Source organism: Macrotis lagotis, chromosome 1 (assembly GCF_037893015.1).
Source record: "Macrotis lagotis isolate mMagLag1 chromosome 1, bilby.v1.9.chrom.fasta, whole genome shotgun sequence".
NCBI classification, from domain to species: Eukaryota; Metazoa; Chordata; class Mammalia; order Peramelemorphia; family Peramelidae; genus Macrotis; species Macrotis lagotis.
In genome coordinates, this window is record NC_133658.1 from 232,823,023 (window position 1) to 232,895,111 (window position 72,089).

The 72,089-nt window shown below is 34.4% G+C and overlaps 3 protein-coding genes and 1 pseudogene across 3 annotated transcripts; all 4 read left to right on the top strand.

Moving 5' to 3' along the window:
* The first annotated feature begins 1,038 nt into the window (after positions 1-1,038).
* LOC141515375 (olfactory receptor 6B9-like) lies at positions 1,039-1,995 on the top strand. Its single transcript, XM_074226887.1, has one exon. The coding sequence runs from the start codon at positions 1,039-1,041 to the stop codon at positions 1,993-1,995; it is 957 nt and encodes a 318-aa protein (XP_074082988.1).
* An 11,107-nt stretch (positions 1,996-13,102) lies between these two features.
* Positions 13,103-23,323, top strand: LOC141523683 (N-acetyllactosaminide alpha-1,3-galactosyltransferase pseudogene; annotated as a pseudogene).
* A 3-nt stretch (positions 23,324-23,326) lies between these two features.
* On the top strand, positions 23,327-24,283 carry LOC141523745 (olfactory receptor 6B9-like). Its single transcript, XM_074237214.1, has one exon. It carries the CDS (start codon positions 23,327-23,329, stop codon positions 24,281-24,283), a length of 957 nt encoding a protein of 318 aa, XP_074093315.1.
* Positions 24,284-54,741: 30,458 nt separating this feature from the next.
* On the top strand, positions 54,742-55,686 carry LOC141515384 (olfactory receptor 2AG1-like). The gene has a single exon (XM_074226898.1). The coding sequence runs from the start codon at positions 54,742-54,744 to the stop codon at positions 55,684-55,686; it is 945 nt and encodes a 314-aa protein (XP_074082999.1).
* Positions 55,687-72,089: the final 16,403 nt, after the last annotated feature.

Consider the following 72,089-nt stretch of genomic DNA (forward strand, 5'->3'; position numbering starts at 1 on the left):
TTTGGTTCTGACAATCTTATCAGATTCTAGGAGCATAGATGAGATTTTGTTGATTAGTCTCAACTTCAAGAAACTGAAAAATTAGACTAAATATTCATTATATGTAAGTGTATGTGGTACAGTGGCATAGTGGAAAGAACTCAGTTTCTGGAGTTAGATGGATTTGCATTCAATTATTTCTGCTTCCCTTTACAAAAATGAAAATTTTACTTAGTCTCTATGGATCTTATTTTCCTCATTTATTAAATAGGAAACTTGAACTAGATGGTATCCAAATCTTAATCCTCGAAAATAAGGATCCTTAGAACTGAAGGGAATTCCATTTTGAGGTCAATATATGATAATATTCCCTTCCAATTCATCATTAGGAGTTAGTATTAAGATCACTTTGATTTAGAGATTTATCAGGACAATCTAATCTGCTGTGTGAAATTACAAGGAAGTGATTTTTTTAGAAATTGTAATTGTCTTTTTATAGAGAATATGCATATACTAATGGCAAATTCTTTGAATGAATTGGGAGACGTATACTGGGATATTATTAACAACTCATTGAGAAAGAGTAATAAAATATAATGGCAGGGGAGTTGTTGTGGGGAAAAAAGTTATTACTTTCCATGTGACCTATAAAAATGAATTTTCATGTTAGAGTCAGACATTTTGGAACTTCCAAAGAGACCTGAACATAGACCTAAGAAAAGTAGCCTTAAGAGTATATTTGTCTTTCTTTTTCAGCCTGATGACTGATTATTGAAAGAGATCAACAACTTCTCTTCATAATTCTGCCTCATGATTCTACTGTAATGAATGATCTTAGAGATTCCTGACCTTGGATTGTAGACCTTTACTCTATTTTTTTCTCAAAGATAACTTTTCAGGGTATTAGAAGTTTCTGGTGTTTTTCAGGAAGCAAATAATAACAAATAGATAGTGCTGTGACTAATTCAGGAATACAAGTTGCACAAGGGAACACTGTTTGATCCTTATTGCATATTGCACTACCATTGTGTGTTCCCCTAAAACCTTGGTGTCCTGATCATGTGGCAAGAAAATATCACTAATGTTACTGAGTTCATCCTTGTGGGCTTTCCTACCACAATCTGGCTGCAGATCCTACTCTTCATTATCTTTCTTGGAACCTACCTATTTGTATTGCTGGAGAATCTGGTCATTATCCTTACCGTCTGGACCAATAGCTCCCTTCATAAGCCTATGTACTATTTTCTGAGTAGCATGTCCTTCCTGGAGATATGGTACATTTCTGTCACTGTCCCCAAGATGTTGGCTGGCTTTCTTCTTCACCCTAATACCATCTCATTTCTGAGTTGCATGACTCAACTCTACTTCTTCCTTTCTCTCGCCTGCACAGAGTGTGTACTCCTGGCTGCCATGGCATATGACCGTTATGTAGCAATCTGCCAACCACTCCACTACCCAGTCATCATGACCATAGAACTCTGTATACAGCTGACTGCCACCTCCTGGGTATGTGGTTTCTCTATTGGTATAGTCAAAGTTTATTACATCTCACAGGTCATCTTCTGTGGTAATAATGTGTTAAATCACTTTTTTTGTGATGTTTCTCCCATCCTAAAACTGGCTTGCAAGAACATTTCCATGGCTGAGATGGTAGACTTTGCCTTGGCCATTGTGATCCTTGTATTCCCTTTCTCAGCTACTGTTCTTTCCTATGGCTTCATTATCTCCACAGTCCTACACATCCCTTCAGCTGCTGGACAGAGGAAGGCCTTCTCTACCTGTGCTTCCCACCTCACTGTGGTGATAATCTTTTACATGGCTGTCATCTTCATGTATGTTCGACCTCGGGCTATTGCCTCCTTCAATTCCAACAAACTCATATCAGCTGTATATGCAGTATTCACACCCATGTTGAATCCCATTATCTACTGCCTGAGGAACCAAGAAGTCAAGGATGCCATCCAAAAGACCCTAAGTAGTGGCTGGACCCTATTCTTGAGAGACTCCTCCTTTTGAAAAGCCTCTCTCATTTCTATTTAGGGACCAGAAACCATTTTTAAGAGAGGCAAAATTCACTAAAAAATTACTAGGAACTCAGAAGTGCCAGTTTAATTTTATGATACAAAGTAAATTCTAATAAATAGAGGAGAAAGAAAGTGAGAGACAGAGAGACAGAAACAGAAACTGATGAACAGAGTTAGAGATAAGGGGAGGGAGAAAGAAAAATTAGCACCCATGCAACAAAATTTTTTGGAATAATTGTAAAAAGAGGGGTTCAATTTAACTTCTTTTTATATGAAATAAATTGGGTCTAAAACCCAAATACTGGATAATTCAAAGAAAGGGATTTATGGACAAATTTCTCAAGAGGAAAAAAAATAAATTCTTAGAAATTATTTTCTAGGAATGCATTTTTGAAATGTTGACTATGAGTAAATTGAATTTACATAAAATGTGTAAAATTATTAAGCATATAAGAAATGATGAAATTGTTTTAGAAAAACATGAACAGACTTGCACAAAATATAGAAGAATGAAATGAGCAGAATCAAGAGAATGCTGTACATAGTAACACCAAAATTGTTTTAAAACTACTTTGAGTAACTAAGTCATTTTGACAATTATGAAACTCAAATTAATTGCAAAGGTCTTATGAAGTTAGAAGCTATCTTCACTCAGAGAAATAAGTGATAAATAGGTGTATATAAAATAACTTTATGTGTGTGTGTACATGTGTCTGTGTGTGTTGTGAGTGTGTGAAATGGTAGCTAATTCTAGGAAGGAGGGAGAGAAAGGGGGTAAAAGTTACATGATATAATAGATTTGCAGTTTGATGTGCAAACATCTATTTTTTTCTATTCTGTTATGAAAATAATCATTTTATTTTGTTAATTCAGAATAAAATAAATTTTGAAAACCTTTAGGAAAGAATTAACACATATTTTAAAAAAGTAATCTTATAAGAGTTTTTTAAAAGAAAAATGGGCAAAATCTTCAAAAACTCTATGCTATTATAATGAAATACTCAAAAATGTATAGGTATGAAATGTCCTCCAATTAAAAATGTGATAAAACTATAAATAATAAACCAAACTCATATTTTCAGTGAAGAATTATAGAAAAATAATTGAATAAGAATTCTTAAAATACATAAAAGAGAAATAGATAATTATTTTTCATTGTTGGACTATGCCAGCATGGAAAATTGCATTGATGCATAAATTAATCTATATATTTACTGTTATACTTATCAGATAACTGGTAGAGATAATTTATGGAATATAATAATAATAATAATAATAATAATAATAATAATAATAATATTCATTTGTAAATAACAAAAATTCTTGAGACCCAAGAGAAATAGTGCAGCATGAACAAAACTGGAGACTTTGAATTTTCCAATTTTTAAACAATATTGAAGACAATTATCCACAAAGCACATTAGTGCTCTTAAAATAGAAAAATAAAGTTTATTATAGAAGACATATATATATATATAATATTTATATAAGCTAGGCTTAAAAACAATCAAGCTCCACATTTAGCAAATCTGAAAATACAAGCTATTAAAGACAATAAAAACTACTGGGACAACTAGAAAGAGTTTTTTAGAAAATAACATCAGACCAGCTTTTATGCAATGCAGCACAATAAATTTTATATTGATACCAAATTTGAGGATAAAACAAGGACAAGTCTTTCGTAATTCTGTCTTTCACAAAACATAGAAAAATAAAAATAGAACATAAAATATAATTATGATTGTGTAAAAGGAACTTTTCACAATAGAGTTTAGTCAAAATGAGAAAAGAAATTTTCTTCTAGCAAACACCCCATTAAATTGTTGTTTGAAGAGGTATCAGGAATTAAATATTCTCTGATATCTCAAACTCAACATGTTCAAAACACAATTCAAATCACTCCCTCTTCCTAACTTCCTTAATTCTTTGAAGAATGTCAAGCTAATAGTCTAAGTTGACTGAAATAGAGAGTGTTGAAAAGGGACTAGAGAAAGATAAATGGAAAAGTAGATACATATTGTATAATTTCCTTGATCATTGGTATCATTTCATTTTAATTTGTTTTCCCCAAAACTGAACATAGGACCTGAAATCACTGCCTGACAGTGATTAATTGATAGTGGAATAGCCTGATTATAGAAGGTATGGCTGGTAGTTATGAAGCAGCCTATCTACACCCACCATATGCCTTTCCATTAAATTCCTTTGAGTCACCTTCAACTGAATCTTCTAATAATGCCGCGTTATAATTTGTTTTCATAGAGCACTAACCAGACAATGTTTCCCCTCTTCATTCACACTACGTCATCCCAGTTTAGGTCCTCAGTACCTCTTCTTCGGATAATTGTAATAGCATTTTACTTGATCTTCCTCTCTCAAGTTTTTCCCTACTCCAGTCCATCTTGACTCAACTGTCAATAGTAATATTTCTGAACCATTTTATTGATTATGTTACAGCTCTACTCAGGGAGCTCCAGTATCCTGTTCTCTCTACCTTCAAATATAATGCTCCTTAGTTAGATATTCAAAACTCTTCATGATTTGATTCTTTCACACTTTAATCCTCTCTGATAACTCTAATCCAGTAAGACTGGACTACTTTCTGTTCCTCACACTTTCAGAGCTGTAGAACTCTTTTATTGTCCTTTAGTGTGGCTTTCAGGTAACTTGTTTTCTCTCCTGAGCAATGACCATGAGATTCAATTTTCTTTACTTGTGCACTGCAAGACAGCTCTGCTCTTTGTTTAGCAATTCACTTGAGTTATCCTCTGCTCAGAGTTTTCCCTAATTCTTATACAAGTTTTAGTCCAAAATTTCTATTGATCCCTAATATACTCTATCTCCTGCCTTGATTCTCTTTGAATCATTGTGGTAACTCCATTTATCATAATTGCAAATATGAAACCAGGGGAAGAATATTACTTTTTCAGTTCCTTATATTATCACCAATTACCATGCAAATCAAGCCAAAACAATACTGTAAAGGCTCAGGTAAAGCTACTGAAACTGGGTAGGTTTGTCTTCCTTTCTACCAGCAACCAAAATCATTATTGTATTTACTACACAAAATACTCTTTCCCCACCTCATTCTCCAGTATTTGAACTCATGCCTGAGAAGGTACAGAGCTGAGTGGACCCCAGGCTATTTATCCCTCTCTCTTCCTTTAAAACATAACTCAAGCAGCACTTAACTATGAATTTCCTCTTGATCTTCCTAACTGCTAGCTCCTTCCCTTTTGACTACATCTTAATTGCATTATTATTTTGATTTATTTCTATATATCCTCTATATACTTTGAAATGCACTTGTCTTCCCATTAGAAAATATGGGATTCCTTCATCCATTGAATCTGTAGCCTTAGCACCCAACTCAATGACCAGTACATAATTGGTGCTTGGGACCATAAATCCAGGATGAAAGACCTAAAAATACTGCTTAAAACTGTTTTAGAGATACTCAGTTGCTAGTAAGGCAAGTAGTTAGGGGCTCTTGGCCAGGAAACATGTCCTATGGGAACATTTAAACTGGACTCTAGACAAGTAGATTCATTATAATGTCATCTCTACTGTGGAAACAATAAACTTAGCTACAGATCCAGGCTGGGGAGGGGACATTTGAAAATAGTGGAGCTAATTCCCCCCAAGAATAAGCAGAGTCCTTTCTCTCAGAGGACAATGAGGATTGAGTATTGAATGCCCTCTGTGGGATCCTCAATTATTTCTTCTCCTTCCCTCCTCTTTGGTCTTTCTCCTGATCTTTCTCCTGAGCTTTCTAAGCTCTTAGTATCAAGAAACTCTGTTTGATTTCTTCTACTTGATGAGAACTATTACTTCAGAGGAGATTGGAGTAGGGAAGTTATTTATTTTCCTTTTTCATAAATAGCAAAAGGTGACCCCATGCTCCTCTAGCATCCTTTCTGGAAAAGGGAAGGTGCCTAGGGTCTATAGCTTCCTGTCTATATTCACTGAATTCACCTGAAAAGAAAAGCAAAGTAAAAAAGAAAAGAAAAGTAAAACTGGATGTGCTTCCATTCATCTGACCCCTGAGGTCCCAGTTGATACTCATTAGTGGTGGAAAAGAATTTTTTCCTTAAAATTTTCTGTTTGGTCAGATCAAGTTTTCAACTAACCACAAAACAGTATGTGTGATTGGGAACTGGTCTTCTATCCCTGTTGAAGGTAAGTAATGTTTACAGATCTATGTGCTCTGCCTGATAAGCTGTATAGAAGTTAATCTGAACACATGTTGGTATTGGTGGTGATAACAGAGACCTCAGGATAATAGCAAAAAGAAAAGGAAGCCATAGACTCAAAAGTTCTTCTGAAATCTAAATTAAAGAAATGATTAACATCAAATAATTAAATATCCATCTTCTTAAGGAGCTCCTGTGCTCCCCATTTACATACTTTCCCTAAAAAGACATCCATAGAAATGAATGGAAAACTATTAAGGACATGAAGTGGATCCCAGGTACACAAGGAATCACATTATGGAATGGTAAAAATTTTACATTGCTTTGACATCTAGATCCCTGTTTTTCCTGTACTTTGTTTTCCAACCATGCTCAACCACACTGGAGTGGTTTATATTCCATCCAAATCCAGTCCAGCCCAATCCAACACATCAGATCCCACCAAAACTTCCCAAGAGAACTACTAAGGGATCTTTTTGAATTGAAAGTATTTTCTCTGGTTGAGTCTATGATTCTTATGGAGATATAACTTTTTATTCTATAACCTATGTCTATAGAAGCTCCTCAAGTTTCTACTGAACCATGTGAGGCAACTTGCAGTCTTTTCCAATGATGAGAAAGGAATCTAGGAGTCTTCAAAAATCAGTTAATCTTAAATGTACCATATCCTTTAGTCATTCAGATCATTGCAAGATCAATATGCTTTGAGTGGAAACTGGTCTTTGCAATAAGCAAGTGTATTCTAATTCAATGAACTGACAAAATATGCCTAGAAAATAAATGGAGCAACACATTAAAGATAGCCTCTTCTCTTTCCCTTTCCTCAAACCTTTTGCTAAAAATTGCTACTTGGTTCCATATCAAAAATTCTAAATTAATCATTGAAATAAAAATGTTTTATCTTTTTAAAACAGTTATCTATCAGTAACAAGTACTTACTAAGTGCTTATTATGTGCCAAAAACTGTGAAAAGTACAGTGAGCTATAAGATATAAAGGGGGAAATAGTCCTTGCCTCCAAGAAGCTGATATTCTAATGGGAAAGATTACCTGTAAAAAGTATGGTACATATAAATTAGATCAGAGTAGCTAGAAGGAAATCTAAGAGGGGAAGCCATTATCATTTGGCAGAACTAAGAAATGTCTTCAAAGAAAAAAAAGTGAGATTTGAACTGAGCCTAAAAGAACTAGGATAAGAAATTAGAAGACAAAAATAAGGTTACAGAGCATTCCAGAGATGATGCAAATTACACAGAGATGGAAGATAGAATGTCACTGTGGGAGGAACAGCAAGAAAGATAGTGTGACTAAATTAGAGAGTGAATGGAGTGAATTAATATGTAATAAGCCTGGAAATATAGGAAGGATCTGATTTATAAAGAACTTAATGTGTCAAACAAGCAAGTTATATTTTATATAATAGTCACTGGATCTTAATGGGAAAAAAAGGCGTGAAATGATCTATGCTTTATAAAAATCACCAAGATAACTGAGTGGAGGATGGACTGAAATGGAGAGAGAGACTCAAGAGGAAGACTTACCAGAAGGATATAGCAACAGGCCAGACAAGAGGTGAATAGGGAATGAACTATGGTCAATTATATGTGAATGAAAAGTATACAGTATATGGAAGATACAGTAAAGACTGAGAAATCATTAGAAGTTTTTGATTAATATCCTGTGGCAAAGGTGTCAACGACAAGAGCCATAGGTCATATGCAGCCCACAATATTCTTGAGTACCACCTGAACAAGATTAAAATTCAATTTGGAAATATTTAATAAAATAGATACATAGTATTATAGAGCAAAAGTACATTTTAAAACTTAGCAATTATGAGCACCTCGGGGATCTTTATAAGTTGTTTAGTGGTTCCAATTTCAATTTCAGTTTGACAAACTTGTTCTAAGACAATAAATTATGAAGTAATATAATCTCAGAAAAATCAAAATGAAAAGTGACTCAAAGGACAATGGAAAAATATATGGTGAGTCTTTAGTTTTACATGCTACTGACATTGACTTCAACAATAAGATTTTCCACAAAAAAACTAATTAATCAATAAAAATTATTTTAAGACTCAGTATGATTCACATACTGTGCTAGACTTTAAGGACAATAAGGCAAAAGTCAATCAGTTCTTATTCACACACAAAGAGGTTATACAATCTGGATCCTTTCTATTTTTCCAACAACTTTTTTGTTTATTCCTCTTCCAGCCTTTATGTTCCAACAAAACTAGACAACTGTTCCCTAGCATGACACTCTACCTTGTGTGTTTATTCTTTATAATAACTAATTGAATTTTTATCTTCCTACAAGACAGTACCACCTTTTCAACAAAGTGTAAGAATATTTCTAGGTATGAGTGTTCATTTCTTCTTCCTCAAGTTACTTTTATTATACTTATCTGTGTTCATGTTGCATCATCTCAATAGAACATAAGCTCATTTAAATCTGTAGATATTTTTGGTTTTCTTTCTACACATCCAATGTCCCTAGAAACTTTGCACAACAGCCACCTAATTGTTAAATTGAATTGAATTACACTTATGAAAATATATTCGAAGGAAAATTGACCCCAAAAAGATAGAAAATGGATCATATATAGAAAGTCTAAATACTACAATGGTACACATGAAACAATAAAACCAAAGGAAACATCAGCATAGTGGGCTACCCTACTAAGAATTTACAGAAAGAAGCAGCTGGGTGGGGGACATATAAGATAAGAAGGTATAGATGAGTTTTGAAATCCAACATTGGGAGGAATACCCATACTTTTACAAATTATAGATCTACTGAAGGTCTTTCTGTCTTTGCCTTCTTGGAGTATAATATAGAGTAGTGAAATCACTGACTTGATGTGTAGTAACACTTTAGTGACTTATATAAATCATTTCCTACTCCACTGTACATTTCTGGACTTCATCACACCACAAGGAATCTTATAATTTTGGAAACTCCCTTCAGCTTTGTTATGCCCACTTCCTCTGTATCCTGTTTCTCTTCTATTGGACAATGGAAAGTTTCTCCCAAAATTCCATTCAAGGAGAAAACTCCAGCTAGCCATCTCTTCATTTCCCACCCAGCCACATTCCTATGGATTTTCCATCATGTTTTCAAACGAAATGTCTTTCCTATGCCCTACTCCTAGACCTTACTTCTAGACCCAAAAGACCCAGATCTTTTGGCTCTTTTTGCCATTTAATTGTAAGTCCCTTTATTTTAATTATTTGTTTCCCTAGTACTGCTAGCTCAATGCCCAACAGATAGTAAATACTTAATAGATGTTTTGGGTCTGACTGACTAAATCCATATGGTTTTCTGAAGTGGTTGAAAAAATTCAAAGATTTATCAATAGTTTTTAATACAATCCTTGCAATACTAAGGCTCTTGAGAATCTGGCCAGGTCTAGTCAAGGATGTTCAGGGGTTCTTTTAAATACTCAAGTTATTTTAAATATATGCATAAGGCACATCCTGCTTATCTCCCCTTCCTGTTCATTAGGGGTGAATTGCGGGTCAGTAATTCTCTGTACACCAGAGGTAAATTGAGAGTCAATAATTCTCTGTATCTAAACTATAAGACATTACCATGGAAAATCTTATATCTTATGTATTAACCATACATTGTCTTAGTAATTTAATGCAGAATTGCAAATCAGCTTGGATATTTTGTATTTTTTGAAAACTCTTTAGTTAACATAATTTTGCTATCTCTAATATTTTATTTATTCCTCAAGGATTTGATTTTTCTCTCAATACATTCAATTTTGATCAATGTATAACACTGAAATAATATAAAGACTATCAGACTGCCTTCTGTTGGGGGAAGGGAAGGGAGAGTGGGGGAAAATTATCAAATTAAAAACATTGCAAAAAATGAGAAATTACTATTGTAAATAATTTGAAAACAAATAAAATATTTATATAAAAAGAAGAAAACTCTTCAATTAGATTTGTGACTTACACCTATAATACTTGTAACCAGGAAGGCAGAGGATAGAGTATTGCTTGAACTTAGGAGTTTTGAATTGTAGAGCCCTAAATTGATCAGATGTCCACACCAAGTTCAACATTTATAACTTGAGGATCCAGAAAACAGGAATCTACCAAATTGTATAAAGAGGAATGATCCAGTTCATGTAAGAAATGGGGCAAGTCAAACCTCTTATTCTTACTAGTCCATAAGAAACCACCATATTTATAGCCTGGGAAAGATAGAGGAAAAGAAGGAAGGAAGGAAGGAAGGAAGGAAGGAAGGAAGGAAGGAAGGAAGGAAGGAAGGAAGGAAGGAAGGAAGGAAGGAAGGAAATGATGAGAGGGAGGGAGGGATGTATTAACTCCACCCTGGCGGAGATAATCTGGAACAGAATGAGTCATAGAACAATCAGTCATCTGAATGAGATGTCTTCCACATAAAAGCAACTTAAACCCAGGAATAAAATGACCCCCTGCCTTGATTGGTAAACCAAATACTGGACATCTATCATGTTGCTAATATTATCTCTTTTCCCAGTGCTTTCTTGGAATTTAACTCTCATATCATCATTACTTTTGTCATTGTGAAGATCATGACAATGAATGATTCTGTGGATCCCCTCTTTGAAGATGAAGTGTTCTTTTTAGACCAGATTCTTCCAAGTTGGGGCTGAAGAACCTTGGAAGACTGTCTTAGATTATCAACAGTCAGAGGCTGGGAAGATCAGTCACATTTCATCCTCACAAAGAATGCCAGTTTGGGGACTTGTTTCCAACACAACCACTCCTAATCTTAAATTTCTTTATCCTTTACACCTTCCTTTCTCTACTGTGTAAGTTCTCATCTTGATTTCTAGCTATAACTTAATTATCTTTTTGTGCCTAGTAATAATACTGACAATGAAAGTTAACATTTATATAGTGATTAATATATAACACAGCACAGTGCCAAGCACTTTACAATTATCTCATCTGATCCTCACCACAATCCTGGAAGGTAGGTAGTATTACATCCCCATTTTAAAAATGAGGAAACTGAGGAAAAATAAAGAGAGGTGAAGTGACTTGCCTGGAAACCCATGACTAGTAAGAGTCTGGATTTTACCTCAGGTCTTCCTGACTCCAGGTCAGGGACTCTGTCAACTGTACCACCTAATTGCCTCCATAGCTATCTGGGTAGTCAAAAGTTTATTTTGATCACAGTATTATTTCTATTTGTGTCTTCATTGACCTTTACCTAAGCTCTCTCCAATATCCCTCTTCTTTCAGATTGCTGGATTTCCTCACTGGCATCATCTCAATATACAATTTTACCATGTACAATCTTATTCCTTTTATCTATTCAATTTCCTTTGGAAAAAACATACAATTCCAGACCATTTCCCATCACCAGTCTCTTCCAATCAAGTCATAGAGATATCTATGAGGTCAAACCTGCTTCCTTGCTTCAGGATCTCTAGTTCACTTTGCTTATTATCTATATTTAATGGCATTTGTAAAATTATTTCTAATAGTGAGAATAAAGATACTCTGAACCATTGCAATTCTCTTGTGAATCATGAAAAATGATAGTTTATGTTTGTATTACATTTTAAGAAATTTTAGATACTCCTTTAATTCATTGAGAGCAAAGTTAAATTTGAGAATCATGAAATAAGTCACACAATAAAACCTTAGAGCATTTTTTATTACCATTTCACCTTTTCCTACTATGTAACATCATAATAGGTGGGCATGGCATATTCAGCAGGATTAGTACCACTGATGTGAGTCCTTTTTAGAGCTGCTAATTTACTTTTGGTGTCCACTTGATTTATTTATTTCTCATCCATGGCTTTCAAAAAAATGTAGTATGTGTAAAGATCACACCACTTAACCATCCAGGCAGACTGACTAAACTACATTGAGGGTAATGAATAGGCCTCAAACACATCAGTGAGTTAAGAGAATGCCTATACCAAGCATGTGAGTACTTTCCCCAGTGGAATGTTCTTTGAAAAAGAACAATCTATTCCAATGGCCAGGAAGGTACCTAGAACAGGTTCTATGGAACACTTACAACTTGGTTAGGCATTGAAGATACCAAGGTCAATCATTGTATCTCAGACCATTGCCCAGCTTCTTTTGTCCTGCCACTGAATTTTGATAAGTCAGTAAGAGAGAAGCTGATGACTCTGTGCAACTCTGCCTCACTTAAGTCAAATTCACAAGCAAATTAGAATATTACCCCATGATGTCTTTGATGCTTTTCAACAATGAAGAACTAATAACATCAATCTTCATAATAATATTTTTTATAATAGTTCAAGGGTATACCAGAGTTAACTCAAACTGACTCAGACAGTTCATTGTTCAGTTTTCAACAAGAGCATTTATACCTGAAATATTTGCAAAAACTAATATTAGGGCAGGATTATTGTTTTGTTGAATGCCTGGACTTAAGAACGTGATAGAGAAAATGTTAGTCTAGCATATTAGCCTTAAATGTGTGAAAGTAGAGCATTTTTTAGAAAGTCAGTTGTTAAATATTTACTGCTATACCTATATTTATATTTTGCCTTTTCCCATTGATTCTTTCCACATCTGTTTTGCTATTTAACCAACAAAAATATGAAAATGTTTTTTCTGAGACACAAAATGAATATGAAGTTTTGTTTTAATATTTGAATTTCATTGCATGTTTTAAATTTCCCTAGTATCCTGGTAAATATCTTTCTATGATTTTATCTATCTATCTGTCTATCTATCTATGTATCTCTCTATATATTTAAATATATATATGTATGCAAACATATTATATATATATATATATATATATATATATATATATATATATATATATATATACACACACACACACACACACACATATATGTCCCACAGAACCCTGGGCTTGTGAAAAATATACAACATATTGGCAGGAGAAGGAGTCATGGCCAATCCTAATTGGAGGAGGTGGAGGAGGATGAGGAAGAAGAGCAGGAAGGAGAGGAGGAAAAGGAGAAGGAGGGGAGGCAGCAGCAGCTGCTGCCCCTCTAAGGATCTAGTTCACTAGCTCTGTTCCTGCATGCCTGAAGTTCTGTTCTGACAGGAGAGAAAATGATATCCAAAGGGAAAAAACATTCTATTTCTACTGATTTTATTAATTTTGCTGGTGGTGCTCTAGAGGTATAATAATAGGATTAATGGATTAGTGTAAAAAGGGAATGCTCATAGATAAAATACAGGCAGACATTTGATAATCTTATACAATGTTGTTATGGACAGTTTGTAGAAGTGTGGGCTATATTATAGAATAGTTCACATCTGGCACAGAATAAACCCTTATGTGTATATTGCCAATCCAGAAGGAACATTATTAGCAATACCAATTTTCAGAAAAGATGGTGTCTGTTCAATTGGCTTAACAACAGGGGTCAGGATAGTCCAACTGAAGAACCCCAGTTGTCAGAATGGTTTACTCCCAACTAGCACCTTGATGTTCAGATAGTGTCAAATTGGCTTGCTAAAGTCATATGGGAGGGGACTTAATAGAGAAATTCTGGATGACTAATAGAGCAAGTAAAGGATCACAGTGGGCATAACAGTGTTTGTTATTGGAAGGTCTTGTGATCAATATCTGGAGGAGTTCATGACATTTGCTGAGAAGTACCTCATTGGTGGTCAGAAAATCATATTTCATTTCATGGTCAACGACTGCTCTAAGATACCTTGAATACAGCTGGATCCCCTTCTTACATTTAAAGTAATTTAAAATAACAGAGAAAAGGGGTGGCAGGATATCAGTACAATGTGCTTGAAGATCCTTGAGGAAGACATTTTAAATCACATCCAATATGAAGTTGACTTCTTCTGCATGGATGTGGACCAGATCCTCAAGGATTATTTGGGGGTAGAGACTCTGGGGGAGTTAGTAGTAGTTCAACTCCAGGCCTGGTGGTATAAGGTGAATTCCAGTGACTTCACTTATGAATAGAGATGGCCTGAGTTTGCAGCATCCATCCCTTTTGACTGGAGCAATTTCTATTACAAATAGCCATTTTTAGAGGGACATCCCTTCAGATTTTGAATCTCATTCTGGAATGCTTCAAGGAAATTCTTCAAGACAAGAAAAATGACCTTAATGAAAATGACCTTAATGCAAATGACCTTGATGAAAACCATCTCACAAATATTTAGTTCTCAATAAATCCATAAAAATCTTATCACCAGAACACTGCTGGGATTATTATATGAGTACTTCCTCAGACATTAGAAATGTTAAGATTGCTTAGCAGTTAAAAGAGTATAATGTAGGGGGCAATAAGGTGGTGCATTGGATAGACCACTGGTCCTGGAATCAGGAGGACCTGAATTCAAATCCACCTCAGACAAATACTTAACTGTGTGACTTTGGGCAAGTCATTTAACCCTATTTCCTTGTAAACCTCCCCCCACCAAGGAAAAAGTATGATGCAGTTAGAAATAACTCCTGATATTTTTGATGGTGTGATATTAAGTTTCTAGATTAGAGTACCTATCACTCTAGCTAACTACTCAAAGCAGTTGCACTAAAAAAAAGTAAAATAAAAAAATTATAAGAAGTCATAATTTCACTCAAGCAAATTCATAAAACCCTTCAAATTTTCAATCTTCTGCATGGATGATACTGGATAAAGAACATTTCTATGACAAAGAGATACAAATACACAATGATTTTTTAATCTACTATGGGTAATGGGTAAATATTTTAACCTTAATAAATTGTAACTAAATGTAACTTAATAGATTGTCATTAAAAAAGAAAAATGTACAGCAAGCCGAATTTGTCTTTTGCCCTCCAAATTCTATTCTAGACCAGGAATATAATTAATTCAAAGAGTATAATTTTTTGACATGATATGATATGATATAACATAACAAGTCACATAACAAAACATGATTACATAATGCATTCGTAAGATTCTTTAACAGACTGGCAAAAATCTACTCCTGTCTTAATAATGATACATCGTTAAGCAAAAAAAATTTTGAAGAGAGGGAAGTCTTTTTTTCTTGTTTAGATGCTAAGAATGGACAGCAGAATTGCCTCAAAGAATAATTATTGAATTACTTTTGAGTTTTTAAAAGAATAAATGAACTTTTAATATCTGCCAAATTCTTTCTTCATGAAAACTTTATGATTTAGGGAAAATAAGATCCATTATTACCATTTTACAAATGAGAAACTGAGGTTCAGAGATGATAACTATCTTACCCAAGGACTTAATATTTTGATGCAAACTCAAGTCTTCTCATTCCAGTTCTCATAATTTGCCACTAAACATGAGGTTTTTTAATAAGTTGAAATAGTAGAGGGACCTAGGTGTACAAAGAAGAGAGAAATGCTAGATCATCAAAAATAGATTCTATAGGGGCAGCTAGGTGACTAAGTGGATAGAGCACTAGCCCTGGAGTCAGGAGGACCTGAGTTCAAATCTGAAATCAGACACTTAATAACTACCTAACTTCAGCAAGTCACTTAACCCAATTTCTTTGTCAAAAAAAAAACCAGATTCTATACTTTTCTATACTTATCATTGGAATCACTAGCACAGGTTCTAACAATTCTTTTTTTTTGGGGGGGGAGGGAGGAGTTGCAAGGCAATGGCATTAAGTGACTTGCCCAAAGTCACACAGCTAGGTGATTATTAAGTATCTGAGGCTGGATTTGAAACCGGGTTCTCCTGACTCCAGGACTGTGCTCTATCCATTGAGCCACCTAGCTTCCCCACAGGTGCATTATGTGTATCTGTGCAACCATTATGTAAACTGATCATAGACAACAAATACATACATACAATGATGTACAAAAGCACATTCATAAATATATATGCTTCTGAGAGCTAGACAGTGATCAAACTAGGGGAAATGGAAGAAAAAGGGAAAAGTAACAAGATTAAAAACTACTTATCTTCATTGAAGGAGTTGGATAATGATTGTTTAAACTGAACAAAAGGACTATCTGTGGACTATAAGGCAATATGTCCAGTGATCCATAAGAAGAACCTAGGATGGAAGGATGAAAAAGAATATTTAAAATCTCAGAGATGCTCAATCATTCATCACTGAAAGTAAAGCAGGGGCACTAGGCCAGGAAACAGTCCTATGGGTCCTATTAAAATCCTTGGCTCTGAATAAGGAGATTCACTGTGAGGTCATCTCAGCTGAAAGATGATTGAGCTTAGCAATAAATCCATGTTGAGTAGGTGACATATGATGAAATAGCATTCAATTCCCCCAGGACAGGACACTGTTCCTCTTCTTATGAGAGGATAATGAGGACTAAGTATGGAACACTGCCTATTGGGGTCCTCTGTCACTTCTATTTTTCTTTCTGCTCTTGTTGCCTTTTCCCCTGAACCTAGTCAGCTTCCGAAGTCCTAAACTAAAGATCCTTGATTCCTTCTGCCTGGTTGGAGAAGTTATTTGTTCCAGAAATAAGTATAGGATTCCTTATCAGTAGAGGCTGGAGGAGGGCTGTAGTTACTTTTCCTTCCTCATAGAAAGAAGTAGGATAAAGGTGACACCATATTTCCCTAAAATCTTTCCAGGGCAGGGTCCCAAAACTGCCTATTTTATCTCACAAACTTCACCAGTAAAGAAAAACACTACTGCAAAGTTGAATAAGTCCCAAGCCATCTGACCCCACAAACTCCTAACCCATTCTTTTTTCCAGGAAAATTCTGCTCGAGAAGCTTAAGTTTTGAACTAACCACAAAACAGTTGGTTGAGTAGTGACCTTCTTACCCCACTGAGGTAAGTAATGTTCATGGAGGAGATGTATGCTGGACCTAAGATCTCTGTAGAATCTAAATCTGTGTATGTGTGGGAGAGTAGAGTTGGAGGTCTCAGGACAAGCAACAAGAGAAAAAAGGGACTAGGAACCCCAAAGTTTGTTAATCTCAACAGAATCACTTACACAAAGTGCTTTTGTCTTTCCCACTCAAACCCTTCCCTAAGAGACATTTTTGGAAATGAGAAAACTGAAACTTAATAAGGGACATAAATTTGATCAGGATCATTCAAGATACTACATTCAGGGTATATTGAGTTGAATTCATGTCTCTCCTTATTGATCCAGATCCCAGAATCTCTGGGAATATTGTTCTTGCTATTATAATTCACCATATTGAATTGTTTTCTATTCTTCTAAACTGCCCAAATGCATCCCAGTCCAACCCAATACATCCACCAAATTAACCTGACTGGACTAATAATAAATCTTTGTGAATTGCAACTATGTTCTTTGAATAAGTGCATGTTCTCTTAAGAAATTTAATTTTCCATTTTTTTTGCTGTGTCCACAGAAATGCTTCTATTTCTTCTATCCCTCAAGTAGGCAACTTCTGGTCTTCTCCAAAGACTAGAAGATTTAGCAACTTTTTGTAAAAAAAAAATCTGTTAATGATTCTCGTAGATTCTTTAAATCCTTTAGTTATTTTAAATTTCTGTTAAAATATTTTTCTTTCATTAATGTTTGTTTTGCTTTGTGAAATGTTAAGTCCATTCTAAAACAGTGAAGTGCTCAAATGTCCCCAGAAAAAAAAGATAAAGTAATGCATTATAAATAGCCCTACCCTTTTGGTTTCCAAAGGCCTTATCTCTGCACTGTTAGTTTTTATGTAGCTTCCAGAGTTATCCAAAACTCTGTTTTTGACTTCTATCTATACTCAAGGAACTCAAAGGACTCCATGTTTTGTTTTCTTTTTTTCACTTTTTAAAGGATTATGATATAGTTGATAGACTCCTAGATTTGGAATTAGGAGGATGCACTGAAATCCTACATAACACTTTCTTTCCTTATGATCATGGCATTGGTTTCATATGATCATAGATTTAAAACTTTGAAGGTTTGGGGCAGCTAGGTGGCATGGTGGATAGAGCACCAGCCCTGGAGTCAGGAGTACCTGAGTTCAAATTTGACCTTAGACACTTAATAATTACCTTAACTGTGTGGCCTTGGGCAAGCCACTTAATGCTATTGCCTTGCAAAAAAAATCCTAAAAAAAAACTTTGACAGTAATCTAGAAACTGATTACTACTCATCCTTTAAATGTGAACAAAATGCCACCTCCCATAAGAAACTTTTCCTTTGATTTTCCCTATCAATAATGATCTTCCTCTAAGACTTCGCATTCATAGACCATACAATCCCAAACCACAGACTTTAGGACTAGAAGGAAACACAGAGATCATTTGATCTAATCCCCTTATTTTATAAATAAATTGAGGAGCAGAGAAGTTACTGATCTCCCTAGGTCATTTTTGTAATGATGGATTAGTAGAAATATGAATTCAAGTCATCTAATTCCAAATACCAGCTACTTTCAATGAAACCATAACTACTTTTCTTACTTTGGCCCTATCTACTACCTCTTTAGTGCATTTAAGTTGTGATATACTTTGTTGGCACTTGTGTTTGTATTTTATTTCCTATTAGGGAATAAGCCCTTCTAGGGAATACACCCTAGTACAGTATAAGCTCCATTCAGTCAGGACTATCTATTATCTAACTTTGTCTTCCCAGAACTGAACAGTGTTCAGGACAAAGTAGCCACTCTATAAATGATTTATAAGAGAAAATTTCACAGAAATTCATCTGAAATATTATTTGACCCAGTTTCCCATAATAAAATGAGTTGTTAGACATAAATTAAAATGATGAACTTTATTTAAAACTTTATCAGTTAAAATTATAAGATGTTATAACATAAAATTGGAAGTATACATTTTAGAATTAGGGAGGAAGTTGTGGGAAATATATATATATATATATATATATTAAAATTCTAAGATGCTATAACATAAAATAACTAGAATCATACATTTTAGAACTAGGGAGGGGGTTATGGGAGTAGTAGGCCTCAAGATACCTACTGTAACTCACACTTTTTTTTTTGAGTTAAGAAAATTGAGTCAGAGAGGGGAAGTGATTTGCCAAAAACCACATAGCTTATGAAGCTCCAGGATGTGTACCCAGATCTTTTTTACTTCCCAAACACAACACCTTCTAACACATTATCTCTAAGGTAAAATGATTCCTAAATTATTTGTTAAGAGAAGCAGCAAGATTTATGAAATGGTAATCAATTACTTATGAGACTGATTTCTCTGTACAAAAAGTGTTGACAGCTTAGGACAACTAGATTATATTCCACATAGACTTTGCAGTTTCTTCCAACCTCTTTCACTAAGCTTTCTTCAAGTTTCCCTAAAATGGTATCCCTAAAGAGGATATGGACTTATCCATGAAAAATGCTAACAGTTCACAAGGATTCAATATTAGTCCAGCCAGTTTATTTTAGTGGGCTGTAGTGGGATAGATTGGGATGTGTTTAGGTAGTTTTTCATAATTCTCCTGGCTGCTAGTACTTTTCCATTAAAACTATATTGTATTTTCATTATATGTACTTATAAGTCTATTGATTTTCCTCACTGATCACCAGAAAATAAACTTTTAAACAGAAGGAATTTTTATTTCTGTCTTAAAATCCTCATGATCTACCATCTTGCTAGGGATCTTCTATCCCTAGTACATAATTGGTGTTTAATAAATATTTGGTGACTATCTTTTTGCAAAGTTTTTGTCTGAATCTGCTAGTATGTTATTCATAATAATGACTAAGATTTGCAAAACCAATGCTATAGTGAACTTCCTCTAATGATCAGGAATTGGATTACTTTGGAAGGTTTCACATATAAGTATAAAGTTGAGGCAGTAGAGGAAGCTAACTCCCAGTTTTATCTTATGAAGATCATTTAATCTAATTCAGTTTCAGATTCCAAGTATATGAAGTGAAGTCATTATGCTGAAATTGTTCATTTAAGAAATTGTGTTAGTCTCTAAACCAACTAGCTACTGATTCAGAGATAAAGATAAGTGCAATTTCCAAGCATTTGCTTAATACAATTTGACCAAACAGGCAGCAGAGGACAGTGAATAGAGAGCTAACCTTAAAATCAGGAAGATATGTCTCTGACATATATTGCATGTATAATCTTAGGAAAGTCAGTAATTTAACAACACCACAGACAACTAGGGAATACTATAAGTTGTAAAATAGTTACTAATATGCATCTGGTTTTCTCACTGGGAGTCAGACCAAAGAAATGGCAGGTTCAAGGAGGGAAAAATTCAAAATGTGAATGAAAGAATGAATAAAATATATTAAGGCTCAAGTATGAAGAACTATGTCTTAGTTCTATGAATATAACTACTCTAATCTAATTTTTAATCACATTTATAAAATTATTTCTATGGAAAACCTATCCCTAAAATAATTTTATCTAATGCCAAATTTTCACTTAATCAGTGATATTAGATGATGCATGGTAGTATATATGGTAAGCATTGCTTTAACAAACTGAGGATGGGGGAGAAATTGGCATGTTTTTAGAAAATGGAGAATGAAGCAATTGATAGAGGGAACAATCTATTGGAGGAAAAGGGATTGTTGTAAATGAATAGAAGAGTTAAACTTAGAGAGGAAGAAATTCCATCATGTATGGTAGGAGTCAAGGAGAAAATAGTGACAGAAGACATTGGCATTATAGGAGACTGAGAAGAGGAGAGAATAGAGAGCTCATGCAAATAACATCAATTTTACTTAGGTAAAGATCTCAACTGAAAGAGTGAAGGTAGGGGAACCATGAAATATTAGAGAAGAGATGAAGTGTTTGGAAGAGCCACTGTGAAGAATTAAGTATTGAGTTACTAAGGAAGATGCTGAGGGACTGTCTAGAAGCAGTTGAGGTTGTTTATAATAAATTTGTATTGGATCATGTCCCCTAAAGTCCAATATGGTTTCATGAGTCTTTCTACCTTCATTCTGCAGCAAGTATGTAAGAATGAGGTGGTAAATGGTGAGAATGATCTGAGGCTGAGGCTTGGCAGGATGTAATCAGTGATATGACAAGGTGAAATAAGGATTCAGTGGAGTGGAATTGGTTCAACAAGTAGTGAAGATCTGAAAGAGGGAAGGGAAAAATTAGAGCAATAAATATGACCTGGGAAAAATCTGAGCAGTGAAGGAATTGGAGATCATGATGCAGATGAAGGATAGGTTTGTAAGGGAAGGTAAAAGGAAAACATTTTTGTTATTTTAAAGTTGTGTTGAATGAGGGGACTTTGGAATTCATGAACACAAAGATGGTGCTTGTATGGGTGGTGGCAAAAGTAAGAGTAAGAATATGACTACACATATAGCAGTTCATGGAAAATGAGAATGTTGAGGAATTGAGTGGATAGGGAGTTGGAGAAGAATCAAAATGATGTTAAAGTCTCCCAATAAGAGGGTAATATTATAAAAGAGGGAAAAAATTGTGAACAATGTACTAAATTCATTGAGGGGGAAAAAGTGAGTAACATGGAATTTGTAGACAAGACTAGCTAAGATTCTGATTAAGTTGTAAATATAAAATTTATTATTCTCCAAATAAAAGAGGCTCCAGAGTGATGAAAGTTTGTGGAAAACCTGGAAGTGACAATGAGGAGCAAGAAGTATTCCAGCTTCCTTCCCTCACCCGGTGAGCCAAAGAGAATGAGTGAAAATGTAGTGTAGCATGGGAAGGGATGGTCAGCGATGCTGTGTTGTCAGAAGGTAGAGGGCTGCCAGGAAATAGGAGGGAGGATGGAAGGAGGAAGAAAGAAAAAGTTTAAGTATAAAGAGAAGTTTGTTGTCCATGGAACAGGCATTTCAGAGGGCACAACAGAAGGACATAGAAATAAAAATGAAGAAAGATTTCCTTTTAATTCTTGTTGAACCTGTTCCTGTCAAGCTAGATAGAATTACTAACCTTTTGATAACATCACAGATATTATTTACTTAGATTTCAATAGATTATTTTATTATTATTATGTAAAATCATTATTATTATTATGTAAAATGTAGGCAAAATAAATAGATCATAGGTATCAAATATACATCCCTGGGACATTTTGTTTGTGGCACCCAGATTAAAATATTTAGAAATATGTAGCAGTTGGATATAGATGATAATAAAATGTGATTTTAACTAAGCAAGTATGTGGGCAGCAAGGATCCTTATATGTGGTTTATTTAAGCATGGCATCACTAGTCTAGATAATAATACTATTAGATGGATTTGTTGAATGACATTTTTCATAATATTTTAACTTATGAAATTAACACTTGAATTTCAACCTATAGGGTTGAAATATCCCAGAAGTCAGTTAAGATAGTCTCAGAAAATAAGGGAGGTATGAAATTGCATGGTGATCCTTTTAATGAAATGTGAAATTAAAAGTGGCTCCCAGCCACTAGATGCATTTTTCAATTAATTTTGGTCATCATAATACTTCCCTTATTTTCTGTCACCACATCAACTAGGGGCAGGGTTAGGAAGTAAGAACCTATCTTCCTATTTATATTTAAAATAAGGAAATTCTAGAAAACTATTTTAAGGGAATATATATATATATATATATATATATATATATATATATATATACCCTTTCAGCTTCAAATATTTGATCCTGTACCTCTGAAACTCCAATTTTATTTCATATTAATGCTAGTTTTACAATTGTTGTTGTTGTTTCTGTTGTTATTACATGAAAGTGATAAATTTGCCTGGATTTTATCCCAGATTCCTCAATTTGAACTCTTATTTGATCTCAGTTTGAGCTCAAACCATTGGTATTTAAAATTTTCTGTGTAATTTTCTAAACCTTTTGTCATTATAAATGATGATAGTTTTTCCTATCAAAGATCTCTTGAGATCTAGGGATTAGCCAGGATAACCTGAGGAAGAAACAGATATATCAAAGCAGCCATTGGCTCAAAGTTTCTGGTTCTGCCTTATTACCAATTTGTGACTGAGATTGTGTCAGTACTCCACTCTAATCACTGATTCTTAACCTTGAATTGAGGATAGAACTAGTTATAGATTCTTCCCTGCCCTCTGGTTTCTATGAAGTACAGTTTATGGATTCTCAGTAATTTACATTGTATTCTCTCCAAAATGGAGCCAGATAAATGTTTATAAAGCTGAGGAAAGGGTGCATGACAATTGAGAAATACATTTGTTCACTGTTGTCTCCTTATTTCTTACAATCCTATATTGCACTGCCATTATAGGTCCCTACTGCCCTTGGCATCTAAACAATGCAGGAAGACAACATCTCTTATATAAATGAGTTTATCCTTGTAGGATTCCCAACTGCTGTCTGGCTACAAATTCTACTCTTCGTTCTCTTCCTTGGAAACTATCTATTTGTATTGCTGGAGAATGTGGTCATCATCCTCACTGTCTGGGTCAATGGTTCCCTCCACAAGCCAATGTACTACTTCCTGGGTAGTATGTCCTTCTTGGAGATATGGTACATTTCTGTAACTGTCCCTAAGATGCTGGTTGGATTTCTTCTTCATCCTAACACCATATCCTTCTTGGGCTGCATGACTCAACTTTATTTTTTCATTTCACTTGTCTGCACAGAATGTGTTCTCTTGGCATCCATGGCATATGACCGTTATGTGGCAATTTGCCATCCACTCCACTACCCAGTCATCATGACTACAGAATTCTGTATGCAGCTGACTGCCAGCTCCTGGGTATGTGGCTTTTCTATTGCTGTAGCCAAAGTGTATTTCATCTCACGTGTAACCTTCTGTAATAATAATGTCCTAAATCACTTTTTTTGTGATGTTTCTCCCATCCTAAAACTGGCTTGCAAGAATTTTTCCATGGCTGAAACAGTGGACTTCAGCTTAGCCATTGTAATTCTTATATTCCCTTTCTCAGCCACAGTACTCTCTTATGGCTTCATTATTTCCACTGTTCTGCGCATTCCTTCAGCTGCTGGACAACGGAAGGCCTTCTCCACCTGTGCTTCCCACCTCACTGTGGTAGTTATCTACTATATGGCAGTAATATTCATGTATGTTCGACCTCGAGCCATTGCTTCCTTCAATTCCAATAAATTGATCTCAGCCATATATGCAGTTCTTACACCTATGTTAAATCCCATTATTTACTGTCTGAGGAACCAAGAGGTCAAGGATGCCATCAAAAAGACCATGGTCAATGGCTGGGGCATATTCTTGAGAGATTCTTCTCTTTGAAGAGACCCATCATTTCTTGCCCCAACTTCTAGGCATAAACTCAAAGATTATTTTTCAAAGAAAGAAGGATTATTTAGTCCTTATATAGTTCTGGAAAACTAATATTCAGTTGAAAATTATAATTTACCAAGTGAGTGATATTAAACATTAAATATAATACTCAATATATATAATTCAAAAATTATTTTCAGTAAATGATAAATAAGGTATTCTCCCAAAATTTCTTTATTAAGATGAGGTCTGATTTAATCGATAAATTACCCCACTTCATTTCAACAAATGAGAATACCTCTGTATTGAATTACTTAATTAAAGATATTGTACTAGCTTTGAAAGGTCCTTATTTTGGAATAAGGGAAAGTCAGTGAATGAAATGGCAAATGGGAAATGCATTGGGTGTTAAGACTCATCTGTGTCAGGGTTGGGGTGGAGTATAAATAAAATAAAAGCCAGGTTAGAACTGGGCATTAGCTAAGTTGGCCAGAAAAGAGATAGGAGCATTTCTAACTAATTTTTGAGAGGGAATTCTATGAGGAATAAGAGAGTAGTTTCTTTCTACTAAATCACCTTCTTTCCCAGTTTGACCAGATGATTTATTTTTATTTATTTAATCAATAATATAACATTTAAATAAATTTATTATAATAAATAAAATATATTAATACATAAATATTGAAACAAAACATTAAGCAAAATCTTACCAAAGCAAATCCTTAAATATAAAGAAAAATTTACTATGATTATGTTGATTCTATACAAGATATGCAAGAAAAAATCTACGATAGTTGGGGCCTCTGTATGAGGAATTTGAGGTAAGTTGAGTTGATGTTGTTCAACTTCAGGCACAACCTTAAAGTTTGGAAAAGCATTCTACTTCAAGACACACACTCTTTGTCCTGGTAAAATATTATTTCTGTGGTTCAAATGCATTTTCCTATATATAGCTTGCTAATAATATTTGCTAATATCTATAAAGTATCTACTATGTGCAAGATATCTTCAAAACAATACCATTTTCATGATAATTTTCTGTGGCTATGAATTATGAAGTAACATAATTCCAAACAAATCAAAAATGAAGGGTATCCAAAACGGCAATGGAAAGAAATTTGGTGGCTATAAGCAGACTACAGTATATCACCAAACATGTAAATTTTGATATGTCTCCTAATAATTTGTCTTTCTTTACTCTTTTCAAGTTTCCATTTCTTTACTCCTCTTCATGAACTCTATATTTCATTCAAATTGAACTACTAGATATTCTCTACACTTTCCCAACTCCTTCCTTTACTCACTTGTACAATCTGCAATTCATCATTTTATCATCTGCACCTTTTAAAATTCTTATCTTCCTTCAAATACAGGTCAAGTGTCAATTTTTAAAAAACTCTGGTCCCTTTTTGTTGTTAATATTCTCTCTCTTCACATGTCTTTGATCTATATTAATCTTTGAACATTCTATCTCTTCCCAATAGAATATAAACTTTTTTGAGAACAAGAACTTATTCTGTTTTGTCTTTGTATTTATCACATCTAGCACAGTACCTGAATCATGAGAACTTTGTACCTGATTTAATTGAACTAATTTAAAGGGAAGGTCACATATAAAAGAGATTATCAAAGGATATTTAACACTAAAATAGATATGGAGAGGTCACATATAAAAATGCTACATTCTTAAATACTAAAAACACCATTAAAAAGATTCCAGAACATGACTTTGAGATTAATTAGATAGATTAAGAATTTATAGGAAAATATGAACTAAAATTATCAACACCATCATCATTATCATCATCATCATCACAGCTGACATTTATACAGTACAATAAGGTTTGCAAAATGCTTTACATATATTAACGCAAAGGATCTTCACAACAACCCTAGAAGTTAAATATTATTATCCCCATTTTATGGAAAAGGAAAATGAGGTACAGAGTGCTTGAATGACAAGTCACACAGCTTTTCAGTATCTAAGACAGGAATCAAACTTGGATCTTTCTCACTTCAAGTTGTAGACTTTATCTGTGATGCCACATATCTACCTAGTTTACCAGATTAGAAGGTTTAGATGAGTTATCATATTCAACAACTGAAGGAATGTCCACATCAAACAGATAATGAATCTATCAATGTATGATTATGAAAATTAAATGTCATAATTTAAAATTTTGTATTAACATGAATTATCATATATTTGAATGTTCTTATATCTTATTTTATTCAATTCAATTATCATTTGTTAAACTTATACTACGACCAGGCAGTAGGAGGTACAAAGGCAGAAACAAAATAGTACTCGCCTTATGCAATTTGAATTGAATTCATGGGAAATAAAATATATATATATATATATATGGGTAAATATCAAATCTACTCAAAAATCCAATTTGGGTGGTATAGAGTACTAAAACTGGTGTCACAGGAATTTTTTTCTTATTTTTAAAAGTTATTCTACCTCATGATTACATAATTCATGGGAATTGATTAGCATAGCTTTAAAGTACACACTTTTAGAGTTCACACAAATATACCTGGATGATAACAAAGATAAGTATAGAACTTCTAAGTTGTCCCCTAAGCTGTTAGATGGAAACCATTCCCTTTGAGAAGAAAGCAATCCTTTTTGTTTCTTTTTGTCCATATCAGATAGGCATGTAATAGACATATCTTACAGGAAAAAAGACTGCATTTCCCACAATAACTAGACCCAGAGCTCAAATCCTCAGAGAAGGACTCCATTTTTCATAATGCTGCATTCCTAAATAGAGAAGAAAGTGTAAAAAATACAGTTCTATAATGATGGAGATTTAGCATTTCTGAATGATTATAGTATTAAGTATTAATGTAATAAGTATTACTGAAATTGCAATAGAGCATCCTAAGACTCAAGATTTCTTGTGGTCCACAGAGCAAGTAAAAATCGTATCTTAGCAACAATAGAGCATCAGTGACTAGTTGATTATCTCTGAAGAAATAGAAGCATATAGGTGATGCTTCCCATCAATTGTTATGAATGCAGAAAAAATCTTGCACAAAGTGGCTTTCTTTTATCAGATCCTAGTGCTTAGAAAGTTTATTTTTCCTATAACTTGACTGTTATTTAAACTGATGGACCTCTAATTGGTCTTATAAAATTATATATTCATGAGGGCTCATGATTGATGACTACAGAAAATGGGAATGAGAATAATCTCCTGGGATGTGAGCTAAGATTGATTTGTTCTTTTAAATATTTCCTTTCCATTTAAATGTTTTATTGTATTTATTTAACTTCTCTCATAGGTCTTTTAGTCTACTGAGTAACTGAATACTTCTTTAATTTATCAGTTTTGAACTGGATGGAAGCAAATGAGCAAAAAAACAGTTGCAATACCCAGAAGTCCTCTCACACAGGGGGCCCCCACCAACTGTGGAATACCACAGTTACTTCATATTTGAGGTATTCTGTGGGTTTATATGTACTGAGACAACAATCATGAGCCCTCATAAATATATATTTTTATAAGACTTACCAGGGGTCACATCAGTTTAAATAACAATCAAGGAACATGTTAAAAAAAAGTAATGAAATATCATACTCTCACATAGAGTTACCCATTCCCAAAGATTATAACATCAGAAATGTGAGAGGGGAAACATGTTGGGAATATGTTTCTTGAAAACAAGTATTAATTATTTAGACCATCAAAAGACAGGTTAGTTTTACCATAATATCCCAGGTTTGTTGCTGAAGATGCCATATTATACCTTTACCTGGCATTCCTGCAATGCCATGGTGCCTCAGTTACATGATAGAGACCATATCTAAATGGCTGAGGCAATTCATACCATCACCAGGAGTCCTATTTCCTACACTAATAGGCCACAGGATATAGATAGTTCTGGAAGAAGAAGTGAGAAGAATGTCTTTGCAAACATTCCCTTCTCTTGAATCACCATAATGCACATGTCATGCATCTTTCAATTGATGTGATAGTCTTCTTCAATATGAAGGACAATAACCCTCATCATGGAAGGTCACATATGGTTAGGGAATGTGTGTAAATGGGATCTCATATAGGAAGTGCATCTTAACAAGGAATCAATGCATTGGAATAAAAACAGGGAATATATTTAGAAATAAAAATATATTTTTAGTATAACCCATGCTTCTGATATTGCGGAGTCATTAATAAAAATTTGAAATGCCTTCAGATGAGTTGCTGTCACCACTGAGTTAGACTTATGCACTACTCTGTTTTCTCAACTTTAATTCTCTTTGTCCTCACTAAAGAGATCAACCAGAAAGTTAATACAGTGGTTTAAGCATGAAATTATGGGAGCCTGCATTTGTGGAATGGCAATGTCAGAAGAGAGAAGGAAACAAAAAATATATATATATCATGGACCCCACCCCAAGATCACCCTCTTTTTAGATTTTTAGGAGACATCATGTTTCAGAGCTAACACATAAGTTGTACTTTGAGTTTGGCTTAGCAACATTCCTTTATGCTCACTCTAACTGAACTTTGTTACAACTAAATCACAGACAAGCACCAGCAGGAACTGTCTCAGTTATGAAGTCCTGCTATGAAGGTACCTTTTTTCACTAGTCAATTTTGTCTCATTGTCCTTGTTATGCCTCATCACTGCTCTAAGATATTATTATTTGCTTCTTTGACTAGCTAAAATTATATGAAACAACTTTTAGCCCTGCTACCTTGGGTTTCCTTGATTCTAGTAAATACCACATAATGTATGTCTGGATTTTGTCCTCCAACAGAATAAAGACAGTCTTTTGGTTATAACCTCTGTTAGTTCTTTTATTATTTATTTTTCAGAGTTGAAAAAAAGGTTTTATTGGAAGGCAGACGAAGATATCATAGAAAGACAGGAATTCCCTTGAACTCTCCCAAATTCACCTCAAAAAAGGTATAAAATAACACCTCAGAATGAATTCTGGAGTGGTAAAACCAACAAAAGGATGTAGTGAAACATCTTTTTCAGCCCAAGTTAACTTTGAAGATCAGAAATTCTTTTTCAGTTTTGTAAAAGGAAAGCCCAATTCAATGCAGGAAGACATCAGGGTAAGCCAGTAGTAGGACATAGCCCAGAAAGCTAGTAGCAAGAGCCTAAGTTTTGTTGCATGTCAGTTGTGAATAGCACAGAAGGTCAGCAGCAAGGTCTCAGGCCCCCAGCATAACATATCAGCAATAGGATAATCCTCTCCTAGGACATGAAGATTGGGACAGTACCCCTCTACCTAGGAGCAGAAATCAACTCTAAAAAAAATCAAATAGTTTGAAACATAGATCATATAAAGTACTGTGATGACTGAGAAGATCAAAAGTCATACTCAGAAGAGGACAATAATGTCAATACAGTTACATGTAAAAAAACTTTAAAGAAAAATTCGAATTGCTCTTAGCCCCAAGTCTCCTCCAAAAGAAACACCTAAAAAAAATAAAAAAAGATTTTAAAAACCAAATAAGAAAGTTAGAAGAAAAATTTGAGGAAAAAACAAGAAAGTTAAGGAGTTGTATAGAAATTTGGAAAAGTTAGATATGACAGAAAACTGAATAGGAATAGAAAAGAGTAGAATTTTAAAAAAAATTTTTCTTTATTTACACATTACTAAAATATTCTTGTTTAAGAATGAAAATAATACCTCTCCTCTACTAAAAATAAAACCTCATGAGAAATAGCAAAAGAAAGAGAAATAAAAATGTGTTTCAGTCTGTTCTGATGCCATCAGTTCTTTCTCAGGCGGATCACTTTATCATAAGTCCATCATAGTAGTTATTTCCATATTTTTCCATAGTTGCTATTGCTGATTGTAACTCCATCCATCCATCCATCTATTATATTTTCTCTCTTTTCTCACTCTGTTTCTCTTCAAAAATGTGCTGTGGTGCAGCTGAGTGGCTCAGCAGACAGAGCACTGACCTTGGGGCCAAGAGGCCCCAATCCCACATCCCACCCCAGAGACCCAGCAACCACCAAGCCCCATGGTCTCAGACATACCACCCAATCCAGGCACCTTGAAAAAAGTCAAAAAGAAAATGTGTTATATCTGACTAACCTCTCCTATGATCTATCCTCTCCTATCACCCACATCCCCCTTCTACTCCCCTTATCTCCTTTTTCTTCTAGATGTCTATACCCTATTGAGTGTGTATGCTGTTTCCTCTCTGAGCCATTTCTGATTAGAATTAAGGTTCCCTCATTTTCCTTCACCTTCCCTGCTTCTATGCCATTGCAAAAGCTACATGAAATATCTTTTATAAGAAATATCTTAGCATATTCTACCTTTCCTTGCTGTTATTTCCAATACATTTCCCTTTCACCCATTGACTCCATTTTTACAGTATATTATATCTTCAAATTCAGCTCTCTCCTGTGCCTCATCTATAAAATCTCATTCTACCTGCTCTATTAAATGAGAAGGTTCATTTGAGTATTATCAGTATCATCTTTCCATAGAGGAGTACATGTAATTCATCATTAAGTCCATCATAATTTACCCTTTTGGTTCACTCTCTATGCTTCACCTGAGTCCTGTTCTTGAAGGTCAAATTTTCTATTCATCTCTGGTCATTTCAACAGGAATATTTGAAATTCCTCTGTTTCACTGAAAGTACATCTTTTCCCCCAGAAGAGGATGTTCAGTTTTGCTGGGTAGTTGATTCTTGGTTGCATTCCAAATTCTCTTGCCTTCCAGAATATTATATTCCAAGTCGTACAAGCCCTTAATGTAGGTGCTGCTAAGTCCCGTGTAATCCTGACTGCAGCTCCACGATATTTGAATTGTGTTCTTCTGACTTCTTGTAACACTTTCTCTTGACTTGGAAGTTCTAGACCTTGGCTATAATATTCCTGGAGGATTTTTTGGATCTCTTTGCAGGGTATATTGGTGCATTCTCTCAATTTCTAGTTTAACCTCCACTTCTAGCACATCAGGGAAATTTTCCTGTAGAAATTCTTTAAAATTAGATCAAGGCTCTTTTCCTCATCATGACGTTCCAGTAGTCCAATAATTTTTAAATTATCTTTTCTGAATCTTTTTTCCAGATCGGGTATTTTTTAATGAGATATTTTACATTTTCTTCTAATTTTTCATTCATTTGGTGTTGAACTATTGTGTCTTGATTTCTGTAAAGTCATCAGCTTCTTTAGTGCCATTCTACATCTGAAGGGTTTGTTTTCCTCAGAGAGCTTTCTTATCTCCTTTTTCCATCTGACAAATTTTGCTTTTTAAAGCATTCTTCTCCTTAATAACTTTTTGAATTGTTTTATCCATTTGACTAAGCTAGTTTTTAACATGCTATTTTCTTCAGCATTTTTTTGATCTCCTTGACTACGCTGCTGTTTTCATGTTTTTTCCTGCATCTCTTTTCTTTTCCAATTTTTCTTCTATCTCCCTTACTTGACTTTCAAAATCTTTTTTTGATCTCTGTCATAGCCTGAGCCCAACTTCTATATTTCTTGGACTCATTATATGCAGAAACTTGAACTTTCTCATCTTCTGATTGTGTGGTTTGGTTTTCCATGGAACCAAAACAATTGTCTATAGTCAGATTTCTTTTTTTTTCTTTTTACTCATTTCCCTAGCCTCTGCTTGGTTTTGGGATCCTTCCTGAGCTTTTGAGGACTATTGGGATACCCCTTCCTACTCCACCCCCACCAAGGACCTCAGTGTGGAGGCTCTGACTGCTCTTCCACAAGCACACACACCCCTCTGCCCTGGAGCTGTGAGGGGGATCCCTACTCTATGGAGTGCCTATACTGCAGCAAGGGTCTGAATGTGGTCTAAGTCAGAGTCCTGTTCCAGGGACAGAGGACAGACCTTGGCAGTCTCCCTCCACTCCTTTACCTTTGCTGGGCTGAGCACTCAGGGTGCAGCTGCTTGGAGGCTCCTGCTGGGTGGCTCAACAGGCCTGCTTCTGTTTCCTGGGGTCTGGGCTGAGGACCTGGACTTCTCACTGGCTCTGGAAGAGATCTCTCTGCTGATCTTCTAAGTTGTACTTGGTGCTCCCTTGAGTGCAGGTCAGGAAACTGCTTCTGCTGCTGGTAACCAGCACTCCCAGGTGCCCTGGGGCTGTTCCCTGGAGACTAAAGTTCATTGCTCTGGCTAGGTACTGCCCCTCCAATCCCATGGAACAGAGTTTTCCCACTATTCTCTAGGTTATCTTGGGCTGGAGAATTGCCTTGTTGGATCTTTCTCTGGGTTCTGTCTCTCAAAAATTTAGTTAGAGTCATAATTTTAAGGCTTTGAAATATTTTGGAGAGAGCACCTAAGAGTGTCTCTTCTCCTGCCACCATTTTGGCTCCACCCCTCTATTCCATTGATTTTTAATTTTTAATTTGTAAATAGAATTATAGCAATTTCTTGCACATTCTGGGAAATAATTGCATAAGAGCATATTAAGCATCTGCTTCTAGATACAATGTATAAACAAAATTTGATTCACAAAACAATTTTAGTGTTCTATGTTAAATAAACTGGAACAAATTTTAATTAAAAAACAATAAAATAGATATGCCACTGGTAAATTTGACTAAAAAGAAAAAAATTTACCAGTATCAAAAAATGAAAAAGGTGAATTCCCCATCAATGGAAAGGAAATTATTGCAATTATTTGGATCTATTTCACTTAGTTGTATGATAATAAGTTTGATTCTATATGACAAAAATATGGTGCTGATACTTAAATCAGGAAGAGTAAAAACAGAGAGAAAACTAGATGCAAATTTTAAACTAAAATACTATCAAGGACATTATAGCAATGTATCACAAGTATTATGCAATATGGTCAGTGATTTTTAACAGAAATGCAAGGTTGGCTAACTGTGTAGATGGCCACATTAATAACAAAACCAATAGAACTAATATGATTATCTCAAATGAAGAAAAAACCTCTGAAAAAATATAACTCTTTTATATTAAAAACAAGAGCATAGTAATAAATAAATGAATCTTTTCTCATCATCTTTCTAAAATCATCAACAAGCATTTTTTGTAATGAAAATAAGCTAGAAAGTTCCCCAGTTGAGGCAAAGATGCCCATTATCATTATATTTATTCAATATTATGTAAACAATATTATTATTAGCAATAAGAGAATAAAGTAAGTTATAATATGAAATGGGGATACAAAACTATTGCGTTTTGAATATGATATAATAAAATAAAGAATACTAGAGAATCTACTAAAACACTAAATGTAGTAATTAACTACATTAGGAAATTTGGAGTATTTAAAATAAACCCATATAAATCATCAGCATTTCAATATGTTGCCATCAAAATATAGCAGTATCAGATTAAAAGAGAAATTCCATAAAGGTAGAAACCATAAAATACTGGACAATCTACCTGCAAAACAATATCTGGAAACTATATGAATACAATTGCAAAACATTTTTCACGCAAATAAGTCATATCTAAGTTCTTGGAAAAATATTAATTGCTCAAAAATAGACTGAACCAATGAAATAAAATGATAATTGTAACTAAATTAATCTACCCTACCAAAAATTATTTAATAGGAATAGAAAAAATCATCTGGAAGAACAGATGGTCAAGAATACCAAGGCAATTAATGAAAAAAATGTGTGAAAGATTCCAGGGCAGAGCCAAGATGGCAGCTTAAAGCTAATATGTGCCCTGAGATTTTCCCTACCAAAGATAAATGAAGCCTCTGCACTGACATTAAAGCTACAGATAGCACCAAGAAAAAGGGAAGATACAAAGAAGTTTTCAGGGTAGACATCCTGGAGAATCCTCAGCGAATGTCTATCTCTTTGAGGGAAAAGGGGAAGTAAAACCAAGACAGGGAAGGGGGAAAAGAGGAGAGGATTTATGTCACATATAGTCCAGGTCCCAACAGCTTAACAACAGTATAGGTCCCAACAACTAGATATCAAGCCATCAGGAAAACCCCCCAAATAAGTATGAACCCTGGGAATACTGAGGCAAAAGACAAGACTGGGTTGGGAACAAACATAGTCAGAACATGGACATAAAGGAGGAAATAAAAGTCTACAAAGGCAAGTCCTGGCCTGCATAGGCAACGTCCAGACCAACAACAAGCCAGGGATAAAGTCCTAGCTCCAGCATAAAAAGCTTTGATTTATACTCCCTGTATCCCAGGTGTAGAGCTAAAACAACAAGGATAAACAAAAATGCTGTAAGAGCACACAGTATAGAAAACTACTTTGCAGATAAAGATAGCAATGCCATGTCAGAAGAAGAAATCAGTGAAAAATTATTCATGCAGCAATCTCAAGAGTCTATTGGACTCAAATCCAAAAATTCATAGAAGAGCTTTAAAAAGAATTTAAAAATCAAAGAAGAGAGGAAGAAGAAAAATGGGGAAAAAAAGAATTGAGAGCCATGAAGGAAAGTTATGAAAAGTTGTGAAAAGAAATAACCTTTATTGGAAGTAAAAATGACTGACTGAAAAAGGAAACACAAAAGCTAATTGAAGAAAATAAAACCCTAAAAATTAGAATTGAATGAATAGAAATCAATGAATCTACAATATAAGATTCCATCAAACAAAAATGAAAAGGCTGAAAAAAATTGAAGAAAATGCAAAGTATCTTTTAGAAAACACAAAAGACCTGGAAAATAGATCCAGAGGGAGATAACTTAGGAATCACTGGACTTACAGAAAACCTAGATTTTAAAAAAAGAATATGGAAAACATCATGCAGGAAATTATCAGGCAAAACTGTCTGAATTTGCTGGAACAAGAAGACAATAAAGACATTGAAGTAACAGACAGAACCCCTCCAATAAGAGACTATAGGACAAAAACTTCAAGGGCTATTATAACAAGTACCATAATTCTGCAAGAAGCAAAAAGGAAGCAATTTAAATACAAAGGAAACACAATCAGACTCAAATAGAACCTATCAATCTTAATATTGAAGGACTGGAGGTCCTAAAATACCATATTTTGGAGGGTAAAGGACCTGGGATTACAACCAAGAATTTACTACCTGAAAATTCAGCATATACTGTCAGGAGAAAAGATCAATATTCATCAAAATAGAGAACTTCCAAATTTTCTGGGGTAAAAAGAGGACGGAACACAATTCAATCACCAAATACACAACTCAAGGGATGCATAAAAGGGTAAATGGAAAGGGGAAGCACAAAACAAATGTTAGTCAAGGTCATCAAATTGTATACAACCCTTAAAGAGAAGATACAACATTTATGACTCTTGAGAATTGTATTTCTCTTAGGATAATCAAAGGTTCAAATTAAGATAATTAAAAGAATTTATGAGTGAATTCGACCAAACATTTAAGGAACAATTCATTCCTATAAACTATTTTTTTAAAAATAAGAGAAGAAGGAATTCTGCTGATATCTAAATCAGGAAGAATCAGAACAAAGAAAATTGTACTCCCTAATGAATATTGATGCAAAAATCTTAAATGAAATTTTGCAATGTGACTACAGCAAGTTATTACTAGGATAATATAGCATGATCAAGTAGGATTTATACCAGGTAGGCAGGGATGGTTCAAAAGTAGGAAAACACTCAACATAATTGAGCATAACAATATGATTATCTCAATAGATGCTGAAAAAGCCTTTGATAAAATACAACATCTACTTCTATTCCTCTTCCTAGAGAGTATAGGAATAAATGAGTTTTCCTTAAAACAATAAGCAGCATCTATCTAAAACCATCTATAAATATTATATACAATGGGGATAAACTCAGAGCATTTCCATTAAGACCAGAGGTGAAACAAGACCACTATAACCATTACTATTCAATATACTATTAGAAATGTTAGCTTTAGCAATAAGAGAAGAAAAGTAATTGAAGGAACCAGAATTGGCAATGAGGAAGCAAAGCTTTCACTCTTTGCAGATAATATGATGGTATACATAGAAAACCTGAGAAAATTATCTAAAAACTCCTTGAAACAATTCACAAATTCAGCAAAGGAGCAGGTTATAAAGTAAATCCAAATAATTCTTTAACAGTTTTATATATGAACTACAAAGCCCAAGAGAAAAAGATTTAAAAGAAATCCCAGGAAAATAACTGTAGACAATATTAAATACTTGGGCATCTACCTCCTAAGACAAACCCAAAACTGTAGGAACACAATTATAAAACACTTCTCATGCAAATAAAGGCAGATCCAAATAATTGGGAAAATGTCAATTGCTCATGGTTAGGTTGAGCTAATATTGCAAAAATGACAATTCTACCTAAAAAAGTTATATATTCAGTGCCATACCAATGAAATACCAAATAATTATTTTACTGATCTAGAAAAATAATAACAAGATTTATTTGGAGCAACAAAAATTCAAGAATAGCAAGGGAACTGATCAAAAGAAATGAAAGGTAGGTGGCTTAGCTCTAAAACTATATTATAAAGTGACAAACATCAAAACTGTCTAGTACTGGTTAAGAAATAGAGTAATGGATCAGTGGATTAAGATAATTAAAAAAACAGTAGTAAATGACCACAGTAATATACTATTTGGTGAACACAAGTCATAAACTTCTGGGATAAGAACTCACTATTTGACAAAAATTATTGAGAAAACTAAAAAATTTCATGGCAAAAACTAGGCATAGACCCACATCTCACACCCTATACCAATATAAGGTCAAAATGTGTAGTTGGGCATAAAGAATGATACCCTAGATAAATTAATAGACCAAGAAATACTGTATCAGATATGTGGAAAGGGGGCAAATTTATGACCAAACAAAAAAAACAGAATATATTATAAACTGCAAAATGAATGATTTTGACCATATTAAATTAAAAAAGATTTTTCACTAATAAAATCAGTGCTGTCAAGATTAGAAAGAAAGCAGAAATCTGGGAAACAATCTTCACAACTAGGTGTTCTGGTAAAGGTCTTATTTCTAAAGTATAGAGAACTGCATCAGTTTTATAAGGTGGCAAGTAATTCCCCTCTTGATAAATGATCAAAGGATTCAAATAGATAGTTTTCAAATGAATATGGAAAAGTTATTTTGAATATGAAAAATGCCCCAAATCATTATTGGTTAGAGCAATGCAAATTAAAACAACTCTGAGATATGACTTCACACCAATCAGACTGGCTAATATGACAAAAAGAGAAAATTATCAATGTTGGAGAGGTTGTGGGGGATTGGGACATAGATTCATTGCTAGTGGAGATGTGAACTGATCCAACCATTCTGGAGAGCAACGTGGAACTATGTCCAAAAAAAAGCAATAAAACTTTTCATATTCTTTGACTCAGCAATCCCAATTATAGGCCTATTTCCAGAAGAGATCATAAAAAATGAGAAAAGTCCCACATGTTCCAAAATATTCATAGCAATTCTTTTTGAAATAACAAAAAATTGGAAATTGAGGAAATGCCCATCAGTTGGCAAATGGTTAAACAAACAAAGGAACATGAATACTATGGAATACTATTGTAACTATAAATAGCCATAAATGTTGGACTCTAGAGAAACATGGAATGAATTATAGGATCTCATACTGAGCAAAGGAGCAGAACCAAGACAACACCATGAGATGATTAATCCTGGTGGATGCAGCTGCTCTCAGCAGTTCAGATAACCAGGACAACCCTAGAAGACTGGCTATGGACAATGAATGCTAACTCCATCCAGAGGAAGAAAAACAATACAAAACTAAAAGCCTTCCTAATCTGATGAGCACTACTTTCACTTTTTAAAAAATATCTCATGTACTTCTTTCCCTTAATCCTAATTCCTCATACTGAAAATGATTATCTGTAAAGATGTTTAACACAAATGTGTATGTACAATAATAACCTGACTGTTCACTGCTAAGGGGAGGGGTGTGGGGAGGGAGAATGGAAGGAAATTTTGGAACTTGAAAATATAAATAGGCATATGAATGAATGTTGAAAAACTTTCATAATATGTATTTGGAAAAATAAAATATAAATTAAAAAATATATAAAAGAAAGTAAGCTAGCAGTACCCGATCTCAAACTATTATGAAGCAGTAATCATCAAAACAATCTGGTACTGGCTAAAAAATAGAAAGTTGGATCAGTAGAATAGATTAGGTATGTGATTCTGATGTTTGATAAACACAGAGTCCTATGTTTTAGGGAAAAGAATTCACAATTTGAAAAAAAACTGCTAAGAAAATTGGAAAACCATAAGGCACAACTAGGAATATTACATTGTAAACTAAGATTTGATTTATATAAGTGCACATAATAGTTTTCCTATCAGATCTGTAAAGAAGGGGGAAATTAATGATCAAGAAATAAAGAGCATTATGAGATATAAAATGAACAATTTTGATTATATGAAATTTAAAAGGTTTTGTGCAAACAAAAACAATGCAACCAACAATAGAGGGAAAGCAGAAAGCTAAGAAAAAAATTTTACATACAGTGTCTTTGATAAAGTCCTCATTAACAAAAGCAATGAGAGACAGAGAATGTTGAACTTACCAAAGATTCCAAACTAAACATTTATAAATTCAACAAAAGCTGTCCCATAAAAAATACTGATGGAAGTTTCCTTGGATTATATAGCAAGAGGGGATTATCTTCCAGGTGTTCATGATGCCTCCATTATCCATTTATGTAAAGGAAATGGAACTAGGTTTTCCTATGACCAAGAAAAGTTGTGGCCAAAGAGATTTTTCCCAGAATCCTGATTAATAGGCTGATCCTTCACCTGGAAGGTGGTCATCTACCTGAGAGCCAGTGTGACTTCAGAAAGGGTCAAGGAACAATTGATAAGTGTTTACTGCTCAACTAACTCCAAGAGAAATGCCAGGCATCAAATAGAGGCCTGGGGGTGGCTAGGTGGTACAGTGGATAAAGCACCGGCCCTGGAGTCAGGAGTACCTGGGTTCAAATCCAGTCTCAGACACTTAAAAATTACCTAGCTGTGTGGCCTTGGGCAAGCCACTTAACCCCATTTGCCTTGCAAAAACCTAAAAAACAAAACAAAAACAAAATCAAATAGAGGCCTGTACATTTTTGTGGATCTAACCAAGGTCTTTGATACTAACAAAGGTTCATGAAAATTATGGCAAAATTTGGATGCCCATATAGGTCATCAGTGTCATGCTGGCATGTAAGCATTATTTCTGGATAATGGATGTTGCTCTTGTTATTTCCTGGTCACAAATAGAGTAAAGCATGTCTGTGTGCTTCTTCCTGTGCATTTTGAAACATGATTCATTTTTCATCAATATGTAGATTCCTACAATAAAAATATTATACTGAATAAGAAATATTCAATAAGAAAATTATATTGGTCTGTTACCATACTGAAGAATGATTCTTCAATTTGGAAAAGCTACAAGCCAAGGCTAAAGCCTAGGAATTGTTAGTACATAATATTTTGCTTGCAAATGATTGTGTTCTTAATTTCAGCCTCTGAAGTTGAGATATAGCAAAGCAAGAATTGATTCTCTGTAGCTTGTGTTAATTTTGTCCTAATAACACCAAGAAAACACAAGGCCTCCATCAGCCAGCACCACACCTAAGAGTAAATGGGAAAAAAAAATTCAGTAGTGTGGATAAGTTCACTTACCTTGGCAGTATATTTCCAAGGAATATACACATAGATGATGAGGTTTATTCCAGAGTTAACTCAGGGTTTCAAAGTTTCCAAAAGATTTTATGGGAGAGGGGTGGCTAGGTGGCACAGTGGATAAAGCACCGGCCCGGGAGTCAAGAGTACCTGAGTTCAAATCCAGTCTCAGACAATTTATAATTACTTAGCTGTGTGACCTTGGGCAAGCCACTTAACCCCATTTGCCTTGCAAAAAAAAAAAGATTGTATGGGAGAGAGGAAATTTTAGACTGTCTACTAAATTGAAGGTTTACAGAGCCATTGTGCTAATCTCATTATTGTATGCCTTGTGAAACCTGGATAATTTCATATTAGGAAACAGAATCATTTCCATTTGAAATGTCTTAGGAAGATTTTGAAGATCACCTGGCAGGATGAAACTAAGATTCTTTCTCAATCTGACCTGCCAAATTTTCAAATTCTACTGCAGAGAATATTAACTAGTCATATTCTTAGCATTCGACTTTACCTAAAAGACTACTTTAAGGACACCTCACACAAGACAAATGCCCACATGGAAGTCAAAAATAGCAAAATAATGAGACAAAGTTTCTCTAAAGAACTTTGGTACAGATTGTGGAAGGGGCACAGGAACACTCAGAATGGCATTCTTGCATCTATGAGCAAAGCAGAATTGCAGTAGTTCAAAAGAGACATGAGATATGCAAATTTAGAATATCTTCACTCTAAATGTTGAACCGGAGCTACTGTGGAGTCCTCCAAACTCACTGAGCTAATCAGTCACAAAGATACTATACCTTGATCCCAACATAGTGAAGTTATTTTGGTACTCTTCAAGAACTAAGGAACCTTCCACAAAGTGCTTTCTTCACAATAAACAATATGTTATATAAGATAATTATACACACAAGGAGACTGAGACTCAGAAATGATAACATACCAAAGATGTTCAGGTAAGCGTAAGAATCTATATTCAAACTCATGTCTTTTTTTTTTTTTGCAGGGCAAATGGGTCTAAATGGCTTGCCCAAGGCCACACAGCTAGGTAATTATTAAATGTCTGAGGCCGGATTTGAATTCAGGTACTCCTGACCCCAAGACCGGTGCTCTATCCCTTCTGCCACCTAATCACCCCTAAACTCATGTTTTTTTAATAAAATCTAATACTCATTCCCTTATTTAATGCTTTCATCCAATAGCAAGAAGTGGTAGTGTTCCTTAGAAGGAGAGAACTTCAATTGGTAACAAATAAATACAATTATGGTCCCTCAAACCATTAGCAAAAATCTCTGCCTACTAAAGTACCTTTCAACAACCAACATAATAAGAAAATATAAACAGAAAAGCAGATATTACAGGAAACATGTATCTGAAAGCTAAGTAACAAAATGAAATGAAAATGCATGACATAAAATAGTGGTTACTTCAGTAAAGCAGAGAGAGAATACTAGTTTGAGTTGAACAAAGGGATCATCTCTTTAGTCACATAGAATTTTCATTTAGTGATAAGGTATCAGGCTTAATGTCCAAAAAGAATGCTTAAAACCTTCTCAAAGACTCTCCATCAGTTGGTAAGTGAAGAAGCACCTAGCAAAAAACAAAAACAAAAACAAACAAAAAAAATCGACATGCCCTTAGGGATTTATTAAAGTCTTAGTTTCTGGACAAGTCAATTCATAACAATGTTATCTCTGCTGAGGGAATATTTTCCTCTGAGCTAAGCTGAACTAGAGATCCAGGCTGGAGAGGAGACATCTAAAGGAACAGTGGAAACAATCTCCCAGGTATAAGGAATTGGCTCCCTTCTTCCCAGAGGACCATGAGGATGGGTATAGAACCTCAGACCCCTCTTTCAGTTCATCTATTCCTCTTTCCACTGTTTGTTTGTTCCCCAATCCTTTCCATTTTCGAGTTTTTAGATTCATGAATCTAAATTTTATTCTTACTGCCTGACTGGAAGAGCTGTCTCAGAGTGATCAAGACTAGAGAAACCAATTTAGTTCCTTCATGATAGGAATGGAGTAAGGAAAGAAAGGGACATTACTGCTACTAGGATCATTCCTGGAGGTAAGAAGGGACCCAGAATCCACAGCTTCTTATACATGTCCACTGTAGTCTTCAGGCAAAGTATATTCAAATGATAAGTGGATCCCTGATTGTCAGATCCTAAAACTCCTATCTCCTGCTTATCATTTCTGGAAAAGAAAATGTCTTCCTCTCAGGTTTCTGTTTTGATGTTCTCAGACTCTCAACTAACCAGGCAACTTGTATAATTGGGACTGATACTGTTTCTCCATTAGAGATACATCAAGTTCTCTGTATTTGGTCTTAAAGGAGCTATGGGAAATTTAATTCTCTCTCTCTCTCTCTCTCTCTCTCTCTCTCGCTCTCGCTCTCGCTCTGTGTGTGTGTGTGTGTGTCTCTCTCTCGCTCTCGCTCTCGCTCTGTGTGTGTGTGTGTGTGTGTGTGTGTGTGTGTGTGTGTGTGTGTGTGTGTGTTGTGGTAAGGAAATGGGGGGATGTGAGAAAAGGGAGAGACATGAACCTAAAAATCTAATATTTATCTCAAGTAGAGGAAAGTAAAGAACTGATTAAAAAAACAAACAAACCATGACACTTACACACTTACATAAGTTTCTTGAGGGCAGGAGGGTTTTTATTATGTCTATTATACTATGTTTTCCAAACCTTAGCACAATGTCTCATATATAGTCTGTATATAATAAATGCTTATTGATTGGTGTAGTACACTTAAGTATAATATACATATATATATATATATATATATATATATATATATATATATATATATAGATAGATAGATAGCTGTTAATGAGGAGAAAACTTAGGCAAAGAAGGAGACAAAAATTATTTCTGGGTCAAATTGAGCAGATGCCAAATATCCTAACATTTCCAAGTGTACATGTGTGCTTTAGCTATGGTGAAGTTAGGTAAACATTTATTTGATTCTAAACATCATTGAAGTTTCTAAGAATTTATTTAGCAAACAGAGTGTCTTCAAAGGGTGATGAACACATTTTGAGGGAGCCAAGATAGGATCATGGAGCAAAGAAAAATTCTAGAAAATGACTCATATGACCATAATTAAGAGTATCTGGAATATAACAAAATTATAGAAATTTAATTTCTTAAAGTAATGTTAGGAAGAAGTTGCTGGTACCAATAATGTGAATCATTTTGTGAACCATTTGCATTTATACCTCACCCTAACTTAGTTCACACTACAAAACACTTACATGGCTTAGCATGACTGATGAAGAAGTTTTCTGGTTTGCCATCAGTTATTTGGGATGGGTGCATGATCCTTGCAGACGTCTTAAAACCTATTCTTTGCTTGTGGTCACAGAAACACTTTCATATCTGCTAGTTTCCCAGCAGGCTTTTTCTCTTTCCTTATTCCTTTTCCTTTTCTCTTTCCCAAGAGGTTTTCCCCCTTATGAACAAAAATAGTTCTAAGAAAGAACTTTCTGAAGTCTGATACTATTCTTGCTGTGCTGTAAATTCCTTAGCCATTTAAATCATTGTGGACAGATTTTTGTCTTAAGTGAGTCTAGTATCTGTGTGCATTATGTAAACCCATTATATAAAAATAGAGAACTGGGGAAATAAATGTTCACTAAAAAGATGGGATTACATAAAGGCCTTTTGTCATTTCCTTTCTAATGCAATGTCTGCTCAGTGTTCCTATTGTCTAGGTATTCTACAAAGAGCATACACATTTCTTTCTTTCACTTCTTCCTGGAATTGAGGTGTGAAGATCCCTCATTTTGTGTCTTTTAATAATTATATGAAAACTTACTGGTGCTTCCATATTCGGGTCAGATATAGAAAGTGTCAGAGAAATGTTTCTCTAATCAACAAAAGACCACTTCATTAAACACCCATACCTCCAAATTTCCTTTGATATATGCCTGGGGGTAGGAACAAAGAAAAACATAGCAGAAAGAAGCATTGTTGTTCTGTAGTCTCTGATTCTCTGTGATCCCTGCATGGAATCATCTTGGCAAAGATGTTGGAGTGGTTTGCCATTTCCTTCTCTAAAGGATAAAAGTAAACAGAGGTTAAGTGTCTTCCCAGGGTCACAGGGCTTGTGTAGGTGTAAGGTCCGATTTGAACTCAAGACTTCCTGACTTCAGTCTCAATGCCACCTAGAATAATCATCTAGTGCAAACTTCTCATTTTGCAGAAGAAGAAACTGAGATTTAGGGAAGCTAAATAACTTGGCCAAAGTCACATAGATAGCATATATCAGATACGGGATTTAAACCCCAAACCTTTTACTCCAGAGACGATGATTTTTCCATTGTACCTTGCTGACTGTGTCATGTCTTGGGGCACATTTCAGAATAACCATAGAAAAATAATACATAGATAAAACACTGTCTATATGTACCTTATAGTACATCCACTCTAGGGGACAGTGACTCACTCAAACTTTCCCAATGAAGAGGTTCAAAATAATGAGTAGAATAGAGACCATGCTCAATTGAAGTAAGTAGAAATTTTGATCTTGGAAGGCTTGAAGGAATATTAGAAAAATTCCCAAATCTCTGAAGAGTTGTCACAAGAAAGAAGCATTAACTTTGTATTTTTATGTTGGGCATAATAAGAACCAATTGGGAAGCAGAAACTAAGGAGGTTTTTTGCTCAATGTAAATAAAAATAGCTTAGTATAACTGTACAAAAGAGAAAAATCAGAAGATGGTGAATCCCCTGTCTCTGGAAGTCTTCAAAAGTCAAATGATCAAATGTCAGGTGAAATTTGGAGGAGATTTTTATCCAATTATGCATTGAATTAAATAATATTCAAGGTCCTTTAAATGCTGAGATTTTCTAATCATAATATCACTATCCTTTGGAGTCTATTGCAATATCTCTAATATTAGTGAACATGGACCATCAAATTCTCTTTCTAATCATCAAGGATGGCAATCATAAACTAATCCTGACTTTCAATATTGGTACCAGCAACCTCTTATTAACATTACTTTAAGAAATTAAGTTTCTATATTTTGTTATATTACTAGAATTTTTCTGTTTTCCATGATCCTATCTTGGTTACATCAAAAACTGTTCATCACCCTGTGCAGCACATGTTGTCTTCTAAATAAGTTCTTAGAAACTTCAATAATATTTAAAATCAAATAAATCTTTACCTAACTTCATCATCACTAAAGCATGCACACACACACACACACACACACACACACACACACACACACACAAATTTCCTATATTGATAAATTCCAGACATGTAGTTTCTTTTTTTATGTCCAACCTTCAGTTATACTTAACATGAACTTACAATCAATGAAAAATATCCTTACATTGATTTGATTTTAAATATCTGAAATACCATTGAAACATTGTTTTGTAACTATTGCCAATCCCTTCATTTTTACAATTAACTTAACAGAAGGCTAGATATTCTGGAACCTTAAATAAGTAGCACTTAAAATATTCTTGCCTCCTATCAAATTCCCCATATGCTTGTTGACTCTTCTTGATCCTATTAATCTTGACTGAATTTAGCATAATTGATTTTTCTCCAGAGTTAAGGATGAACTGTGCTCAATGATAGCACCTCTCAGTCTTTAACATAATCACAGAATCCCACATTGATATGATTTCCCTTCTTTCTTTTTGGTCTTTTCTTCTTTTACTTATGCATTTTTATTTTATTTATGAGATGTCTGTCTTGTACAGTTAACGTTAGCATGTATCAACTCTCTGACTTCTCTGAGAAACCCAGACAAAAAGATACAAAAATATATGCATTTGAAATTTGGTAGCACAAACATTTAATGTCTTCCAATTATTAGAAATGATTCTAGTTCAGTTTTTCATCTTACTTTGGAAGACCTCCTCTTCTATTAAGTCAATTTTTGATAAGATGACTTTAGATCTTTCAGAAATTGATTGCATACTCAAAACTGGACTTAATTCTCTAGACATAGTTTGACCAGGACAAAATACAATGGCCTCATCACCTCTCTAGTTCAGGACATTATGATTTTCTTAATGTCTGAAACCAAATAGAAAAATATCTAAAACAAAACTGATTCTTGGGAAAAAATAGTGCATTGTCTCATTTTTTTCTTTAGTTCAATTTATTGCATTTTTATGAGAATACAATCCTATTCTCTGAAGTGGTAAATTTGCTTCATTCAATTTTTATTTACTCCTACTATGTGCAAGGTACCATGGCAGTTCTTGTCCTCAAGAAGCTTACAGTCTAACAGATTAGGATAAAACACAAATAAATAGGTAGGATTTTAAGTAAAAGCAGGATGTAAAGTTAAAATGTAATAGGAAAAAAGAAGACTAGACAATGTGATATAAAACTATATAGAAGGAAAATTATTTTCCGCAGCAAAGAGGTGGGAGATCATTGGAGATCTAAGCTGATGCTCAAGGCAAAAGTCAGCTAGTATTTGCTACCTGCCCACTGTGTTAGACACTGGGTAAAACTCTGGGGATACAGGGAAAAATTAAAACAAGATTCCTGCTCTTAAGAAGTTCACAATCCAAAGGACAAGAAAACATGGAAAAATTATATATATATATATATATATATATATATATATATATATATATATATATATATATACCAGATAAATTGGAGAAAATCAAAAGAGAGGAGGCACTTATCTAAGATAAAGTATTTGAACTGACAAATGTAGTGAATGTATTCTTGTAATTGTGAATGAATATTGAAATTCATGGGTATGGAAGACAGCAGGATAACATTAATTTGGCTAGACTGGAGCTCAGTTTGGCTATAAAGGAAAGAATATGAACATATATTACAAAGGGAAGTAGAAGTCAAATTGCAGATGTACTCAATCACTCAATTAGCAGTTCATATTTTATTCTACAGACCCCAGAGAGCCATCAATATTTTTTTTGATTGGTGGACTGAAATGGTTATCCCTTTATCCTGGAAAGATTTGCTTTAGCAGGAATAGAAATAGTGACTGGAAAAGAGAATGAGGCAGTGAAACCAGCAAGGAGATTGGTGTTTCAGTCAGGTGAGAGGTGATTACTGAAAGAAGCAGGACAATAACTTCTCTAACTTCTTGGATCATTCCTGGAGATTCCCAAACTGTGAAACTTTTGAATTTGTTTTACTAGCTCTCCTCAAATTTTATTATCTCCAACAAAGATATGTGTTAGTTTACCTACTCCCTTGTTTTCCCATACTCTATAACACAATGATCTAGCAACACTCTTTCACCAGTACCAAAAAATGTCTTTCAAACATTATACTATTCCATAGTTGAGGGGATTCAATTTTGACAATTTCCCTCCTCCTATCTCTGCCCCATTCTGCCTCTGAGACTTAGAAACAACGTGAAGAATCACCTGAGGGTGCCAAGGGTTGTGGAAATCAACTTTCCCCTACTTACTGAATTCCCTTGGACAAGTCATTTCATATCTCTGGGCTTCATTTTTCTCTTCTGTAAAATAAAGAGGTTGATTTTAGTTTAAACAAGGCAGAATGTAATGGTAATATTATTCCCTAATCTAGGACATTATTCATGTCTAAAGGGAGTTGAAATATGGATAGGCAATCTAATTATAAAATGAGATAATAATTATAAAGTAGTTAGCATACTTTCTAGTATATATTGTTACATAAATATTATTATTACTATCAAATATAAGTTATTGTATACTATTATTATTTTGTTTGTTTAACATTTTCCCTGTAGATCATCTTTATATTTCATTTTACTAAAATCCCTCCCAGGTTTAATGTTCAGTGACTGTCTTCATTTTAGACATACCTTCTAAGGCATTTCCTTTCATTTTTATGAGTTTGCATCCTATAATACTTGAACAAAGGCTATGTGACAAATCTACCCACTCCTCCTTGATCTCTTTTGGTCATCTAAATGACTCTATTTAATACTTCAACTCATGAAGGGAAAAGAAAACAAAAACCCTTCCTCCTCTACTCTGTCCTAGCCCTCATTTGACAGAAGATAAGGTAACATTATAAAGATCACCACAAGGAGACAAAAATGGAACTTAGGTTTTTGAAAATAAGAACTCAAGTGACAATTTTCAAACGGGTCACTTCTCTCCTCAGACAACAATCATCTTCAATCTGTGTATGGGTGGAGTCTCAGATTTCCTCATTTATTTTTATTTATACCTTTAATTTGACACATAAATTATTTTCTAAATCACCAATTCACCAGCACACACACACACACACACACACACACACACACACACACACACACAAACACACACACACACACACACAAACACACAAACTGCATCCATATCACATCCTATTACATTAAATAGCAAAAAATCAATACACATGACAATAGTGATAATACACATAGTACACATAATGATAGTGATAATATATATTATAGTGCTTTTTAATAGTTCACTATTCCTTAACAAATAGGAAAGAAATATGCTTTAATCTTATTTTTATGAAAACAATATTTATTATTATATCTTGTCTGAAATCTGTTTTGGGCATGTATTTATCTATTTATATTATATTAGATAATGTATACTCTTCTTTTTTAGTTTTGTTTTCTTTGTTCAGCATTGATTCTTTTAAATCTTCCCATATCTCCCTGAATTCTTCATGTTCACTTTTATAATAAAATGAAAATATAAAATATAAAAATGTATTAAAAATATAAAATAAAATAAAGGTCAATATAGCAAAATTTATTTAATCATTCATTCATTGAGCACATGCATTGGCTTCAGATTGTTCTCTCTACAAATAGGGTTTCTATTAATATTTCTGTCATTTCTGTCATTTCTTGGATGTAAAATATTATTTTTATATCACTCGATGTGAACACTCACTAACTCACTAAAGAGGTGACCAAATCAAAGAATAAAAAAACTTAGTATCCTTTTTCTCATTATTTCAAAATGTCTTCAAGAAGAAAAAGAACAATTTTTAACATTTCCAGCAATCAATGGGTGTCAGCATATTTCTACATCTTTTTTTATTGACTTTTTCCATCTTTTAATATTCTTACTGATTTGTTATGTGTTATATTTGTTATATATATATAATGTTACTTTTATTATTAATGCTTTGATAATTTTGTCAAATGGCAATTAATAATTTTGTTTTTTAATTATTTATTTATATCCTTTCATTATTATGATGTTGGTATAAGTTCTTTTGACTCATAGATTTGTATTAAGTGCCTATATATCCAAATTTTAAACTTCTTTTAGAGATGCCACATAGATGTTTACTCTGAAAACCCATAATTTCTCTTCTTATTCTAGTTATAGTGTCTGCTGGTGTTAAAGCTCTATGATTTTCAAGATTAAAAATGGTTTATTTTGAATTTTGTCCTCTTCTTTATTCCTTATCTGATTGTGAATTCTTTAAATACCAAAACTGTGATTTAGATATTAGAATCTCATAAAAGGAGTTTCTCTATTTCCACTCTTCTTTAATTTTTAACAGTTTTAACACAGACCATCCATCTCTTTGAAATGCATTATACTATTAAGTGCATTGCATTAAGAAACTTCTATTTTCTGTCAAACTACTGTCAATTTTTCAAACAGGTCTTGTCAAATAAAAAGTAATTCATTCTGCAATTTCCTACAACCGAATTAACATTGTGTCACTGTGTTCATTTATGTATAGAACTTGTTTTTCTTGCTCTACTAATCCATTTTTGACATTTTCACCAATAATAATTAATAATTTGACCACTGCTAATTAATTATTAATGATTAATTCTTTATAAGCTGAGATATGACATGTATGTTTCCTTTTTATTTCTGTATATTCAACATTTCCCTAGAAATGCTTACTCCTTTGTTAGAATACATGCAAAAAAATCACTATTTTTTTATTTTAGTGAACCCTAGAAGGTATTTCTTTAGCAGTTTGAATACTACTATTGCTAAATCAGTAAAAAAGTTATCATCATTTTTTATTTATTTGAGTATGATGCAACCACATTGTGACTCTAAATATTTAGACTTTTATTTAGACTAAATATTTTAGACTTTCATTTGTTTTAATATATAGTGTCTTTAACTATGGGTAAATAAGTAATAATTGCAAGTTAGTCACTTCAATCCAGGAATGATGGATTTTGCAGTTATTTCAAATGGAATCTCTCCATAATTTTTCTTTTGTATTTTAGGTATTAAAAAATTTTTGTACGTGTGGGAATTTACACCCTAAAAAGATATTTTGCTAGAACTATTAATTATCTTGGTTGTTTTTTGCTTGAAATTTTCTCTGTAATTCACTGACACTAAAATATTTATAAAGTTCTGCTTAACATGAGTGTGTTAATTGTTTTATAAGATATGGATTGGCACCACGATCATAATTCATCATCTATTTACTATAATTCATCTTCTTTGCTACTACTCTGCTCCATTTGTAGTGTTTTCTCTCAGAAATTATCATATATACATATATATACATATACACATATTTACATGTTTGATGTCACTCTATCACTAAGCTCCTTGACAGCAGCAATTTTTAACTTTCTTTAAATCTTTCCTAATACCAATACAAAGCACATCTAAATTATTTACCCTAGAGAACTGAGACACTATGTTTTCCCTGAGTCATATAAACAATATGTGTTGAAGAAATAGTCATTCAAGAAGATCCTTCTATCCATTATGCAAAACTGCCTCCAACATTTCTTTGTTAATGTTAAAGAAATATTTCATTCTGATATAAATCCAACTTGATCATAATAAATATTTTTGACAATTGTTATATTGTCTTGACTAAAAATGTGTTTGAACATTTGCAATGATAGTCATATTGAGCTATATTATTAGACCTGGAGTCAGGAAAACTATAATTCAAATTAGTCTCAATCACTTACTCCCTGTGTGACCCTATGCAAATAACATAAAACTTGTTTATCTCAGTTTCCTGATCTATTTATAATGAGTTGGAAAAGGAAATGCAAATCCCTCTAGTATCTTTAATAAGAATTAGAGTCTTGAAGAGTTGTACATGATTGAAGCAACTGAATAGCAACAATGTTCTATTTGTTTGCTTTATCCCAGTTTTGGGTATCAGAACCATTTTTACTTGGAGCTTGGTGAAGTGGTTTTCTTTATATTTTCAAGAATCATTTAAAAACAATAGATCTTAGCCATTTAAATAACATGTGATGGAATTGTAAATCCATTTGGGACAGGGATCTTCATTTGCTGGCAGTTAAATTATGACTTGATTTTTTTCCCTTGAAGATGTGGATTACTTAGAATCACTTCTTTCTGTCTAGCAAAATTTGGAATTTTCCATTTGTAATTAATTGATATATTTTCTTTTGAATTTTCATTTTTCAGCATGCCCTGTGATTTTATCTACATAAGTATTCCTTCCAATAATGTAGACATCAAACTATCCATACTTGAGCATCCTGTAAGAATATTGACATTTCCTTCTAAAGAAATACTACAGGGAGAAGACTATTCAACAAACAAGGTTTGTTTTTTTTTTCCCTCTTGTTATCATATGGATATGAAGGAAACACAGTTGCCATTTTAGTCAGGTGACTAGTCTACCTTTTTTCATTTAGAACTTGATACCTATTATTCCATTTCTCCTTCATAGTTCCCTATCTTTTAGGTATTGAAATCTATTCATACTGATTGCATGTCTTTTGATTATCATTTGGAAAATTATAAATTATTCAAAAACTATATTATATGTAATTTATTCCTATGACAGTATAAATTGAATTCCAATATTAAATTATGTTTCCTTAATTGGATGAAGTGATCTCTGATAATTTTCTTCTTCTCTCACTGGTATACATTCAACAATCAATTTTTATTTTGTCAAATTGGTTTCCCTCTATTTTTGCTAAACTTTTATCAGTTTTATAATTGATAATATTTATAATATTATTGATAATATTGATAATATTTCAAATCTTTCCTAGATGCATAATATTCTAGTGTTTTTCTTTACTTCTTTAGATTGATAATTTGTGGATATTTTAATTACTTAAACTTTTATGTACCTCAAGGAAATAATCTTATTTTTTCTTAGATTTAGAAATGCTTTAATTCCAATTCAAAAATATTGCTGTTCTGTTTTACTGTGATCAATATCACAATGATTTTTTAAAAATTTATATAAATTGTTAATTCTTTGAGTCATTCATTGTTTATAAAATTATTAGTTTACATTTTTATGTCTCTATATATCCAAACATCATCATGCTTATTATTAAAGTGTAAACAACCATTATAGATTTATAAATATGCAAACTGAACAGTTAATGAAAAAGGATCCAAACAACCTTCACTCCGCCTATAGTCATGCTCAGACTTAAAACTATCCAAAAGTCAGCAATCCAAAGCTTGAAATCTTGCCAAATCTTGCCTTTCAATGAACTAAGAATGGATTTTTTACAGCTTAAATTCAATAAAATTTTATTTTAAAATGTAAAAACCATTCTTAACTTCATTGAACCAAAAAATGTGCCTTTGGCAGACAACATGTACATGTAAAATAACCTCCAGAATAGATGCAAAGTTGATTTAAGATTGCTGTTGTTGTTTTTGTTTTTCATTCTTGAAGAAGATCATGACATCAGGGAGGTAAAACCACAACATGCAGATGAATTGGATTTTAGTAAAGAGGTGTTGAGCTAAGTCACTGGTTTTACTTTTTCCTCTGGATCCATTTGAGACTAGGGGTCCAATACGGATCACAATGACTGGATATGGTCCTGAATGTGGGGCAGTTAGGATTAAGTACTTTGTCCAGCATTACCCAGTTAGTAAATGTCAAGTATCTGAGTCTTTGAACTTTAGTCCTTCTGATTTCAGTGCCAGTGTTCTATCCACTACCACCTAGCTGATAGGAAATTGTCATCTGGGAGGATCAGAAAATGTTTCACATGGAAAACAGTATTTGAAAATAAATTAATGGATGGATGGATGATTAGATGGATGGATGAAGAAAGAGAGAGAGAGTGAGAGAGAGAGAGAGAGAGAGAGAGAGAGAGAGAGAGAAAAGAAGGAAGGAAGAAACAAAGGAAGGAGGAAGAAAGAAAGAAAGAAAGAAAGAAAGAAAGAAAGAAAGAAAGAAAGAAAGAAAGAAAGAAAGAAAGAAAGAAAGCTTAAAAAGTACACTTCATAGCAATCGGAGCTGCAAAAGAAAGAAGTAAGAATGTAGTCTAGAGAAAGGAGACAGTCAGTGAAAGACAGAGAGTAAAGAAAGACAATTCAGTTCAAGGAACAGTGAGACTGGTATCTCTGGGCCACAGAATCTGTGAAGAAGAGCACTGTGTAAAAAAAAATAAAAAACTGGAAAAATAGAAAGAGGTTCAGTTGTAAAGGATGCCAGTCCTTTAGAGTCACTACTGAGCCACTGAAGCTTACTGGGATGAGGGAAATAGTGGCATAATCAAATCTTCATTTTTTGACTGAGTGAAGAGGGAACTAAAATAGGAGGGTGCTTTAGGTGGGTAGACCATATAGAAAGTATTATAGCCCATTGATAAGTGACAAGGTCCTGAAATTGGATGGTGCCTATATGAGTAGAGGGAAGGAAATAGATATGAGAAGGAAGAAACAACAAAATTTGTCAATTAATTTTGTATATATGAGGTGAGTAAGAGTGAGAAACCAAACACTGCAAAACTTGGTTTCCAGAAAGATAATGAAGTTCTTGATAATAATAATAGGAAGTGCACAGGAAGTAGGCTTGGGGAAAGCAAAATATTTGTTTTGGAAATACTGATTTTGAGTTGTCCATGGCATATCCAATTTGAAAAGTTTAATAGACAAGATGATGTGGAACTAGAGAAGAAACTTTTGAAAAGTGAAAATGTCCAGGAAAGAACCTTGGGTATACTCACAATTTCGGGTTGTGAAATGGATAAGGAATCAGCATAGAAGACCAAAAAGTTCTAGACAAAGATTGATAGGAAAACCAAGAGAAAGAAGTGCCATAAAAGTCACAAGAGGAGAAATTATCTGGGAGAAGAGGGTAGTCAAGAATGTAAGATGTTGTAGAAAATTTAAAGAGGAGGTCTAAAAATGAGGTCACTGAACTTGATAACTTCAGAGCAAACTATTTCAGTTGAGTGACAACATCAAAAATCATTTTGCATAAAATTTAAAAAGTGTGAGCAAAAAGTTGAGTCATCAAGTGTGAACAGTTTATCCAATGATTAGATAAAGAAAGAGAAAATAAATATAGGTCTATAGTCAGTAGAAATACTAGAAATTAGTAATGTTTTTGTTTTTAAGAATGAGAAAATGAAGTCATGCATCCTTAAATCAGAAAGAGAAATAATGGACACAGAAAATTTAAAAAGAAAAAAAAAAGAATAGATCCCTGTTTTCCTGTCTACTTCAAGTCTACTTTCTGGAAAGTATTATCAAAAAACTTTAGGGGAAGCAAGGTGGTGCAAAGATAGAACACTGGCCCTATATTCCAGAGTACCTGAGTTCAAATCCTGCCTCAGTCACTTAATAATTACCTAGCTGTGTGGCCTTGGGCAAACCACTTAACCCCATTTGCTTTGCAAAAACCTATAAAACAAACAAAAAAAACTTTTAACAGAACTACATTAATGAAAATTTCCATTTTTATAATAAATGTCAAACTCTCTTAAAACTGATCAGAAGATCAGTACATTTCTAAGTCTATCAGGTATGTTATCTGAGTGAAAGAATAATAAGACTACCTAAGTCTTATCTCTGTGATAGATTTCTTGATACAATAGAGAAATTCTAAATTCACTGACTTTAAAATCAGAAACTTTCAATGTATCTAGCATCAGAACTTTAGAATACTAATCATTTGAGATACACATTCACTGAGTCTCTGGTTACAGGAAATTGAGAAATCTATGGCATGGAAGTCTGGAACATCACCACGATAAACAGTTTCTTTCTCATTGGAATTCTCCAAGAGAGTAGATTCCCTGAGCTAGTCTGTATCATAATCCTATTCCTCTATCTGGTGGCCATGGCTAGTAATAGTCTTCTGCTCCTGTTGATTGCAATGGACAACCGGCTCCATGTGCCTATGTACTTTTTGCTCAGCCAGCTTTCACTTATGGACCTGCTATTCACATCGGTTGTTGCCCCTAAAACATTGGTAGATTACCTAGGTGGACAACACACCATCTCCTTCATAGGTTGTGGGTGTCAGATGTTTCTGGCACTGACTCTTGGGGGTGCAGAAGATATTCTGTTGGCTTTTATGGCATATGACCGCTATGTGGCCATTCGACACCCCTTGAATTATATGGTAATTATGAGACCAAAGGTTTGCTGGTCCATGGTGGCTATATCTTGGGTTTTGGCATCCCTTAGTGCCTTTGTACACACCATCTATACCATGCACTTCCCTTACTGTAAAGCCCAAGAGATTCACCATCTACTCTGTGAGATACCACCACTGTTGAAGCTGGCATGTGCTGAAACTTCCCAGTACAAGTTCATTCTATACACAACAGGTGTGACCTTCCTTCTGATGCCCCTTTCAGCAATTTTTGCCTCCTATACCTTAGTCTTGACTGCTGTGTTCCATATGCCCTCAACACAAGGGAGAGAGAAAGCTTTGCTTACCTGTTCATCCCATCTAACAGTGGTTGGAATGTACTATGGAGCTGCCATGTTCATGTATGTCCTACCCAGTAACTACCATAGCCCTCAGCAAGACAATATCATCTCTGTGTTCTACACCATCGTCACTCCAGCACTGAATCCCCTAATCTATAGTCTGAGGAACAAAGATGTTCTAGGGGCCCTTAAGAAGGTTATGGGGAAAGGCCCTTCAGTACAGAGGTTTTAGCACCTAAGAAACATAAAGAAGATTGTTCTTAAAGAGAATTTTATTATCATTGTTTCTAACTCAGTGGTGTGTATTCTTGATGTTTTGCAGAATATTAAATCTGAATATTAATTTAGATTCTATTTTCATTCATTTTGCATGCATGTAGTTTAAGTTTCAGTCAACTAATTTCATCAAGCCCACAGAGCTCTATATCTAGTTAGGAGCCTTTGGGTGTATGGTTTCTCTAATATGTGGCCACTGGATCCAGATGTTTCCAGAGAAGAGTATGAAAATGGTGACTTTGCACGGACCCCAATTCTTAAATCCAGTTCACTTACATGTCATGTCAACACATCCCTGACATCATGGTCCTCTTTGAGAATCGAAGGAAACAACAATAATAATGACACCAATAATAAGTTGGTAACATCTTAAACCACTTTTTCTATGATATTTCTTCCATCTTAAAACTGGTCTGAAAGAACTTTCAGATTCCTTTATGAGAAACTTCACACACCAGCTTTTTATTTGCTTATTTTTTTATATCTATTTATCCTCCTTCTGAACTATTATGCTTTTCTCTGGCTTCTTTACCTCTGCTGCTATTTCACAGCTGCTGGTCAGAGTATTGTCTTCTCATGATGTCTTCCATTTCATTTTGTCAGTCATCTATTGCCATTTCCTAATCCAACTAGAACAAACTTATCTCAACCATATAATAACTAGCAACAGATTTATAAATTACCAAGTGACATTAAGTTTTTAATATGGAAATTAATGCATCTGCTTCAAAAATCATTTTCAATAATTAAGAAAGTACTTTGCCAATTTCTTTTAAGGATTAAAAATATCACCAACTAATTTTAAAGAACCACCTTGATTTTGTGAATTTTTTTTTATTTTGAAAGAGTACCAATAACATAATGGGGTGATGTCTTGACTTGTGTATTGGATTTAAGTGAGAGAGAGGTGCACAAAGTCCTCAGTCTCACTCTCTTCCAAAGTCATCAGAGTCCAGGGGCAAGACAAAATTAACATGATGGTCTGAGGTGCAGGAGATGAGCTTGGGGTTTAGAATGCCTGGACAAACTCTGAACACTCCACAGCATCAGCTTCAGTTGCCTTCATGGATGTTGCAACAAATTGTCCTCATCCTCATCCACCCATTCCATTGAAGGAAGTCTTCATGCTTGGGAATAGACAACCCCATAATTCATCAATAGAACTGAGGTTTATCAGTTACCCTCAACCTGATTTAGCCTATCTTCTGAGATTAATTACTAAGGTGAGTTCACTGCTTATGTTACAGCTTCTTGGAACAATAAATGAAAGTTGAGTGCCAGGCAAATACCAAAGGTAACTGAGCAACCCTCAGAAAATATGGGGTATAAGGATTATTCAAATCAGACTAGTGGAGTTGCTCATTTATGTTTAATGACCACCTCAGCCAACTTTCCCTTTGACTCTAAGAACCTGTAGCATGCACAACAGACAAACCCCAGTAACCCATTTTTTGGCAGATAGGCTAAACCAGGTTGAGGGTAACTGATGGGGTGTCAAATGAGTCAGTGAAATAGGGGATGTCTACCCCAAGCATGTGAAGACTTCCACTGATAGAATTAGTGGATGAGAACAATTATATCCAACAGTCATGAGAGAAGCTAAAATAGGCATAGTGGAGTGCACAGAAGATTGAGATTCATTTAAAAATTGTACTTTAAACCTAGCTATACCAAAAAAGAGAACTGACAAGAAAATTTGATCTTCAAATATAAGAATCAAGATATGTGTACAAAGATAAATGGAAAGAAGAAATTGTTAGTCAATAAGATTAAATTGTTAAAATTCCTACATACACAACAAGATAAAACTTTTGACTTTTGAAAATTATATTTCTATTAGGACATTGGAGAGGAGTATACCTAGGCAGAGGATATGGGTATAAATTAAGTATGAAAATATTTAAAAAGGAGGTGAAGTCAAGATGGAAGAGTGAAGGCAGGAATTCAACCAAACTCTTCCCAAACCCACTCCAAATACCTTTAAATAATGACTCTAATTAAATTCTAGAGGTAAACGCCCCCAAAAAAGATTGAGTGAAACAATTTTCCACTACAAGATAACTTGTGAGATCAGGAGGAAGGCTCAGTTGCACCTGAGTGAGAGAGGAGTGCAAAGCCATTCAGGCCATGCTAGAGCAAAAACCGACCCAGCCATCAAGGAACAGGAAGTTGGGCAACTGGGTCAATGGCAGTGGTGGAGATTTCTGTGCTTCTCAGTCAAGGGATTGCCAAGGACAACTCAGAAGGCCATTAAGAAAACTCTGTTGGATTGCAGTAAGAGAGAATTTCAGCCCAACATATGCCTTATGAGCATGACCCAGAACCCTACAGAACAAGAACAAGCCTTGGGAGCCACTGAATTAGCAGCAGCAACTGCTTATGGAACTCTCACCCCGCAGACAGTAAGGGGTGTCAGAAGGAGATTACAAGGGTTTCATTTGTTATCCCTAAGCTAGGATTCTCTTTGTCCATACTCATATATGGGTCTCAGTCTTGCGTCCCAGGCCCAGAAATAAGAACCCTTCCACATCAGAGCTTACTGCTTCAGAGGAGCAAGGAGTCTCCTCACAGTTCCAGGGTAGAAAACAAGTGTTTGTGGTCACCCACTGATCAGTGCCCAAGCTAGCAGAGTAGTCATAACCTTTCTTTTGATCTCAGACCTTGAAAGAATTGAAAAATTACAGATCCCTAGAAGTCTCCAAAAAACACTGAAAAAACCCTCAAAAGCTTGGGACAGTGTGCCTTCCACCCTGAAGCAGAGCCCCACCTTAACAAAGCGTTAAAATAAAGTCATAGGCTGTATAAATGAGCACACAACAGTAGAAAAGGAATCTGACTATAGACAGTTATACTGTCATCAGATGAAAGGCTAAAATGCACACTCAGAAGAAGATAACAAAGTCAAATCTTCTACATCCAAAATCTCCAAGAAAAACTACGAGTTGAACTCAGGCAATGAAAGAGTTCAAAAAAGGATTTTGAAAATAAGGGAGATAGAGCAAATTTTTGGAAGAGAAATGAGAGGGATATGGGAAAATTATGACAAATTAGGTAGCTGTTTGGTGAAGGAGATAACATCTTAAAAACTAGAACTGACCATATGGTAAAGGAGATACAGAAGTCCACTGAAGAAAATAATCCCTTAAAATAAAGAATGAAGCAAAGGGAAGCTGATGACTTTGTGGCAAATCAAGAGACAATAAAAAACAAAAGAATGAAAACTAGAAGAAAATGCAAAAATCTCACAGGAAAAACACTGACTAGGAAAACAGATCCAGAAGAAATAATTTAAAAATTATTGGATAACCTGAAAACCATGACCACAAAAAGGATCCTGAAATTTTTTTTCAATAAATTATCCAGGAAAGACTTACATGAACTGATGCTGAGAGAAATGAGGAGAACCAGTAGAACATTGTATTCATTAATAGAAATTGATAATTATGGATCAACTATCATGGATGCAACTCCTCTCAATAATTCAGTGATCGAGGACAGCCCTGAGAAACCTATTATGGAAAATGAATACACATCCAGAAAGAAAACCAAACCAAAACAAAACAAAAACTATAGAATCTGAATGCAGAGAAAAGCATACTATATTCACTTTTACAAATTTCTTTAGTTTGTTCTTTCTTTCTCTTGTTTTTCCTCTTCAGTTCTATTTCTTCTTTTACAACATGACTAATATGGAATGTTAAACACAATTGTACATGTACAACTTTTATGAGATTGATACCTGCTTTGAGGAGGAGGGACTGAATGGAAAGTGGTAGAAAATTCAGAAACTCATAAACTTAAAAATGAATGTTGAAACTTCCCTTTGCATGAATATGGGAAAAAATTAAATTAATTTTAAAAAAAAAATACAAGTCAACCCCCAAGCGATAAATAATCAAAAGATATGAACAATGTTCAGATGAAGAAGTTAAATCTATCTATAGTCATATGAAAAAATGCTCTAAACCATTATTTAGAAAAATGAAAATTAAAATTACTCTGAGCTACCAGCTCACAATTATTATCAGATTTGTTCATTTGATAGAAAAAGAAAATGATAAATGCTGGTGGGGATGTGGGAAAACTGGAACCCTAATGCCCTGCTGTAAATTGATCTAACTAGTCTGGAGAGTAATTTGGTACTATGTCTAAAGTACAATAAAACTGTATGACCTTTGATCTGATGGTCACTCAACTCAAAGAGGTAAAAAGAAAGGAAAAATAAATTATTTATACAAAAATATTTATAGCAACTCTTTTTGTGGTGCCAAAGAATTAGAAATTGATGGGATGTCCATCATTTGAGGAAAGGCTAAATAAGTTGTGTATATGAATATGATAGACCACTATTGTTTTGTAAGAAATCATGAACAGGAAGATTTCAAAAAAAACCTGGAAAGACTTGCATGAATTGATGTAATGTGAACTGTGCAGAACTGGGGTAACATTGTCCACAATAAAAGCAACACTGTATGATTATTGACTATGATAGATTTAGTTTTTTCCAGCAATACAGACAGTAATCTGTCCATTCCAAAAGATTTGTGATGGAAAATGTCATTAATATTCAGAGAAATAATTTTGGAGTCTGAATGCAGAACAAGGAATAATATTTTCACTTTTTAAAACTTTTTTTATTTTTTCTTTCTTGTGTTTTTTGCTCTTTTGTTCTGATTCTTCTGTCACAACCTAAGTAATATGAAAATTTGTTTATCGATTGCACATGCATAAGCTATATCAACTTGCTTTCTTGGGGAAAGAGGGATGGGAAGGCAGGGGAAAAATTTGTAACAAAATCTTACAAAAATAAATATTGAAAACTATCCTTACATATAATTGGAAAAAAATAAAATGCTATTTAGTGGGGGAAAACATCATTATTAAAAGGAGCCCATAAGCTTCACCAAACTTTCAGAGTTAGACCATGTTACAAAAAATGTTAATGAATTACTAATAGAAAATTGATGTTAACAACATCATGTGATGATCAACTATAATATACTTAGTTCTCAGAAATGCAATTATCAAAGACAATAAAATTTTTGTAAATGCCATCCACATTCAGATAAAGATCTATGGAGTCTGAATGCAGATCAAAGAATATTTTCATTTTTCTTTTCTTTCTAGTGGTTTTTCCCTTTTGATCTGATTCTTCTTTTGTAGCATGATTGATATGGAAATGTATCTCCATGTATAACCTATATCAGATGACATGATGTCCTAAAGTGGTGGGAGGCAAAGAAGGAAGGGAGAAAAAATTTAAATTGATGTTGAACATAATGTTTTAAAATTTGCTCCAAGGAAAAAAAAGAAGAAAAATATGAAGCACTTTTGTCCTACTTTGGCAAAAGGAAGGGTAAAGAGGAAATAATTGGCTATCTATTTTCCAAAAATGAAAATCAGGAGTCATAAGTTCAATTCTTTTTATTGAAAATGGTAATAACTGCAATATTCAGCATTCTGACCCACATACTGCTGTATCTGGAGGCCACAGGTACCTAATGTAGTAAGTAAGCATATAAATTGCTGTATCTCAGAATCCCATAGATGCCTCCACAATTAACTCTAATGTCTAATTTTCTGTTTTGGTTTCCATTCTATTACAAAAACATATACCTTGTATCACTGCTTTACTTCAACATCTGATGCTTTTTGTGCATCCATTTCTGCATGTTTTATCTTCTCAATTTAAAAAGTTCTGATGCTGAGGAAATTAATTCCATTGGTGGCTCTCATGATTCAGAGCTTGCAAAATAGTTCCTTCTAAGGAACAAAAAAAACCTACTGTCTATTTTAAAACCCTATCTTTTAGATATCATACAGCCAGTTTCTGAAAATTTCTCCCATACTATGGATTTCAAACACACACACACACACACACATACACACACAAATGAGTATGAAGAGTAACATTGACAAGAGTGATAAAAATATTTCCCTGAGTTGACTCATCACTACTTCTTTTAACATAAGTTTTTACTGATGTATTTTTTTACATCACCAAAATTTCCCCCCAAAATCCCTTTTCTTTGCTGGAGAGTCATTCTATATTATAAATGGAATTATTAAAGGCAAAACCTGAAAAAGAAGAAGAGAAAAACCCAAAGTACTGATCTATTCATTGATGAAGTCTTACTAAAGGTACACTGTGAAAAACTTGTGGATCTTTGTTCTTTGTAAAAGAATTGATTGGTAATGTCTTCCCCTATCTCTTCCTTTGAGCCATACTTAGATCTTTATAATGTTGTAATATTCACTTTTGATTGTGAGTGTGTGGTTATTCTTTCTTTTGGCATTGTTGTAGTCATGTTTAAATTTTCTTTCTACTTAATTCACTCTGTATTAATTCATGTGGATCTTTCCATGCTTCTCTTTATCTATCTCACTCATCATTTCTTACAGTACAGTAATATATCATTCTATTCCATTCACATAAACAGTTCATTTGATGATTTCCCAATTGATGAGCATCTACTTAGTTTTCAATTCCTTGCTGCCATAAAAAGTGCTACTACAAATGTGTTGTCATATATAGGAACTTTTCCCTGATGAATAGCCTTGTTGTGATATAAGCCCAGTAAAGAAATCACTGTATCAAAAGGTACAAACATTTTAGGCACTTTATTTTCAAGTCACAAAGTTGCTTTCCAGAACATTTGTAAAGATTCATGAAATATACATCATTGTGCCTACAATCTCTCCAATATAGATTTTTGTCATTTTGTCCTATTTGTTAATTTTTAGAATTTGAAGTGAAATCTTTTGTTTGTTTTTATTTGAATTTCTTAAATTTGAATGTTTCTCTCCTTTAGTTGATAATAGTTTCCAATTCTTTTTTGAGAACATTTTGCTCATATCCTTTGATCACTTTTTTATTGGAGAATGATTTTTAATGCATAATAATTTCATAGCCTCTTATTTTTATTTTGTGAATATCATTGTATTTTAATGTTTCTTATTATCAAAATCATTGTATGATTTTGCTTTCTTATCCAACCTGTCATTTCCATTTCATTGGATAATTTAATCCATTAGCATTGAAATTTATGAGAGTTTTTATCTTTTTTGACTCTAATAATTTTTCCTTCCAAATTAAGATTGCTTCGCTGATTTCCAGACAAATTGTCAGAGAGAAGACAGGCACTGAGCTAAGGTCTCCTGGTTTTCCATCAGAAATAATATGAAAGTAATGTCTTAACAGAAATCCTTTTGACAAGACCCAGAAAGAGAAGCTAGGGAAAAGAACCAAAGGGTCTGTCTCCTGGGATCTTGGCTGAACCAGGGGCAGAGAGCAGAGTGCCAGTGAAGTTGGAGTGAGAGTCATATTAACCTTAGATCAGCTGTGGAGGCTTTGACCATGGGAGTGGAGGTCTGGGGAGTCCCAGCACTGAGAGATGCAGAGTGCTGTTGAACATTGATCTGCTCAGCTTGGGTGTGAACTCCATACTTTCAGAGGAGTCCTCATTCCAGAACAAACACAGTATCATCCCCTTCCCCCCCCCCCCCCCCCGCCCAGGTTCAGGAGTGGGCAGCAGAGCTCCTTCAGCTGAAAGGGAGATTAACATTCTCACCCCAGGGCATAGCCCACATTGTTCAAGGATAATTTAGACCCTACTTTCACCCCTCACTCCTCCAAGAATAGGGAGAGGGCTTCAAATCAAGACCAAAGGCACTCCAGAGAAAGCAACCAGCATCACCTACTGGCTGGCCCACTTTGAGTTACTAAACCAGTGAGCAAACCCTCTAGGGATTTCAAAACCAAATCTCTGTGAGCCAGCCCCTCCCCCAAAATGTGATCCTAGGACAATGAAGAAAGGCCAGTGAAAAGGGGGTCCATAGTAAATTAGCTAGAAGTTAAAGACCCTGACTCAGAGAGATCTAGAACTTCTGAGGAGAATATGAACTGGTCTCCAGCCCAGAGACTTCCTAGAAGGAAACAGAAAAGAGTTTAAAAATCAACTGGAAAAAGAAACTCAAAAGAAAATTAACACCTTGCAAGAGAAAATTAACATCTCACAACAAGAAAACAAATTCTTGGAAAATAGCATTGGGAAATACAAAAAGAAAATAATTCTCTCAAAAGTATACTTGGGCAAATGGAAAACTCTTTCAAACATAGAATTGACCATTTGGAAAAGGAGTTGGAAAAGGTAAATGACAAAAATTCTTCTCTTAAAAAAAGAATGGAATCTATGTAAACTAATGACTTCATGAGACAATAAGAATCTGTTAAACAAAACAAAAAAAATCAAAAAATAGAAGAAAATGTAAAAATACCTCATCAGCAAAACCACTGACCTTGAGAATAGAACTAGGAAAGACAACCTAAGTATCATTGGCCTTCCTGAAAACACTGAAGAGGGAAAAAAAGCCTAGAATTAATATTACAGGATTTAGTGATGGAAAACTGCCTTAACATCATGAAACCTGAAGGCAAAATAGTTATTGAAAGAATACATCAATCCCCTCCACAAAGGGATCCCAAAATGAAACTATCAAGAAACATTGTGGCCAAATTCCAGAACTATCAGATAAAAGTAAAAATCCTGTAAGCAGCCAGAAAGAAACAATTTAGATACCAAGAAGCCCTAGTAAGGACCTGGCTGCATCAACATTAAAGGATTGAAGGGCTTAGAATGAGATATTCCAAAGTGCAAGGTAGCATGGAAAGCAGCCAAGAACTCCCAATCCAGCAAAACTGATCCTTCCCTTCCAGGGGGAAAGATGAACATTAAATGAAATAGGAGACTTCCATCTCTTCCTGATGAAAAAAACAAAGCTAAATATAAAATTTGGACATCAAACAGGAGACACAAGAAACACATGAAAGGTTAATAAAGGGTAAAGAAAAAAACTGCTATCCAATAAGATGAAACTGGCTATATCCCCAAATGGGAGAAAGATGCTCATAACTCTCAAGAATTGTATTAGAGAGAATATGCTTAGCTAGAAGTAATAGACACTCATGACTTATCTGTGACTCTGATAGAAAAATTTAAAAATATTTCCTTAAAAAGGGGGGACAGTAGACTTAAAGTCAAGATGGTAGAGAGAAGACAGGCACTGTTCTAAGTTCTAGTCCCCCTCTTAAAAATAACATGAAAGAAATCTCTTAACAGAAATTTGCTTAACAAAACTCAGAAAGAGAAGCTAGGAGAAGAACACCTACCAACAAGGTCTTTCTCAGAGGACCCTGTGTGAACTGGGAGTGGAGACTAGAAGGCCAACACAGGGACAGCAGCAGGGACAAGCCAGAGGACTGGCCTTAGCTGTAGAGGCTTTGGTGAGTGGTGGGTCCAAGGACCAAATTTAGCTGCAGAATCCTTGTGGGGGGAGGAGCAATGGGAGGGTGAATTCTAGCACAGAGAATTGCAGAACATGCCTGAAAAATGACCAGCTGGGCAAAGGACCTGAGCTCCATACTTTTGTGGAGACCTAGTCCCAGAATGAATGGTAAACACCCTGCACCTCCACTCTCTTGGACTCAGCTGTGGGGAACAGAGTTCACTCAGCTGAAAGGGCCCCTCCAGGGCCCAGACCATTGTTCAAGGTCAACTCAGACACTGCTGCTAAGGGCCTCAAACCTTCCAGAGAAGGAAATCATCAATTCCTACTGGTCAGCCCTTGGAATTACTAAACCAAGTGAACAAAAGTCTCTAGGCAATTCTCTAGGGAGGGGGAGATGAGGAGGGGGATAAAAAGGGGAACTAACAGAAGGAAGGGAAGGAAGTAGGGGAAAAGGGAAAGGGGAAAGAAAGGGCAGGGGGTTGATACTGGAGGGCAGAAACACTGAAGGTAGTGATTTTCAGAAAAAAAAATCCTGGGGAATATGGATAAAGGGAAAAAGGGGGAAATACAAATGGAGGGAAATAAAGAGTTAGTAATTATAACTTTGAATTGTGATGTAAGCAAATAGCAGATTGGATTAAAAACCATAATTTTACAATATGCTGTTTACAAGAAACTTATCTTAAGCAGAGAGATACATATAGAGTAAAGGTAAAAGGTTGGAGCAAAATATATTTTGCTTCAGAAAAGTGGAAAAAGCAGGAGTAGCAATCCTTATCTCAGACAAATCAGCTGCAAAATTAGATAGTATCAAAAGAGATAAGGAAGGAAACTATATCCTCCTAAAAGGTATCTTAGATAATAAAGTAATTTCAATATTAAATATGTATGCATGCAATGGCATAGTACCAAATTCATAGAGGAGAAGTTGAAAGAGCTACTGAAAAACAAAAGACAGTAAAACTCTACTAATGGGAGACTTTAACCTCCCGCTATCAGATTTAGATAAATTGAATCATAAAATAGACAAGAAGGAAGTTAAGGAGGTAAATACTTTGGTAGAAAACCTAAATATGCTAGACTTATGGAGGAAACTGAATGGGGATAGAAAGGAATATACTTTTTTTTCTGCAATACATGACACTAACACAAAAATTGACCATAAACTAGGGCATAAAAATGATCAATTGGAATGATCAATTGGAAAAAGTCAGAAATAGTGAATACATCTTTCTCAGGTCATAATGCAATAAAAATCATATGCAATATTGGTTAGGAAGATATAGACCCAGAACTAATTGGAAACTAAATAACCTCATTTTAAAGAATGAGTAGATCAAGCAACAAATTGTAGAAAGAATTAATTCTTTCATCCTAGATAATGACAGTAATGAAACAACATACCAAAACCTATGGGATACACTCAAGGTGGCTGTCAGGGGATATATTATATCTTTAAATGTTTACATGAATAAATTAGAGAAAGAGGAAACCAATGAACTAAATATGCAACTACAAAAATTAGAGAAAGAACAAATTACAAACCTCCAGTTAAATACCAAATTAGAAATTCTAAAAATTAAAGGAGAAATTAATAAAATCAAAAGCAAGAAAACTATTGAACTGATAAATAAAATCAAGAGTTAGTTTTATGTAAAAAGCAATAAAATTGATAAACCTCTGGTCAAAGTGATTTAAAGAAAGAAAGAAGAAAATCAAATAATTAGTATCATAAATAAAAAAGGTGAACTCACCACCAATGAGGAGGAAATCCAAGTAACAATGTGGAATTATTTTGCCCAACTGGGCAAACTGTATGCTAATAAATTTGACGATCTAAGTGAAATGCATGAATATTTGCAAAAATATAAGTTGTCTGGGTTAAATGAAGAGGAAATTAAATATTTAAATAACCCTATCTCAGAAAAAGAAATTTAACAAGTCATTATTGAACAATGTAAGAAAAAATCTCCAGGGCCAACCAGATTCACAAGTGAATTCTATCAAACATTTAAGGAAAAATTGGTTTTAATTCTATATAAACTCTTTAGCAAAACAAATAAGGACAGAACTCTACCTAACTCTTTCTATGATACCAATATGGTGCTGATACCTAAACCAGGAAGAGTCAAAACAGAGAAAGGATATTGTAGACCTATCTCCCTAATGAATACAGATGCAAAAATTTATATGAAATCTTAGCAAAGTGATTACAGAAAGGTATCACTAGGATACTACACTGTGAACCAGCAGGATTTATTTCCAGGAATGCAAAGTTGATTGAATATTATGAAAATTGTTAGTTTAATTAACTATATTAATAACAAACCTATCAGAAATCATATGATTACATCAATAGATGCTGAAAAATTCTTCAACAAAATGCAGTACCCATTCCTACTAAAAACACTGGAGAGCATAGGGGAAAAATGAATTGTTCCTTAGAATGGTAAGAAGTATCTATCTGAAACTATCAATAAGCCTAAGATCAAGGGTGAACAAGGATGCCCATTATCACCACTATCATTCATTTCCACAATATTTTGTGTTAGAAACATTAGCTTCAGCAATAAGAGAAAAGGCAGAAATTGAATAATTTAGAATACAAAAGGAAGAAACAAAACTTTCACTCTTTGTAGATGACATGATGGTATACCTTGATAATTCAAAATAAATCATCTAAAATACTACTAGAAACAATTACCAGATTTTGCCAAGTCACAGGATATAAAATAAACCCTCATAAATCCTCAACATTTCTATATATTAATAGCAAGATACAGCAGCAAGAGCTAGAAAGAAAATCCCATTCAAAGTAACCTCAGACAATATAAAATACCTGGGAGTCTACCTGCCAAGGCAGATTAAGAAATTTTTTTGAAAACAAGTAAAAAACACATCAAGAAAATAAAATCAGTTTTAAATACCTGGGTAAACATCAACTGCTCATGGATAGGTCAAACTAAAATAATAAAAAATGACAATCCTACCAAAACTAAACTACTTATTTAGTGCCTTAGCAATCAAAATTCCAAAAAATTTCTTTAATAAGTTAGAAAAAAATTGTAAGTAAATTCATATGAAAAAATAAAAGTCAAGAAGTTCTAGAGATTTAATGAAAAAATGCAAAAGAAGATGACTTAGCCTTACCTGTTCTAAAATTATATTATAAAGCTTCACATCAAAACTATCTGGTATTGGCTAATAAATAAGAATAATAGATCAGTGAATTGACTAGATGTGATAGCAGGAAATGATTATAGTAATCTACTCTTTGATGAACCAAAGAATCCAGCTATTGGGATAAAAAAATAGTCTCTTTGATAAATGCTATTGGGAAAATTAGAAGTTAGTCTGGAAGAAATTTATATTGGACCAACACCTCACAGACTATACCAAGATAAGATCAAAATGGTTACAGGATTTAGACATTAAAAAAATCAATATTACAAGCAAACCAAGAGATCAAGGAGTAGTATCCCTGTCAGATCTATGGAAAGCAAAGCAGTTTATGACTACGGAAGAGATGGAGAACATCACTAAAAACAAACTAGATGATTTTGATTACATTAAATTAAAAGGCTTTTGCACAGACAAAACCACTGTAACCAAGATCAAAAGAAATGTAGTAAATTGGGAAACAATTTTCACAACTAGTATTTCTGACAAAGGACTCATTTCTAAAATATACAGAGAACTGAGTCAAATTTTCAAAAAAAGCCATTCCCCAATTGACAAATGGTCAAAGGATTTGCAAAAGGCAATTTACAGATGAGGAAATCAAAGCTATCCACAGTCCTTTGAAAAATTGCTCTAAATCACTACTTATTGGAGAAATGTAAATTAAAGCATCTCTGAGGTACCACCTCATACCTCTCAGACTGACAAGTGACTAGAAAGGATAATGATCATTGTTGGAAGGGTTGTGGGAAATCTGGGACACTAATGAATTATTGGTGGAGCTGTGAACTCATCCAACTTTTCTGGAGAGGAATTTGGAATTGCACCCAAAGGGCAACAAAAATGTGTATACCCTTTGACCCAGCAATACCACTACTGGGTCTACACCCCAAAGAGATCATGAAAAAAGGTAAAAACATCATTTGTACAAAACATTCATTAGCATCCCTGTTTGTGTTGGCAAGGAATTGGAAATTAATAGAATGTCCTTCAATTGGGGAATGACTTAACAAACTGTGGTATATGTATGTCATGGAACACTACTATTTTATTAGAAACAAAGAAGAATGGGAATTCTGGGAAGCCTGGAACGATTTCCATGAATTGATTCTGAGCGAGATGAGCAGAACCAGAAGAACATTGTACACCCTAACAGCAACATGGGGGTGATCATCAATCTTTGTGGACTTGCTCATTCCATCAGTGCAACAATCAGGGATAATTTGTGGCTATCTGTGATGAAGAATACCATCTGTATCCAGAGAAAGAATTGTGGAGTTTGAAGAAAGACCAAGGACTATTACCTTTATTTTAGAAAAAATAACTGATCTTATTATGTAATTTTGCTATCTCTTATACTTTATTTTTTTCCTTAATGATATGATTTCTCTCTCATAACATTCAAATTGGATCAATGCATACCATGGAAACAATGTAAAACCTGGCAAATTGCCTTCTGTGTAGGGTGGGGGGAGGGAAGTAAGATTAGGGGGAAAATAGTAAAACTCAAAATAAATAAAATCTTTAAAATGAAAAAAAGAGATGGGATTTGAGTTCAGGTCCTTTAATTCTACAAAAAGATGTCTTCAATTTTTCTCTAAAAATATTAATGATCAAGAAATTTAGTAAAAAAGTAAAATCCCTAGAAAAATCAGTAAAAAGTAAAGAGACTAATAAATTTGAAAACAAAATACTCGAGTAATCACTAAATTTGATGTGCTAGCAATATGTGCATCAACCAAACTGATGACAAAAAAAAGGCAAATGTCAAAAATGAACTGCAAAATCATGGACATAGGAAAATCCCTACAATGGGACAAGATCCTATCTCCTATAAGTGATTGTGAACTTTTAAGGGTGACACGCAAAAGAAGGGGTGAAAGAAGGGAAAGGACAAATTATGCAAAAAATGAAAGAAACTTTTGAATAGAGGGAAGTCAAGATGGGGACCTGATAAGTTTTAATTTCATGAGGAATATATTCCTTATAGAATAAATAAATAACCATAAGGGATGTTTGAATTAAAGAATAAAATCATAATGTATGCAGAAAAATGAATCATGAAAAACTGTGGAAAGGAGATCTTTCTTAGAAAAAGATAAAACTGGACTTCCGGCCAAGATGGCGAGAGAAGACAGGCACAGGTCTAAAGTCTCCTGATCTCTTCCCCATCTATCACATGAAACAAACCTCTTAAAAGAAATCCAACCCAAAAAACGCAGAAAGAAAAGCCAGGAGAAAGAATATCTACCTCAGGGTTTGTCTTCCACAGCAGCTTTGACCAAATTTGGGCAGGTGAGTCTGGGCTCAGAGGGAGGAAGAGCCCCAGATCAGCCAGATTAAGAGCTGAATTGGAGCCGGGAGTCTGAGGGCCGGAGAGCTGGACCTGCTGGATCAGTGGTGGGGCTGGACGAAAGGGGCTTGGGTCTGTGGGGAAGCAGAGGCGCTGGTGTTGCTGCTGTCCCCCTGGAGCTTGAGGAGCAGGCTGGGGGGAGAGTCCTGGTGCAGGAGAGCTTCGGACACCATCCCTAGACTCCTAGAGACTGAGAAATTCTGAGTCCACACCTCCATTGTACAGAGGCCTCTTCCCAAACAAACAAATGCAAACTACTTCTGCCTGTGGCCCAGGAGTGTGAACAGAAGAACCATTCCAGCTGAGGAATGACCTCAGGCCAGGGTAAAGCCCACTATTGATTGAAGGCAAAAGAATTCAATAGTTCCAACTCCTCCCTTCAGGCAAAGGGAGAAGGCCTCTCAACCAGGGTCACAGACACTCCAGAGTGGGAAACCAGCACCTCCTACTGGCCAGCCAGAGAAACTGCACTCAGTAAAGCCTTTAGCGATTGGAAGCCCAGGTGAACCAGCCCCCCCCTCCACCAACTCAAGGTCTTAGTATAATGAAGAAGAGTCAGCGGAAAGGTGGATCCATAGAAAAATTCCTGGAAGGGAAAGACCCTAACTCAGAGAGACCTGGAACCTCTGAGGAGAATACAATATGGTCTCCAGCACAGAAATATGTCCTTGAAGAAATAGGGAAGGAGCTTAAAAATTTGGGAGAGACAATTAATACCTTTCAACAAGAAAACAAAATCTTAGAAAGTACAATTGGACAAACACAAAACTAGAATAAATCTCTAAGATCATCAATTGGACAATTACAAAATGAGAATAATTCTCTCAGATCCTCAAATGAGCAAATGCAAAAAGAAACTAATTCTCTCAAAACCTCAATTGGTCAAATGGAAAGCTCCTTCAAAAGTAGAATTGACCAATTGGAAAAGGAGTTGCAAAAGGTTAATGAAGAAAACTCCTCCCCCCCCCAAAAAAAATGGAGTCTACAGAAACTAATGACTCCATGATACAGCAAGAGTCAGTTAAACAGAATCAAAAAATAGAAAAAATAGAAGCAAACGTAAAATACCTCATCAACAAAACCACTGACCTTGAGAATAGATTGAGAGGGGCAACCTGAAAATTATAGGACTTCCTGAAGACATTGAAGAGAAAAAAAGCCTGGACTAATATTACAGGATCTAGTGATGGAAAACTTCCCTGATATCATGGAATCAGAGGGCAAAGTAGTTATTGAAAGAGTACATCGATCCCCACCAGAAAAAGATCCTAAAATGAAAACACCAAGGAATGTTATGGCCAAACAGTAGAACTATCAGATAAAACAGAAAATCCTGCAAGTAACCAGAAAGAAACAATTTAAATATCAAGGAGCCACAGTAAGGATCACACAGGACCTGGCTGCATCAACTTTAAGGGATTGAAGGGCCTGGAGTGAGATATTTTGCAGAGCATGGGAGCTTGGAATGCAGCCAAGAATCTACTTTCATGCAAAGCTGAGCCTTCTCTTCCAGGGAAAAAAATGGACATTTAATGAAA

Coding starts and splice junctions, on each gene's coding strand:
- LOC141515375 (XM_074226887.1), top strand. CDS start 1,039: ATGTGGCAAGAAAATATCACTAATGTTACTGAGTTCATCCTTGTGGGC.
- LOC141523745 (XM_074237214.1), top strand. CDS start 23,327: ATGCAGGAAGACAACATCTCTTATATAAATGAGTTTATCCTTGTAGGA.
- LOC141515384 (XM_074226898.1), top strand. CDS start 54,742: ATGGAAGTCTGGAACATCACCACGATAAACAGTTTCTTTCTCATTGGA.